Here is a 72,089-nt window from a genome sequence, read left to right as displayed (position 1 = left end):
TAAATTTCTTATTCAGTTGCTGAGGGGCGTGGGACATATATATATATATATATATATTAACTTGGGGTCTTCCATGTCATGGGATCGAAACCCCACAAAAACATTTTATTATTTTCCCTTCTTCCGAATTTCGCCGAACCCCAGTCCTAGTTCGAGCCCCACCTGGCACAACCATTTTGATTTAGTTGTTGAGGTATTGCTTAGTGAAATCTTTGTTCGATCCCTGAAGACCTCACCTATTTTTTTAATCTTTTTGACGTTCGAAATTTCCAGAAACTGTCTACAGCCTATTTCCAGGTTCTGGAAGTCTATTCCATAATTTTATGAATCATTTTACGGGTCATTCTAGCTTTTGTTTCTCAGTCATTTGTTATAGTTCTTAAGAGAAGTTAGAGGAACGATTTGGTGATTTGTTTTAGCTAGAGTTGATTGAATTTCATCCATGTGAATATCATGTCTTAGGAACATCTAATTGCACATAAAACACCAGTGATTCTATGTTATTAGCATGCTAAAATATAGACTCCAAAGTCATAGTAACAACCTTGAAAACATACGTTCATGTCTACATTCATATTTTTGTAAGACACAAAAACGTAAGCACATAATAATGAACATATACTCTAAACGATATCATCACCACACACATAGTTTCCTTAAATTCTACCAACAAACATGCCAACATAAGATCATTTGGAGCTAGTGATAGGGAACATGAAAAGGGGGAACAATCCTAGTTTTTGTAGTAGATTTATCTAAGACTGAAGGGTCTCTTTGGAAAAGGACCAAGACGAAGAGAACCCATACCTTTTTGGAGATTTTCACAACTTCAATGTGCTAACCAAATCCTCTCCTAAACCTTCAACACAATCCTATCGGGAAGATGATGTAAAGTTTTCGTTTCTTAAGTTATCTTGCTTTCTTATATATATATATATATATATATATATATATATATATATATATATATATATATATATATATATATATATATATATATTGTAAGTTCTTTGAGTCTAGAGACCTTTTAGTTGTTTTCTAATGTTTTTTATCTTCTGTTTTTGTAGCCAGGAAAAACAGAATTAATGAGAGAGATAGAGACATTTTGGCGTGAGAGAGAGAGAGAGAGAGAGAGAGTTTATGTGAGAGAGTGTCTCTTAAAACTAGGACAGATAGCAAGACTTAGTCAATTTTTTTAAAAAAACCTCAATTAATTAATAAATAATTATTAACAAAAATATAATTTTTCCTTTTCCTTAAATCAGTCATTAATTATTAATGTATTAAATTAATTCACCGATTAAAAAATCACATTAAATCATTGCTCCTACCTAGGTTTGAACCTGGGTGGAGCAAGAATTTACCTCAAGGGCTCAATTTCGGCTCTCTCCCCCCAAATTGCGCCTCCTCTTTATTAATTAATTAATTAATTACATATTTAGGACAATTATGATACTACCCTTAGCCAAGAAAAGACCATTTTACACATAGATCCTTTGAACCTAAGATTTCTTCTTTTTTATGTCCGGTAAAGACTCATTTGAGTAAATCTTCCTATTCTAGAGCGCTATATTGTTGGACCCAACCTTTCCAAGATCAACTAACTCCCCAAGTTATTTGGCTTGGTTGTAGTAAGGGTTTCGAGGCCTGGTTCTACGCGCATCAATTTATGTGAGCCCTGGTCTAATCGTAGGCATTCTTGACACATTAAAGCATTTCTTATCTAATTCATTTTTAGGGTTGTTACCATAAGGTTGTTTATGGGTAGTGTTTCTCATATTGATGATGATAAGAAATAATTGGTACGATATGAATGTTTATCGGCCCGTTTACGTGTTTAATTACTGAGTTCCACCTAGGGTGGTGTTACGGTTCATAATGGTTCTGAACCGTCTTTTGTGAGTGAAATGAAATCTAAATAGTGTGTAGATCCAGATTTAGTATAATTGAAAGAACCGATGCTAAAGAAGTCCATCGAGGGTTTATCCAAACAGAGAGTTGGTGTACTTATATATCAAGGTTGCTTATGTGTTCGAGATGTTTAACAGTTAAGAAAACTACTATTGTTAAAAGCTAATAGTTCTTGTAGGATTTGTGACTAAATTTTCAAAATGCAAATAATTAAAAGTTGATCATCCAAAATAGAGAGGTTTATCCAGAGACTTTATCATTTCTACTAACAAATGGAAGACTTGAATATGAACTTTATTATAGGGTGTCAACGTTTTAGGAGGAAATATGATTTGATTTGGGTCATAGCAGACCGAATGATGAAATCGGTCAATTTAATTTTCATCAAAGTTTCTTATGCAGCGGAATATTATGCTAAGTTATATTTGAGGGAGATGGTAAGGTGCATAGATTACCATTTTCCATCGTCTCGAATAGAGGTACTCTATTTACTGCTTAGTTTTGGAAGTCATACAAAAGGTTCTTGGAACTAAAGTGAAGCTTCACACGACTTTTTATTCACAAACCAATGAGAATGTGATTAACATCATCAATATACACTTCATCCTATGCTAAGAGACAATCGTTAGTTAGTATAAAAAACAAACTAAGAGTTAGGGTAATGTCCAAATAGGCTTGAGAATTAAAAACCAAGTACAAATTAGCTCATGTTAGTCAGAACTAAAAGAAATTATCGATTAAAAACATAGTAAGCTCAAAAAGGGTGAACATGTGCCAATCGAAAATGGGGGATTTGTAAACAAGTAATCAACTAAAAACAACAAAAATAAGAGATATACGAATATGGAGACGAGATTCTTGGGATGCAATAGGTATATGATCTAAAAATAGAACACTTGGTACATGCTATTAATAGTAAATCATTAGAAGTTTTAAAATAAGCTAGACTTTTGTGGGGTTGAATTCTCTCTTGAGAAATTTACCCCCGGATCAACTCAATTTCTCTCTAACACCTGGAACATGTTTATATACCCATCCTTCATCTTAAGTCCATTCACTCTCTCGAGCTGAATGTGTAGGAGTGGGTTTAAGATTCACTCTCTCTAGATTAATACACAAAAATCTAATAACAATCGACTATTTATTCAATAGTTTTTGTCTTAAGACCTCTCTCTCGAGAAAGCACAAGACACGAAGATGAAATTATATTCGCACCTACAATCCCATTAAGTTCAAACACAACTACTAAACTAAATGACATTTAGACAACAAAATAACTACTAATTATCAATACCTAGAAGTAAATTAAACTCATTTTCACATAATCACACCCAAGAATTGGGGTTTATCTAAGCATATTAAAGAGATAGAAATCGATACCGAAATCTGTTTCCATCAATTGAGTACGATAAAAAATGCCTTTATACTTGTTAAGGATGAAGATTATTCAAGACCCACTTCTAATTTCTTGTAGAGTTGGGAATCATCAAATCTTAAGGTCTCAAAAACCACGTCTCCCACAATCGCTTAGAACTAAACTTAGAAACGAAGTCTAAAAATTATCATTCAAAGCTAAAAATTTGATACCCATGCTACAACTCTTTACAAGTATTTATACTTCTCAAAATTGATATTGCAAAGGAACGCTCGGCGCAGATATTTGAGATTTCCAGTCAAATCAACGATCCTCCCTTTGTTACATTTCATAGACGTCTTAATTTTGCCTTCAACATGTTCACGATTTGTAAAATTGGGTGATATTGTATTGCGTCACACACCTATTTTTCAAGACGTTGGATGCTTCATTTTATCACCTTCTTGATCCTTCCCATCAAGGATCATCACTCTTGAACATTTGGAAAGGAAGAGACCATTCAGGGGCTCGGCTAATGTCTTAGGCAATACTCAAACCTTCATTTCTTCGTTCTTTCAATTGTCTTATTCCTTTTTTCTCAAGTGTGATCATCTTTGTATCCAAGTCTAAATACCTTAAATTCAAGAATTTTCAGTAATTATTGAGGAAACATATGCATTATAGGACACTAAGGCCGTAAGATTATATCCCTAAATGTGTCCAAATCTTGGAATTATCAACATCCAAAACTTCAAATTTTGCTTGTCCTCATGTAAAACTCATGTTCAGTTCAAAAAAGGGTCTCAAACAGTGGGACACAAGACTCAATCATGATTGTGCACAACAAAACTCAACTTACACATGAAAGGATCAATTGTGCACTCAAATACTCTAGTTGTGACACTTCTTTATCAAATATTTTCAAGCTCACGATAATTGCTTTAAATGCAAGTTCAAACCCCAAAAAATGATCAAATTTTTTCACGCAAAAAAAGATTCCATATTCAGACACAATGGTTCACAATTTAATTTCCAAAATAAAACTTAACTCTCACACTTAGAAAGAATAACATAACAAAGGAATTTAACCGATACATCCGTATTTTTGAATCAACCTTCATTTCTATTTAGTTAAGATCAAAAATGTATTTTATGGCTTGTAATGGGTATGAGTGCAAAGGTGTGGTTCAATAGGCTCAGTGACTTTTATCCTCATGAAACGTGGTTTTTCACAACACATCCTTTCATTATTTTTCATCATCATAAGTCATCCCATTATTCACTTTCCAAAGATTTATAGGAAAACCCCATATCTTAATTTGACAATTTTTTCTTTTCTTATTCTCTTTCTTTCTTTCTTTCTTCATGGAGGGGTTCCATTTTTATCAACACCATGGGTTAAGGGAGAACTTTTTTGCACTTCTTGACGTTCCTTCTCTTTTCACCAAAAACTTAACTTAGGCTTTTTGCCTAAATTTTCTATTCAATCAAAAGGATTATAGGTAGTATATTAAGAAAGGTCATGCTCTTCTCAAATTACTTCAAAACAAAGTTGAGGATCAACGGTTGTTCAAAAGAGGTTCCCACATTCACATGGTAAGCCACAAATGAGGTATATGTCAAATTAGTTCGCACAATTTCAAAGGTGCTTAATATCATGTAATAAGACCACATAACTTAGTTAACGTGACCAACAGGGAAAATTCTTGGTGTCATCATCATAATTCACAATAAGCTAATCACGTAAGGCATCGACACTAAAGTTTAACAAGACTTCTAACTTTCTCTAGTGTGCAATGTTCATCACAAGAAACTCAATTTGATACTTGGCTATTCATAATGAGATATAAAAGTTCAGATATTGTAAAATTAACTTCAATTGGCCTTATCGTATCCACACATTCATGTCTGTTCGATTGGGAGCACTATCCAAGTAATCAATATTCATCAAATCAAAACTCAAATTTGCCAAAGAACAACCACATTCAAGTACATACAAGAATGGGCTAAAATTTTTTGAATAGGTCAAATATTTAATAATTAAAAAATTACAAAGAACAAGCTCAATCATCCGTAAAAAGCAGTGTAAAACACAATTATAAGCACAACAACCTAAGTATATACACAAAATATAAGTCGAAAATAAAAGGCGAGCCTCACCACAAGAGAAATAAAAGTATTTTTCCTCAAATGCAAATGAAATAAAAATGTCTAAGAAGTAAGAAAGAGAGGGTGGTAAAGAAAGGATCTTGTCTCTGTAGTCGCTCCATCTGTCTCGGCATCAGTGCCCCTTGCATTATCCTGCATTTGGGTATCAGTGCTCGTAGTCACCTCAGTACTATCAACTCAAGTAGGTACAATAGAGGGTGTACCTACTATTGAAGCCTGCACATAAACATCTATCATAATCTCCTCACTCTCAGTCAGTCCTCCATCAACAACTTTAATTGTTCCTCCAACATCTCCTCATCAATATCTGCTTTAAACTCAACATTCATTGGTTGAATAATTCCCACCTTATTTTCGGTGGTAGCCGAAGGCATCTTTGGTATATTTGAGGTCTCTACCATCCCTTTGTCCATGGACATATAAGTGGATTTCAGCTAATCCATATCTTTTTAGAATACAACTATTGTGGCCTTTAAGGTTTTCAACTCCTTGGTAGCCCCTTGGCAAGGCTCACCTACCATTGTATTGCCTCAAGAGAATCAATATCATCGCTCAATGGTGAGAGAGACTCAGCCAAGGCAGTCTAAATCCTGCTCCGAATGGAGGTCTCGAGTTTGGTAGCCCAATGATTGGCTTAATATGTAAGTTATCCAATTTAAAGTAATCATTCCTAGGTGATTGGGTCCGGGCAACAACATTAGTTTATCGATATGGAAATTAGTAGTCGACAAACATAGGGTATCATAAAAAATAAAAGGTAGCAATCAATGTACCTGATTGAAAAAGAATCTGCAGTACTTTTATTATGCTTCTTCTCTTCATGTTACTTGAGATACTCAACTTGGATCTTATGGATATCTGTAGAGGATATACGCAGTATTTCCACATCCTTCTTAAAATCTCTAGGTATGGTATCTGTGTCCATAGTTGAGGAAGGATATGCAATAGTTTTCTTTTGCTTCTTCTCTTCCTGTTCCTTGAGATACTCAAATATATATCTTCTAGAAATCAATAGAGGATATAGACATTAATTCCACATCCTTCTTGAAATCTCTAGGTACCCAAGCCCATCCGTATAACTCTATGATCAATACCGGAAAGGTGAAGGAGGTAAGCACTATTTGACCCTCACGGACATCTCTTGCTCAATGATCATACCCAAATTTATCTAGTCTCGTGCAATGATCACACGAATAGAAGATGCTTTAGAGTTGGGACGAATGGACTCAAGCTGAGATGGAATTACCATGCTGCTGATAAATCCAAACCACCACCTCGCATCTACAAGTAGGACCCTCTTTATTATTAATACCCTTGTCTCTAAACTCTTTGGATTGCCATAACAGATAAGATGAGGTAAATAAAATTTAATTTTCTCCAATGAATTATTATTCCTCTAATATTGAAGGTTTGCAATGTTGTTCGTGCAATAAAGGACTGCATTTATTACAGTGTTACCACACATTACATATTTTTTACAGACTATTACATGATCAACTGGATTGAATGCAGCTGCTTGCTTATTTCTTTGTGGTATCAAGGAAGTGTAAGAGGCATAGAATTCCTGAAATTAATGTGGAATATATGGTTCACGAGGCTTTGTGAAAGTCTTAAAATCATTGAACTTGAGGTAACTCATGATTTCTTGGTACGTATCAATTACTCCATCAATAGATAGATGTTTTTCTTCAAGAATTATCCTCAACCCTCAGTCTTGCACATGTTCATTTAATTAGGAGGAGAGCCCTGAACCGGTGATGCAAGCACCACTACTTGTTTTGGAATTGGAGGAGGAGAGGTGGTGGTTTGAGAAGTTCCGAACCTAGATGGATCATTCATATTTTTTGTATAAAAATGTGTCCTTGTTTCTACGTCAAGATCATAATCATCGGAAGCTATAACATGAAACTCTTGTTGCATACCCTAACTCTTAGAAGCAGTGATGTAATTGTAGCTCAAATGTCGTCACTGTCAGACTTGTCAGACCTCTACTCTTCTGACACGTGGTTTTACTTTGCTATTTCCTTTACCATGATATGTGGGAAGTATTGTCATTTTATCCAAGGATGCCACTTAATCCTTATCAATTGTGATCCCTTTTGAGTTACCTCGGGGTGGCCTGTATCTAATTTCGACCTTAGTTCTGGCCATATCTTTAAATGTTGAGAATTATTTAGAGAATACTTAATCACGATCATTGGAAAGAAATTGCAAAAGGACTCGCCGAGCTACTTGATGAGTGCACAAATCACTTTAGCAAGATCAAAAGGGTTCACCAAAAGGATTAAGTCAAATGCTATGACAAGAAGGCGAAGTGAAAGTCCAGTTGGCGGACCGTTGACACCTGTTAGCTAGAAGTTGATAGCCAACCAAAAGTTACAGTGCAGAAATGGTTCAGGGGTACAGTCAAAGAGAGATGGAAATACGTTTTCAAGTCGCAAATTTCCTTTGGCGACACCATGTTTCGTGCTAAAATTTACAGAGGCTAATAACACATACACGAAGAAATTCAGGCAAGATGGAGGCATTAGACGAACCGTTGAGTGCTTCAGGGAGCTCGACCTCGAACACGAAATGATATAATGTACCAATTTTTCTACCCACCATTACAAATTAAACCCAGAACGCTTGAGATCAAAATCAAACTATGCAGTAATGAAAGTCACACAAGACACATACCAACCATTTCCTCAGGATACAGAAGTTTCCCCAGCTCAAACTAAAAATACAAGCACAACACACAAATTTAGAATTCATTTCAAAACATAAATATGGGAATTCCATCAATTAAAATAACACGGGAAACCTTATCGAGTTAAAACTAGGCAATACAAATATTTTTTAAATTAGAAAGGTCCAGCACACATAATCAAAATACAATCATTTACATATGATTAAAAGTCAACGAAAGAAACTCGGAGTTTGGAGGACCAACCTTTTATACCAATTAAAATAATATTGAAATGCTAGGAAGCAACTTAATCCAAATCCTAGCTCAAATCGATCAGTGAAAATACTTATAAAATTACATAATGTTAACAGTACTAAGAATATACGAGTTTGAAAGGAAGAAATTGAAGGAACATGTATATTTGCAATTTAATCTTTAGACATTAAATAAATAGTCTAGATTTTTCCCATTCAGTGATATTAATCGAGCTCGTCGATGCAGATGACGATTGGCAGAGTAGTTACTTGCTTCACTGAGAATTACTGAACCTCTAGTTTATGTAGATGTAAAAAAAGTGGACAAGATCGGGATCTCTAACCATTTCGGTGATTAGAGAATAGGTTCCTTAGTTTGCCAACTTGAAACATTTAATACTTTCCTCATTTAAACCTGCACAATCAACTCATTATTATTTTAACATAACAATTGAAAGCGATAAAACCTAGGGTTTTCTACAAACAAGAATATTAGTAAACTTCTTGGCAGTAATCAATAAACATTTATACTGAACATTATTGTTATCCATAGTATCACTATGAAACCCCATACTTTTCTGTGAGTAGAGATGAGGCAACATATGACCTATGAGGTTTTTCAGCAGCTCGATAGATCTGAAAGGAGAACCACTCATATGTTTCATCACTTTGATGTTCTCCTTCATCTCGTCCAACACTTTGTCATGATAAATTTAGTTGTTAATAATAATTGAGAGCATTCCTTCCACACATTTTCCCTCACTGTCCTTAGGTATTATTCGCTGATAAAGAGAGATATATTTTATCACAACCCGAGAGCCTAGTCCTAACACCGCATATCCGACTTTGAAGAGGTCTTATACAAGCCGTTATAATTTAATGATCATTAAAGCATATGAAAAAAGCAGAAAATTTAAAACTTTTCTTTAACAATCGAAGTCTCTTATAAATAATAGAGTATCTATGACACTATATCTCAAACCATACATAATATTATATTTTAATCTCATTTAATACAAATTAGGGGCATGATCCATAAAAATATAAAAAAGTAAAGTAAAGGTATGAGTGTACAATGTAGGATCATCCTCGAAACTATGAGGACTCCCAGGTCTTCATTCGCAACCTCCTTAGACACCTATACTCCAAGTATAACATACAACATCTTGAAACCCTACACTTTGTAGAAAATGAAGAAATAAGAGGTTAGTACAAAAATGTACTATGTATTGAACCGATGCATAAAAAATTTATAAGTGTTAAACAACTTACATTAGTGATAAACAACTTACATTAGTTCAAATCATTCTTTATGTACTTTTGAACATCTTCTTTAAAGAGTAAGATAATCATAAGTTATAAACAGCTAACATATAGTTCATCAAGCACAAAGGATAACAAAATCGTCACAAGCATAGCCTTTAGACATAGTCTTAGTGAATTATCACTCATTACATGATATAATAGTCCCAAATAGTAAAATTTCAAGATCATCACATCATAATAAAATAATCACATAAGTAACCCCAGTTGCACTTGTGTCATGTGTATATAAATCTCCATAACCATATCTATACTAAGTATTGTCTTTGGATCACAATGATCATACATATCATATGTTAGTCTGATTTATAGTTCATACACATATTAAAGAGACATTCATAAACACTATATTATAAGAAGGAAAGTTTATCATAATAATAATTCAATAAAAACATGTATTACTCATAATTCTTATAAAAATTGAAGTACACCATGGCTACTTTAGAAGTCTACTTGTTCCATGTATGAGTGGCATTCCATAATACCCCTCATACTATGTAGATCCCCTATAGGATCCATTAGTCATGGTTCATGCAACATATTAATATCATATATGTTAGTGATATTTCATATAGTTCATATCATGATTAAACCATACCCATAATCCCTTCACAAGTTCAGTTGTGCAATGTATATATGAAGTCTGATATGTGATGTATCGTGGTTTCACGATACTTTCAATTCTTTTTTCCTTAATTTTAGTGTGTGTCTAACTAGGGATTTTTTTGTTGTAATTCTAATGGTTTTATCTTTGTTTCTTAGGAAATTTGTCCAAAATAGAAATGCAAAAGATTGTGCAAAAGAGGTGACCTACGAAGCCATCGACGGTCTGTTGTTCCACGGATGGTCCGTAGGTGGTGATCTACGACTGGGTGTCTAATCATCTGGAAGAAACTCGGAGAATTATGACCAAGTGTGGGGCTACAAAAGGATTGATGGTCTATCGACTGCTTGATGGATTGTCCTGGCAAACCGTCGATCAGATAAGAGAGTAGTCCTACTACTTGAAGTTTAAGAAAAACTAAGTACGGAACAATTGAGGCATCAACGGACCATGTTGTTGGTATGTTGATTGGATTACATAATATGCAAGAATGAAGGATAAAGAAGTTTCAAAGTCTGGAATGACAATATGCACCGAGGGACCTTATGTGATTCGATGGACCATGTTGTTGGTATGTCGATTAGATCAGAGAAGGTGAGAGGTGGTTGCTTGAAGAAGGTCCTTTGTGTGGACCGACTGAGGCAGTCGACGGTCTGTCATTCCATGGACAGACTGTCAGTGGTGTTGTTAATGGAAGACGCGTTTCTGGACAAACTTTTCTTATTTATAACTCCTTTCAATTTAGGATTTTATTATTAAAAATAAGGTTAAGAACCTCGTTTATGGTGTTATACTTTTTGTTATTTTCCATACTCTTGTTATTTGAAGTTGAACTTTGGATTTTTGGAATTACTTTAAGTTTCTGGAATCGATTCTCAAGAAATTTTTGTTAATTGAAGAGTTATTTCTTGTTTTTCTTAATAATTTGTTAAAGAAAGTACATTTATTCTTATTTAACAAACATGAATTGTGTCTTTCTAAGCATGGGTAACTAAATCCACAACTAGGGTTGTAGGAACCATGGGTAATTAACAAGGTAAAACTAGCTAAATAACAATTCTCGATTTCTTGCATGTATTGATAATTCATTCATTTAGAAGTCTTTTAAATGAGTGCACACGTTAGAACTTGCCCTATTCCTACTTTTCGGACAAAGGAAGTAGTTGATAGGAAAAGAATTATAAATATAGATTTAGTATACACAATCTAATAAGCTAGTTTCAATTTGTGTGAAGTAGTAAGTTAGGCATACATTGAATTTGATGCTTAATATGAGGTAAACGTAAGGTTTAGTAAAGTAAGCACACGTAGCAAGACCAAGATACGGAGTGAAATTCTCTAGTTTTCGGACAAAGGAATTAGGGATACATACCTTACCACTTTTCATGCAAGACACTAGGAAAGAATTGTTATACCTAGGATTACCGCGTTAAGAACCTATCTTTAAAACATACACCCTAGTTTCTCTCATCACTTGATAAACACCAAATTTATAAACTTTCTAATTGTCTTACTCAGAAATAATTGAATATTTTTGTTATGCCACCCCCCTCCCCCCCCCCCCTTCCCAATTAATTGTTTTCAGGAAGGACTTGACTAAATTGACGTAACTGTAGATCAAAGTTAAGTTTAAACCATTTTCCTCGTGGGATCGACCCCACCCTAACAATTGGGTTCTTTACTTGACACGACCACTTATACTTCTTTAGGGAATCATAATTTTAGCGTATCAATACCCCGACATGTACTAAGCAAACCCATTAAGAAGTCATAACCATAGTTCACATACTTCATTAGTCATCATAAGAATTGAATCAAACATACCATCATTCATAAGTAACAATGCATGAAAAACTCTCATAAGAATCCCTCTTAAGACCGACTTATGCAATTCATAGGCAATGTCCCATACCATCACCTATACTAATATGTATCCCTCAAGAAACCTTGTTAGAGTTGATGTTCTTATCTTCATTCATATTTTTAACATTTAGGAAACTTTTCCATGATTGACATAGACTATATAAGCATCATGGAATTCGTTCTCTTCCTTCCACACTTAAAAGAGAGAGTCCTAATTACCAAGGTAGGGCATACATACATAATATCTTTCATCTGGATCCACTAGCTAAGACCTATCGAGGTACGTAGGTTGTGAACATTGGAATTGCTACTAGAACCCAAACTTGCTAGCGTTAAAGGTTTCTATCTCGTGAGACCACACATATATTGAAACCCATGTGGGAGGACAGACTTGCTAACGTAAAATTGTCTGTCTCATATTTGTGTTCACTCGTTGCTAATCATAAATTTCATTTTTTAAGTAATTATTAGTCTAAGCATTTGTTCATAAAGAATTACATAAGGATTTAACCCGCATATAACATATATCTCAAGGGTTTCTAAGATAAGAATATCCTTTCATCATAGAACCAATATCATTTGAGTATGCATCTTCCAAATCATAGTCGTATAGTGTCCTTGAGAATAACCTTGAAGTCAACATAACAACACATTCATTATCATCTCACAACATTTATGTGTATTTCATAGCCATATCTTCATATTCATGTACATTTTATGACTAATAGTATGTAAAGGTGCATATGAGAATTGGTGCGAAGTAGTAACTTAGCCATACATTAAATATAATGCTAAATATGAGGTACAGGTAAAGTTTGGTAAATTAGACACACGTATCAAGACCAAGGTACGGAGTGAACCTATGGGGAACACTTACACCCTATTTTCTCTCATCACTTTATAAACACTAAAGTTATAAACTTGCTAATTTTCTTACTTAGAAATAATTAAACATTTCTGTTACACAACGCCCCCTTTAATTAATTATTTTCAGAAAGGACTTGACAAAATATATGTAATTGTATATTAAAGTTAATTCTAAACAATTTTCCTTGTGGGATCAACCCCAACCTAAGAATTGGGTTTTTTACTTGATACGACCCCTTATACTTCTTTAGGGAAGTATAATTTGAGCGTATAAAATTTCGGTGCCGCTTCTGGGAAAGTGGATTTTAGATTAACTTTAACGACAATTACAAAATTTTAGTCAATAATTCCCTAATTTCACCTTTTTCTTTGGTTTAGAGTAATTTAGGTCTAGGTCTAGTGTATGCCAAGTACACAGAGTCGAGGAGAACGAGTGCTTCCATTTGATGAAGAATTGAAGCGTACACTCCGCAGAATGAATGAGCAACACAATCCTGATAATATTGGTGATGGGATTAACTGGCAACTTCCTCCGCTGGTTGACGCTCATAACCAAATGATCAAGGAAAACCCTTTTGAGGGCTCTCTAAGGAGACAAACTCCTGCCCCACTCCCATAAAAGTATTATAGGGGCAATGTCAAAATTGCCAATTCGGATGAACCTCTTTTCCTACCTCATCTACCACAAGGTAATTCATTCGTTGTAACTAGTATCCTGATGTCGATGCTCACCTCTAGAGGTTTATCTTCGAGGCTACAATTTGAGAATCCACATGCTCACATCGCGAAAATAAGGTTAGAGTGCATGAGTTGTCTAGGGAGGCCGGACTAGGACATGGATATCATTGGATAAAGGGTGTTCCCTCTCTCACTGACGAGAGAGGCCGCAATTTGGTTTACTGAGTTGCCTTATAATTAGATATATACTTTAGAGCAGTTGAGGTATGTGTTCCTAGAAAGGTATTACCGGTCTCCAAAAATCTTTACAACAACGATAGGGTGAACAACTTTTTGTAATTTCAAGGGGAGTCGGTAAGAAGTTCTTAGGATAGGTTCACCTAATTTTTTACAAGTATCCCAAAACACCAAATCAATAATGAATTAGTACTTCTATAGAGGTCAAGATGATAACAATAAGGCGGTACTTGATAATAATGTGGGTTGTTCTTCATTTTAGTGCACTTATCCAGAGATTGCAAAATAGTTTGAGAAAATTTCCCTAAACAAAAACGCTTGGAGCACTAGAAAGTCAGACACTGGGAGAAACACCTTTGCAATGCAAGCTATACACGACCCGGCCGCAGATTGAGATTTATGAAGAGATGGCTCAAATAAAAATTGAGCCTGGGTTAGTATTGAAAAATATCACTAGGGTGTAGAGAAACCGAATGCGGTGAATAATTTGACTAATCCACCACTACCGGTAGATGAATTTAACTGTGTGGAAAATTCTTTTGCAGTGAATAAGAAGACAGGGAGTTTCCAACAAAACTCCCAACGTTCCAATCAGAAAAATTGGCGCCAAGGTAAAGGAAATCAAGGTCGGAACTATGGGAATTACAACTGAGAGGGTCACTATGTTTGAGATGTAAACTACAACCGCGACAACAACTTTATTCGGGGTAACTATGATAACAGAAATGATCGGAGTGGGCCCTACATTCCACCATAAAATCAGGAAGTTGCTCTTATGGATAGTGGAGGTAGTATGGCGCGAGTTGAGGATATGTTGTAAAAGATTATGAGGAGGTTTGATGCTAGTGATGAGCACACCAAACTGTTGAGACGTTAGTTATCTAATATCGAGCAAAAGTTTGATGCATATGCAATCTTAATAAAGCATCTTGAGTTGCAAATGGCCCAATTGTCTTATACTGTAAACCCTTGCCAACCGAATACTCTTTCCTAGGAATACCGTTAAAAATAAAAAAAATGAGTGACATGCATGACATTCACTACTCAAGGGAAGAAGAAAACCATTGATCCACTTACGCCGTGTGGCGTAGAAGATGAGATGAGAGGAGATGATGTGGTAGAGGAATTTAGTGGTGAGTTAATAGACAAATCGAGGAAACAAGGATAGATACCCCTAAAGGTTACTCCCATTCCTAGACACCCACCTCCATTCGCGCAAAGATTCATGAAGAAGACCAAGGATGGTAAATACCGGCATTTTATTAGTATGATGAAATAGATTTCAATGAATGCCCCATTGATAGATGCTCTTGAACAAATACACGGTTGTGCCAATTCATGAAAGATATGATCATTAAGAATAGATCAGTTAGTTTTGAGGATGATGATCAGATGAAATGTAGTGCCATTGCTACAAAGTCTCTTGTGCTAAATAAAGAAGATATGGGTCCTTTAAATATTCCATGTACAATCGGGTTGGTAAAACATTATTTGATCTTGGGGCAAGCATAAATCTCATACCCATCTCTCTAGTTAACAGAAGTTGGGTTTGGATGACCCAAATCCCACTGAGATGCGGCTAGTGATTGCCGATTGAACAGTGAAGAGGCCTATTTGTATACTCCATGATGTGCTAGTGAAAGTTGAGTCATTTATTTTCCCGACCTATTTTGTGATACTTGATTGTGAGGTGGACTTTGAGGTGCCTATTATTCTTGGGAGACCGTTCCTTGCTACCGGCCGTGCCTTGGTTGCTATGGAGAAAGGGGCATATGAAGTTTTGTTTGAACAATAAAGAAGCGACTTTCAACATTTATAGGTCCATGAGGCAGAGTGGTGAGATCCAATCGGTATATGTGATATCCTACAAGGATGAGTTTTCGTTACAAATAAAAGTGTGTTTTAGTTTTGAGGCACTAGAGGCAATGATCATGAATTCTGAGAATAATTGTATTGGAGGGTATGGGCCATTTGTTGCGGAACTTGATCCAGGTAATGTTCGGTTTGAACCAAATAAATTAGATATAGATATGAAACATCGTGAGTCTCCACCCAGGAAATCATCCATTGAGGAGGCCAAAAAATAAAATCATAAGGCTCTACCACCTCATTTGAGGTATATTTTCTTGGGAAAATATGACACTTTGGCGGTAATCATTGCATCATGTTTGAATATGGAGCAAGTAGAGTGTCTTGTAGAGGTGTTGAAGAGGTGAAAACGAGCCATTTGTTTGACTATTACGGGCATTATTGGGCATCCACTCGGTATTTGTTAACACAAAATCCAACTCAAGCCCGATCATAAGCGAATTATAGAGAATCAAAGACAGTTAAATCCACCTATGTAAGTGGTAGTGAAGAAGGACACTGTTAAGTGGTTGGATGCCGGTGTCATATATCTGATTGACTATATTAGTTGGGTTTGTCCTATTCATTGTGTGGCCAAGAAGGACAGAATGATTGTGGTCCCTCATGAGAAGAATGAGCTTGTTCCAATGAGGCCGGTGATCGGATGGAGAGTATGTCCGGACTACCGGAAGTTGAATGCATGGACTGAGAAAGACCATTTTGCAATACCCTTCATGGATCAGATATTGGATAGGCTTGCAGGAAAGGGGTAGTATTGTTTTCTTGATGGGCATTAGGGTTACAACCAAATCTTTATTGCACCGGAGGCTCAAGAGAAAACCACCTTTACTTTTCCTTATGGGACTTTCTGTTCAAAAGAATGCCTTTTGGATTGTGTAATGCACCGACTACTTTTCAGAGATATGTGATGTAGATATTCTTCGGTATTTGGATGACACTATTGATGTGTTTATGGATGACTTCTCAGTGGTTGGTGACTCCTTTGAGTGTTTTTTGAGTCACTTGGCCGAGGTTCTCAAGAGGAGTAAATATTGCAACCTTGTGCTAAATTGGACGGAATGTCATTTCATGGTGAAAGAGGGTATTGTAATGGGTCATCACATCTCAAAAAAGGGTATAGAGGTTGCTCAATCCAAATTTGAAGTGATAGAGAGACTTTCTTTCCCATCTCTGTAAAAAGGTGCGAGGAGCTTTCTAGGGCATGCGGGCTTGTACTAGATTTTTATGAAGGATTTTTAAAAAAATTGCACATCCTCTATGCAATTTACTTGAGAAAGAGTTTAAATATTTTGTTGTTGAATGTGGCTTTAAAACGTTTGGTGATTTGAACGAGAAGTTGTTGTCTGCGCCCATTATTATTTTACTGGATTGATGTAAGCCATTTTAGGTGATGTGTGATGCTAGTGGGGTTTCTCTTGGTGTACTATTGAAAAAAAAGGGATAAAATACTTCATCCCATTTGTTATGCCAGTAAGGACCTTAATAAAGCTCAAAAGAATTATACTGTGACTGAACAAGAGCTTTTTGCTGTGGTTTTTATGTTCGATAAATTTCGCTTCTATTTTCGTGGCACGAGAGTCATAATGCATACTGATCATTTTTCTTTGATATATTTGATGGCAAAGAAGGATAAGAATACAAGGTTTATTAGATGGGTATTACTGTTGCAAGAATTTGACTTTGAAGTGAAATATAGAAAAGGGACCAATAATCAAGTGGTTGATCACTTGTCCCAACTTGAAGATGATGCTATGTGAGAGTTTGGTGAAAAGGCTGAAATTGATCATACTTTCCCTGATGATCAGGTTTTGGCCGCTTCTCATTACTTGAATCTACGGTTCACGAATTTTGCGAATTATTTAGCTAATAATATAATACCATCGGACTTGTCTTTCATCAAAGGAAAATGTTCATGCATGCTGTGAAAAAGATCTTTTGGGGTGATCCATATCTATATAGGAGTTGTGTTGATGGTCTTATTCGTCGTTGTGTGCCAATAGTTTAGATGTTATGTGTTTTTGGAGACATGCCACTCCTTGCCTGTGGGTGGGCATCGTAGTGGTATCAGAACTACCATAAAATCATTCAATGTGGCTACTATTGCCCAACAATCCACCAAGATGCTCATGAGTTCGCCAATATATGTGATAGGTGAACCAAAGAGATGGAGGTATTTAGAGAAAGCAAGAGCTCCCTTTAAATCCCATTCCTGTAATTGAGTTGTTTGATGTGTGGGGCATTGACTTTAAGGATCCTTTTGTGAGTTCTAATGGGATGAAGTATATTTTTGTGGCGGTTGATTATGAGCAAAAATGGGCGGAAGCCATAACACTTGTAAACAATGAATGGAAGAGTGTCACCAAGTTCTTAAAAAAGAACTTATTTTCAAGATTTAGCACTCCTATAGCTATTATTAGTGATGGGGGATCCCACTTTTGCAACAAGTTGTTCAAACGGTTTCTGGTGAAATATGGGGTTCTACACAATGTAGCCGCTCCTTACCATCCTCAGACTAGAGGGAAAGTTGATATGTCAAAAAGAGAAATAAAGCAAATTATGGAAAAAACTTTGAATGCTAGTAGAACGGATTGGTCAAAGAGGCTTGATGATGCTCATTGGGCATACAGGAAAGCATACAAGACTCCTGTAGGTATGTTCCGTACCAATTTGTATATGGGAAGGCTTGTCACTTGCCGGTTGAGTTAGAGCATAAGGCCATGTGGGCAATGAAGTAACATAAGATGGTTTGGATTGAAGCAGCAGAGCAGAGGTTGAATAGGATTAATGATCTTGATGGGTTTTGCATGATGGAATATGATAGTTCAGCCCTCTACAAAGAAAATATGAAGAAGTACCATGACCAAAACATTGAGAAGCACGACTTTGTGGTTTGGGATTTGATGCTTTTGTTCAAATCTAGGTTGCGCTTGTTTTTGAGAAAACTCAAGTCAAAATGGAGTAGTCTATTCTTGATCATTCAAGTATACTCTCATGGTTCGGTTGAGCTAGACAACAAGAAGGGTACAAGGTTCAAGGTAAATTGGCAATGAATCAAAATCTACCTAGGGCATGAGGAGAATGCGAATGAAGTAGTAGAAGCATACCATCTTGATGAAGTATAAGTAATGAAGAGTCTTGCAGTGTGACGCGACGTTAAATCAAGCGCTGATTTGGAGGAAACCCAATATGTATCCTCTAGCCAACATTAGGGTTTTCTTGTCTTTATAGGAATAGTTGCATTATTTTGGTTTTTATTAAATGTCATGTGTGGATTTTCTTTTATTTCTTTTAGAGTGTTTGCTAGAGAAAATTCTAGGGTCCTTATTGAAAAAGTGTCCAGAAAATACAAAAAGAATGGCTTATTGGGTGCTCAATGTGCAGGGACAAAACCTAACGAAATCTGCTAAAATCGGTCTAGTGCACTGATCTACGGACTAAACGAGAGGCCGTCATCCCATCGACGAACCGTCGATGGCGTCCATGGATCCCATATATGATTATAAATGTAGTCTATGTTAGGGCACATTCGCTGGAGAAATCGACGGACCTTGAATGGGGAATCAATAATTCCCTAGAACCCATGACCCGACCGGCTATATATTAACACAACTCATTTTAAGTTACCCCCACCTTTTCAAATTCTTCCAAACCGGTTCCCTCCCCTTATTCTCTTACTCCCCCACTCATTCCCACACTAAATAAACTATATTTCCCTTCCGATTTCCAATCTCCTCTAAATCCCCTAAGTCCCCAAACCCTCTCTCCCAAATTCGCATCCTATTTTCATTTTTCTAGTCGGTGTTCGAAGGCGGAGTTGGTATTTTTCATGAAAAATTCATCCTCCCATTGACTCCACTACAATATACAGGTATTGAATTCTCATCCACTCAATGAATATCATTCATTTTCATGTTAAAATGATGAAAAATGTATGTGGGTCTTGACTTGGGATGAAATTGCATGATTAACTTGTTAAAATTGTGTCCCTAGTCCCTTAGAATGATAGAAACTGAATGGGTTGGGGTTGTTATTGTCTAAATGAATTTTTATGTGTTTTTTCATTTTCCGACTTAGGGATTGATGGTATTTTTGAATTTAGGATTGAAATTGCAATAATCGAAGCACTAGGGATGATGAAATGGTGTGTTGATTGCTTTATGAACATGATGTGTCGTAAGGTTCTTAAAATTGTCCTTTGAGGGTTCCAAAAATGGCTTACCATAATTTTTCTCTGATCGACATTACGAGATCCCGTGTACGCACTATCGGTCAATCAACGGACCATCTATAGTGTCACCTAATATTTGTTTAACTCTAAGATGATTGAAGTGGACTACGGTTCATAGATTGATCAACATGTTGTTCTGGACGTCCATCATTCGTATCTGAAACCCTGTTTTCGGGTGCATTTTAAATTTTTCTAAATTTCCAACGACCGAAGTGGACTACAGTCCATAGTCTCCTTGATTGTCTGTTCGGCATGTTCGTCACTTCTAACTGCAAACTCTTTGGACTTCTAACATCTAAGAATATGCTAAGTTCTCAACGTTCAGTCCTGCAATTATGCACTTCACAGTGCTCTTTTGTTCCAATTTTTTTTCTCTTGTGTGTATAGGATCACTCCGATGAATCGAATAACTCCTTTTTGAAGGTAGCAATGGCCCCCAAGCTGGATTTAGTATACTCTAGAGGAAGATCCAAGTCTATGGCACCGTAATGTCAAATTATATTTGGCTGGTAAGAAGATGAGTGTGATCTAGAGTGCATGCCACTTGGAACCCATACACCGACACATGATGCTAGGACCACTCGAGGTACGACTAAGAAGGTCGCGTCCGACGTAGTCACTGCCTCCCATTCTGATGAGGAGCGCACTCTGACCGACACACCCTCTAGGTATGCCTCGGGTTCAGAGGGAGCGTTTGGCTTCGATAAGGCATTCGATGCTTAGTCGTCCCACTCTATAGGGTCAAATGAGGCAACTGCTTCAGGTTCATTTTTAGAGCCTTCCACCATTCCGGACGCACCTGCCCACCCTGCCTTGTCTGATGAGGCACAAAGTTTGGAGGCTGCTCCATCACCCTCATATGGGGATCCTTAACCTATTGTTGATCAACCTAAATTGTGGTTCATAGAAGGGAAGAACCATATATTCAGGGAGGCCATGCTTCTAAATGATAAATGTGTCCTGACTCGGACTCTGACAGTTTCTAGATGGGTTATTACATGGAGTCTACACATTGTCCTTGATGCACATGCTCTTTTCACCTGCCATCAGCTAGAGTGGATGTCTATAAGCGTGGGATGCTACATTGAGGAGGTGGTACAAGAGTTCTACACTTCTTACATGGGGACTCTCAGGGCTTCTTAGGAAAGGCAGTCTACTCCCGTCAAATAGGCACCACTTCACTATGTTCGAGTCCGTGGCCAGCAGGTGGATATCTCATTGCCCACTTTTTGCCTTTATTATAAGATTCATATATTGAGTCACTAGGGATCCCTCAGCCCCGTGTTTGACTACGGTGAAAGTTGATTAAGGAGTGCCATTTCCAGCGAGAGAAGGATTTCAGAGAGACCACCAGTAGATGGATCGCCCATCACATTTTCGTGAATCATGAGGGAGCAGACTTGGTAATGGAGCCCAGAGGAGTTATCCAGAAGGACAACTTCACATTTGCTTCCAAGTTCATTTGGCTCTTGGTCCTCCACCGGCTATCCCCCAAAGGTTCAGACAACATACTCACATGAGATAAAGTGGTGTTGGTTTCTGCTATGGTTATGGGGTTCGAGGTTGATTTTTCAAAGCTGCTGCTAGTGGTCATCCATGAGAGGAATTTTAAGGCCTCGACCACTTACCCCTTTCCTTATATGATCTTTGAGTTGTGAAGGGCTGCTGGAGTGACCATTTTTCACATTGATATTCTCCAAACGCCTACTGGAGCAGTTGACATCGCTCTTTAGGAATGAGGCCAATATGGCGACACCACATAAGGTGCCCCGAGTGAAGGTACAATTATTGGGTGAGAAACTCACAGATACCATAGAGAAAGCTCAACAGGATGATCATGTTGCTTCTAAGCCCACCGATATAACCCTATTTGAGTCTGCCCCGCGCACTAGTGGAGCACCGAGTTTATCCAACCATTAGCAGCACTAGTCCTGATTGCTAGGGTCTACAAAATTAAGGCCAAGATGGACACATTTTTGCATCATATTCAGTCTTGGATGTAGAAGTCCATTGCCAAAGCTGAGGATCAGATGAAGAAGAAGATTGAGCGGCAGAGTGAGTGGCATCTTCTGGCGGTACACCACCACCTCAATGCGTTTGAGTTGAGATTCCTCACCCGGCCAAACCCTACTATTGATTTGACGACTCTCCAAGATTTTATGGCGAGTCCGAGTGGTGATGTGGATTCTATTTTGGATGTGCCGGTCCCGAGTATGAGGCAACAACTGCAAATCCTACTGAGGATATGATGCTTGCTGCATTGTTCACTACCTCTATTGAACCACTTCCCCCACCACGTGAGCGTTCCATGAGACACTGGTCTAGAGATACTGAAAAGCTCGGGATATGAAGAAGAAGCGCACCGAGTTTGAAGCTGCGAGAAGAGCTTTTTTTTAAATAAGGAGGCCCGACAGTTGAGGGAGCGTGATTAGATGTTGGGGCTTCTAGCTCTAGGCTTGATCATGTTGAGAGGAACACCACTGAGGGTGCTGACATTTGGTGTGGAATCTATTGATGGTGTCCACACTAATGATAGAGCGGGTTCTGGGAAACCGAACCCGCTAGCTTGTTGATCGACAATGTTAACCACCTCAGGTTGCTTCACCTACCACGTTGTCTTATATTTCTTATGCCTCAAGAGACTGTTTATTTTACTATTGAGCTTGCATGTTTAGTGTCTTGTACAAAGTATGAATGTGAAATCTGAAGCATGATGGCTAAGTACAAGGATATCCTTTTCTAAAGAGAATGCTTGCATAATTAGACATAGTGAATGTTGAATGTGTTGGCTTTAAGCATGACATAGAGATGCATCATTGCATGTTCCTCGATCTAACACTTAAACTAGGTTTCAGATAATCTGGTAGGGTAATGAGGTGTAAATAGAGTGTGAGGAAAGTGTAATAGACCACTATTGGTACCTAGCTAGAACTTACCCGGTTAGTCCTGCAAAAAGTGCTCTGTGGTAGACAATAAGTAAAGGATCATACGCCCTTGTTCAAATTATTTAATCTTTAGCCTAAAAAAAAGAAAAATCAAATGAAATTGATCCATTTTTAATACAAATGATTTGAGATTACATTGACCTTTCTTATCTACCCCTATTCATGTTTTAAGGTATAATGTGTTAGCCCTTGTCCCTCTTTGAACATGTGCACCTCAACTTAGGACAAAAGCATAAGTTAAGGGTGGCTAATGAAAAAACCAATCTCGTCTTTGCCCTGACCCAACCTTGGGCATTGTGTACCATGTATCATTGTTAAGCCATGAGTTGAGGGTGGTTACTATGAGGAATGTTCTGAAAAGTGGGGTTGAAGTAATTAATCCGAAAAAAATGGAGAAAATCAATCCAAATCAAAGATGAAAGAAAGTGAAAATTTTGAAAATAAAATAAGAGTCATTTGCACAAAAGGAGAAAGAAAGGAGAAAAGCAAGGCAAATAATATAAGAAAATGAAGAGTACGGCATAATAATGATGAAAAGGTAGGACGCTTAGCCGTAATTTTAAGGAGGTCAACAATTCACTAAAATGCATCCATATGTACCCTACCGTACCTTGAGACTACGTTAGAAGACAAGAAAGCCCTATCATGATCCTAAGAGTTTAATATGTTGAACTTAAAGTAGTGAAAATAAGGGCAAGCCTATGGCGACAAGTATCAAGTAGATATGAAGTTGTTCTGAGAGTGTGTGTTGAATAATGATCCTCATACTCAAATTTGAAACCACCGTGTGAAAAAGGAGGATATCTTTTTAAGTGAGAACACTAGTTGCAATATTGGAGAGTTGGTGCCTTTGTGAGAGATAAAACAGTAGAGGTTTCTGCGTGATTAGTCTGTGTCATTGTATGATCCACATGAGTGAGCCTAAGAGTGATATCATGCATGAATGAAATGGAAAAAATCGGGATGGATATACATATGAGGATACTTAGGTAAAAAGGTGTTGTGGTGAGTTATAGTCCGTCGCTTGTGGACAAATAACAAATTTAAGTTAAGGGTGATGATGTACCATGGTTTGACGGTAATTTTAATGCTTTTTTTACTTAAGTTTAGTGTGTTTATAGGGCCTTTTTGTAGTAATTCTAATGGTTTTTATCTGTGTTTTGCAGGAAAGTTGTCCAAAATACAAATGCAGAAGATTGTGCAAAAAAGGTGACCTCTGAAGCCATCAACCGCCTGTCGTTCCACAGACGGTTTGTACATGGTGGTCGTCGGCTAGAGGTCCAAGCAGCTATAAGCAACTCAGGGAATTCTGACCAAGTGTGGGCCCTACGAAATGATCGATGGTCCATCGATTGCTAGACGGACCATCCTGGCAAGTCGCCGATCAGATCATAGAGTAGTCCAGTACCGAAGTTTAAGAAAAAATAAGTATGGAATAACAGAGGCATCACCGTACCATATATGTATCAACTGACCATTCTTTTGTTCCATCGATTGGATTAGAGAATATGCCAGCATAAAGGAAGAAGAAGTTTCTAGGTATGGAATGACGATATGCACCGACAGACCGTATGTGAATCGATGAACCATGTTGTTGGTCTGTCGATTAGATTAGAGAAGGTGCGAGTTGGAGGCTTGAAAAAGATGCTAAGTGTGGAACGACGGAGAATTCAATGGTCTGTCATTCCATCGACACACCGTCAATGGTGTCGTCGATTGAAGATACATTTCGTGACAGACTTTACTTATTTAGAACTCCATTTTATTTTAGGACTTTATTATTGTAAATAGGGATAAAAACCTCATTTTTGGTCTTAGACTTTTTATTTATTTTCATATTCTTTTTATTGGAAGTTGAACTTTGAATTTTTGGAATTCTTCAAGTTTCTCGAAACGATTCTCAAGATATTTTCATTCATTCAAGTGTTATTTTTGGATTTTCTTCAAACTTGTCAAAGTAAGTACATGAAATCTTGGTTAATAACAATGAATTGTGTATTTATAAGTATAGATAATAAAATCCACAACAAGGGTTGTAGGAACCATGGGTAACTAACAAGGTAAAACTAGGTAAATTACAAATCTAGAATAGTTTCTTGCATGTATTGATCATTATTTAGTTTAGAAGTCTTTTAACGAGTTCATGCGTTAGAAATTTCCCTATTCCTACTTTAAAGTCCAAGGAAGTAGTTGATAGGAAAAGAATTATCAACATAGTTTTTGTATACACTATTTAATAGGATAGTTTTAATTCCTGCGAAGTAGTAACATAGCCATACAATGAATATAATGCTTAATATGATGTAAAGGTAAGGTTTAATAAAGTATGCACGCGTAGCCAAACCAAGGTATGGAGTGAAATTATCTAGTTTCTGAACAAAGGAATTAGGGATACATAATTTACAACTTTGCATGCAAGACACTGAGAAAGAATTGTTGTGGCTAGGATTACCGAGTTATGAACCTATGGGGAAGACTTACACCCTAGTTTTGGTAATCACTCTATAAAAACCAATATTATAAACTTTCTAATTATCTTACATAGAAATAATAAGACATTTTTGTTACATAAACCCCCCCGTTAATTATTTTTTGTGGAAAGGACTTTACTAGATAGACGTAATCGTAGATTAAAGTTAAGTATAAACCATTTTCCTCGTGGAATTGATCCCAACCTAAAAATTCTGTTCTTTATTTGATAAGACCGCTTATACTTCTTTAGGAAAGTATAGTTTGGGTGTTCAATACCCCCACATATACTAAGCAAACCCATGAAGAAGTTAACCATAGTTCACATACTTCATTAATAATCATAATAATTAAAGGAAACATAAGACCATTCACAAATAAAACTGCATGAACGACTCTGACAAAAACCCCTCTTAGGACCGACTTATTAAATGCATGGGCAACATCCCAAATCATCACCTACACTATGTTGTATCGCTCAAGCAGCCTTATTAGAATTGATGTTCTTATCATTATTAATCTTTTAAAAATTTGGGAAATTTTCCATCACTGAAATAGACCATGTGAGCTTCATGGAATTCGTTGTCTTCTTCCACACCAAATAGAGAGTGTCCTACTTTCCAAGGTAGAACATACATACATAATAGCTTCTATGTGGATCCACTAGCCAAGACAAACAGGAACATGTAGGTTGTGAACATGAGAATTTCTACTAGAAACTCGTAGTTTCTAACATTAAAGGTTTTCATCTCGAGAGACCAGACACATATTGGAACCCATGTGGGAGGACAGACTTACGAACATAAAAGCGTCATATTTATTTTCACTTATTGCTAAGAGTAAATTTCCCTTATTAAGTAATAATTAGTCTAAGCATTGGTTCATAAAGAATTACATACGGACTTAACCCTCATATGTCATATATCTCAAGGGTTTCTAAGATGAGAATATTCATTCATAATAGAACCAAGATCATGTGATTATGCATTTTTCTTATGATAGTCTTATAGTGTGCATGCGAATCACTTTCAATTCACCATAAGAACACATTCATCATTATTTCACAACATTTATGTGCATTTCGTAGTCATATTTTCATGTTCATGTACACTTTATGACTAATAATATGCAAAGGTGCATATGAGAAGTAGCCTTTCAATTGAAAACATAAACACATCATGTTCATATTTATGTATGGAGTGTATGTGTGTGCATAATTGTCCTTACAGTGGAAAAACAACAATAACATTATCATTTTAGGTACTTCCCTTTAAAAGGGATAAAAACATGTACATCGTATCCCAACTTATGCACAATTCACATATATTGCAATTTAAATGATATTAGACCATGTAGATCAACATACCTAATATTCATTGCAATAGACATCAATACGTTCATCATTCAAGTGGGTTATTCATGGCATGCTTAGAATCATATATTCATATAAGGGTTTATGTGTATAGGGGACTTGTACATTAAATCAACATACAATTCAATATCCATTAAAAGTTAACATCTCCACCAAAGGTGAATCAACATTTCCATAATAACATGTTCATAACGTGGAAAGTCCTTCCTCATAGACATCAAGACCCCTTTAAATATTTAACCCTAATTTCATGGAAATCATCCATAAAATAGGTCAAGATCACATTAAAATAGTAAATTATACATAAACATACTATGTTCTAACCTCACCATCATCATCAAACTCAACTTAGGGTTTAGAATTAAGAAAGAAGGAAGATTCATGGGTCTTGAGAGAATTTGGACAAAAACCATAAAAGAGATACTTGAATTCATCCATAAATATCCATATTAAATCATAATTAATTAATTTACATCAAATAAATCATGTGTAGAAAGAGACCCTCGAAATTGACTAAAACCTAACAATTTGGGGAAGTTTGAAAATCAAAGTTGAAGGGGCTTCTTGGTGATAGATTACAAAGAATAAAAAACTCCCATTGTCTAGCCTTAGAATCCCATAGATTTCGTGATGAATAGCTCCTATCTTCAAGACCTAGTTGATCTCTTTCCATGTTCTTCAATGGACGTTTGAGAAAGATGACTTTTGGGAGGGAAAAGAAATGATGTTTGTTTTGGGGTCTTTAGGTGGGTTAGTTAGAATGATTAGTTTAGGTTATAGTTAACCTTATAAAGGTATTTAATAACCTATCAAACAAACTATAATATCCCTTAGTTAATAAATAACGCAACCCGTAATTTCTACTTATAACAAACTTGCTAAAAACCGGCAGTACTTATGGATCACCACCTACGTGACGTAGTTTGAGTTAATGTCTTTCACTGCCCTCCGTAAGTCATGAGACTTCTCACTACATCATATTAGGCCTACGACCACACTTATTCTGGACTACACTTGTAATGTGTTGCCTAAAGTAATTTTGGGTACGCTTTTAAAGCGTAGCCAAAATTTTTAACTTTTAGCTACAATAATTTTGGCAACACTTCAAAAGTGTACTCTTTAATAATATAAGATACACTTTATAAGTGTTGTTAAAATATGATATATTTGGCAACACCTATTTACATATATGACCACACTTCTAAAATGTCCTATTTTTATAATTGAAAAACAACACTTTATAAGTGTTGCCTTAAATTTTTTCACTAAAATATTATATTCCTTCCAATAATATTAACAGCCCCTCCCATTTTATTGGCCAAAAAAATTAAACATTAACAAAACATTTAGACTTCACATTCCTCTTCACGTTTCTGTTTTCAGCAGAAGAATTGGCTGAAGAACTAAAGGTTCCGATACAAGCTGAAGAACTAAAGGTTTGAAGTGAAGAGAGATGAAGATAGCTAAAGAAGTAGTTCTCTTTTCTGATACAAGCTAAAGATTCGATGAACTGAGCTGAAGAGTTGAACGATTCCTTGAAGAGTAAGAACGATTTCTTTAAGAGTAAGAACGATTCTATTTTTTGAAACATATTTGATTTTAGCTGAAGTGTTTGATTTTTAGCTGAAGTGGTACTTTTAAAACAGTCTTCTTGTTAGCTGAAGTGTTTGATTTTTTGTTTTGTGTATAGAAGAAATGAATATTGTTGGGTTGTTGACGTGATGATGAACTGAAGCTAATTAGTGTCTCCGTCACACTTTTCTCTTAAGTGTCTCACTGAAGAACACGATTTCAAAGATATTTTGTTGGATTTGGGTTTATTAGGTAAGAAATTTCATTTTGAAATTCTAAATTTTAAATTTAGGGTTTTTATGTTCTTGTGTTTTTATGCAATTTTTGGGAGTGTGACTTGTATTTTAGTTTCATCAGTTGATTTTTGGAGTGTAGCTCGTAAATATTTAGAGGCTTTTCATGTTAATTTCTTGCAGATGCTTAAGATTTTCCTTGTTTTTTTTTTGATTGCTTGTACTGTTGCTTGTCCATTTTTAAGATCTTTCTTGCTCTAATGTTTGTTTTAATCTGTGGTCAATGCTTTTTTTACTGTGCTCGCCTTAATCTTTGTTTGTCCATTTGTTAATCCCAATGATTTTGTTTTGTCTCTGTTTGTTGTAACAATTTTTTTGTTTTCGACTGTATGTATTGAAGAGTGAAAAAGCCATTTTGTTATTTCTCTAGTGAATTTTCAAGTATAGATAGTAACCTTAGCTAATTCAGTCGTTTTGGCCATAAGCACAAAAGCGACCCTCTTACTATCATGAGTTGGCTGCCTATTTACCTCAAATGTTCTTCTCTTTAATTTCGTGTTTAATCAACTTAAAGATTACATTATCTATCTTTTCTTTTGTGGTTTCAATGTATCTGTCGCTGATGCCAATATTGAGATAATTTTAGTTTAAGTTCATGTTTAGTTTTGTTAGATTTTTATCCTTTCTGTTGGTATTTCCCAAATAATGATAACTCATTTAGGTGATTAAATTTCCTCTAGTTTTCATTTATTTTGTACAAGCTTCCTTAGTTGTAGTCCTTGTTTTATATTTTGAATCATCTGTATTGTTTGCTTCTTTTGTATATCAACAAACCAAATAAAGAATGTCCCTAAAGAGTTTGATCACTTGTTTTCACCTCCTCCACAGGTATGACCATCGTAAATATCTGTATTTTATATGTACTATTTATTAAGAATTTATCTAAGAGTCTAACTCCATCTTTATGTACTGTTTAAGTTCTGTTTGAGCTATCATTATTTTTAGTTGGCTGGGAATTTATGTATGTTTCGTAGTGTACTCTTAATAAACTGCAATTTGCTTTACAGTGCCTTTTTTGATGTTTAGATAATTCTTTTAAGTTAATATTAACTTTGTTGCGTTAAGATTCATTGCTTATGCTTCATGCTTATCTGTAGGCTGTAATGATGTAGAGCTTAATGAGTAAATTGGCTTTTGGTAAGCTCAAACCAAATCTTGGTAGGGAAAACTAAATTGTGTTGTAAGTGGTGTTACCGAGTATTGGAACGAAATAGATCCCAATTGAGTGGAAGGGACGTTAAGGATTCATTTAGTTTATCCAACTAGATTGTTGTTGTTGTTGTTGTATGTTATTCTGGTTTGCAGCTATAGGAAGTGTCCCTTTTCACTACCCGATTTTGTGACATATCTTAGCCTAGTTGGTTGCTCAACTGAGAATAATTCGTCGAGAGTAGGCAGCATCTTGATGCGCAGTTTTTAGCAATAATTTTTATTGATGGTTCAATATTAAATTTCCGTTGGCTTTTCTCTCTCTCTTTCTCTCTTCTGGAATCTCTCGACTATATTTTCCTCGATTTTTTCTAGTTGTTCTTTATTTAAATCATTGTTTATTTGGTTTGTTGATGTATTTCCTTTATTGATGTATCCAATTGTGAAGGTGGTTTTCTTATTCTTGTTGGTTATTAGTTTGATCATGAAAAAAAGAACATAATAGTTATTATGAGTAGAAGTAGTAGAGTTAAGTGTCTTACCTGATTATTTCTTCCCAAAGTGTGTCGGTTCTGCCTCTAGTTCTCCTTATTTCAAACTTTCCATTACTCATCTCATAGCTCATTTGAATTCTCCATATCTGGTTGCTGATTTGTGTGTGTAGTTGTTGCTCCAGCTGGCAGTGCTTTCTTGGTAGTGATAACAGTAGTCGCCAGATCAATAGGGATATCATTTTGAGCCTGATTTTTTCTTAATCAAGAAGAAAATTATTGGATAATAGTGTAGGAAGATGTTTCAGCCTTGGGAGTAGACAATGATTCATCATTTTCTATGTTTTTGTACTTTTGGATACATTAATCAATGTATATCATCTTCCCCTTTTCTCACATTGAGACTGGAGATATAATGATGACTAACGAACTGAAAAAGTTTATATGCTTTAAAATATTTTTGATTTTTTATGTTCTAAGAATACTGTCTTCTTATTTAGAAAGAAACTTCCTTATTTTGTTTATCCTTATCAACTCAATACATATGCTTTATTATATTTCTGTTTTTTATGTTCCAAGCATATCATATATGATCTAAATTAATAGAAATATTTCACAGAATTTGCAATCTATAAGAATATATAGTAAAATACATGTTTTTTATAATATTATTTTTAAATTAGTAACATTTTTATTTCAAATAGTTCTTAGGTAGTACTGAAAAATATTTGTATTACATTGCAGCTTCCTAGTAAAGTTGCAATGTAAGAGTTATGTCTCACTGTTCATTAGCCTTACGAAATAGCATGCTACAATTCTTATTTTTCCTCTAAAAGAAATTAAATCTCTTGTAGCATGTATAAAGATACTATTTCTGTAGCTTTTTACTTTTGCATACGAACACTTCTATCAATTTTTTTCTAAACCATGAAATCTTTTCTGCTATTTCAGGTTTTGCTGAGAGGAAACTAACATTATGTAGAGTTTACCTGTTGCACAAAGAATACAGCCTCCAAGTGAGTACCACGCCTTTGTTAAATTGCGCTTAAAGTAATAGTATATATGAACAGGATTAATTTCTCTCCAAACACTAGAATCATACTTAATGAGGTTGTAGATGCCAATGCCACCCAGGGAACAGAACCATATAAACAAAGCAGGACCTACAAAATGCCCCATTTTACATGTCTCATACTTTTGTACACTGAACAGAATTAGAAGAAATGCCACTGTTATCATCCCAACTTGATCTGCAGAGACATTAGAGTATAAGAAATCTAACTGCTTAAAGGACTTCGAGTGCAGCAAGATATAAAATAAGGTAGAAAGAGGAAATCATATCCATCCTATCATCTAAGTCATAGGGTAAGCCTAACACATCATGATACAAGGTATAAGCGTTTCAACTCAGTGTTTTCAGTCAAAAATATCAGAGTTCACACAACTGTGCTTCTTTGCAATTTTGAGCAGAAGAATTATGAAAATGTAAAAATTCTCACTGAGCAAAATGATACATAATGTAATATAACCAAAAATTTGTTTGATTACTGAGCTAGGCAATATCAATGAGGTTTATACCTCATGTGCAATAGCAAACTGCACTTAAGAACAAGTACTGACCATTCCCTCTATTACTGCATGTCATCCTTTAATGTGGTACACTAATATTCCTTGTGTCATTACAATTGTAATGGATGTCCTGAAGGAATGATACTATAGAAACTATAAGCAAACTATCTACATGAATACAATATTCAATTTATAGAAAGCATGTTGAGCTGATAGAGAATTATGGGATCAAAAGACTAGCAGATCACATAAATTCCAAGTTGTGAAGAATTCTTTATAGTTTTGTGCCCAATAAGCAATATTACATTATCTTGCTTAATCCCAGAGACTCCCACTCTTAAACCACCAAAAGTAGACATTACTGCATCAACATAGTTGAAAGAAACTTTGACATCAAAAAGGGAAAAATAACTAATTCATTCAAAATAAAAGCACCTCTGAGGACCAAAAGGCAGTTCATACCCCTGTTTCTCTCAAGAAAAATAACATATTCTTGAAAAGTTCATTAAATTTTATCTATCCTATTAATTAACTGTCTTTATTAATTCTTTCTATCCTATTAATTTTACTTATTTTCTCTTAGAACCAAAATCAACATTCAAAAACATTTGTGGAGGATTCAAAGTTTGATTTGGCATAACAGAAGTGTCATGACTACGTAAGAAAGTATTATCATCTCATGACACCTGATTTTTGTAACTTAATCATGAATTTAATGATTCTTATTGAAATATCAAATATTTATATCTTCTTATAGGAATTCAAATATCCCATCCAAGGATTGGATGAATTTAGCAAGTTATAACAAACCCTATATTGGATGGTGTGGAATCATTCCTAGATTTTGCTTACTCTTATGGAAATCTTCACGGAGAGGAAATTGGGTGTCCTTGTGCAAAATTTTGTAATATTCGTTGGACTCAAAGGAATGTAGTCTATGATCATCTAATATGATATGGATTTGTTAAAGGTTATACTAGATGGACCAATCATGGAGAGTGGGATATCAAGTTTAATGTTGAAGATGATATGGATTGCTCTCATGATGATATTGATGTATTGTTGAATGATTAATTAAGAGATGTTGCACATGCAAAAGGAGCTTATAATGGTCCAAATGAAGATGCCAAGAAATACTGTAACATAGTTGAAGAGGCAAGCCAATAATTATATCCTGGTTATAATCATTCACACTTCGTTTATATTTGTTGAAGTGCCTACACGGATGGAGCAATGAATCATTCACTTCTCTTTTAGAGTTATTAAAAGAGGCGATGCCTGAGTTGAACATTCTTACCTCTTACAATAAAACCAAGTCTATGGTTAAGAATCTTGGCCTTGTTTATGAGAAAATTGATACATGTACAAATGATTGCATGTTGTTTATAAATGATCATAAGGATGATGAATTTTGTCATACTTGCGGAGCATCACGATATATTAAAAATCTTGAAGTTGATGGTGAGGTTGAGTCTTCTAAAAAATCACATCAAGTTTCAGCAAAGACTTTGAGACACGTTCCATTAATTCCTAGACTCAAAAGGTTATTTATGTGCTCAAAGACGGCAAATTATTTAAGGTGGCATGATGAGACGCATACAAAAGATGTAAAGTTAAGGCATCCCACTGATGGTCAAGCATGGATAGATTTCGATAGGTTGCATCCAGATTTCGCACAAGATTCTCGCAATGTGAGACTTGGATTAGCAAGTGATGGGTTCAACCCATTTCGAACCATTAGTATATCTCATAGCACATGGCCAGTTGTGTTGATGATGTATAATCTGCCGCCTTGGATGTGCATGAAATCTGAATATTCTATACTTTCTTTACTTGTACCTAGTCCATGATCACCTGGAAATGACATTGATGTTTACTTACAACCATTGATAGATGAGTTAAAATTATTGTGGAATTCTGGGTTTGAAACATATGATGCTTCAAGAAATCAAACTTTTCAAATGCGAGCAACTCTTATGTGGACAATCAGTGACTTTCCTGCATATGCTATGTTGTCTGGATGGAGTATAAAAGGAAAGTTTGCTTTCCCTTGTTGTAACTATAACACTAACTCTCATTATCTTAAGCATAGTAGGAAAATGTGTATTTTGGATCATCGTGTTTTTCTACCCCATGGATCATCCGTGGAGATCTAACAAAAGATCATTCAATGGAAAAACCGAATTCAGGCCTCGTCCACCTTTATTAAAGGGAACTGATGTGCTCCATAACTTACAAGATTTTGAAAATGTGTTTGGAAAGAGGATAAAGAGATCAAATGATGGCCCATGGGAAAAAAGATCAATTTTTTTAATTATCTTAGTGGCAGCACAACTTGTTATGCCATAACCTTGATGTAATGCACATAGAGAAGAACATAGTTGATAGCATTCTTGGAACTCTTTTGGATATTCCTGGCAAAAAAAGATTCACCAAAAGCTCGGTATGATTTAAAAGAGATGGGAATTAGAAAGAATCTTCATCCAAAAGATGCTGGAGATGATAAGAGAACAAAGTTTGCAAAAGCTTGCTTCTAAATGACAAATGGAGAGAAATCAGTTTTTTGTGGAGTTTTAAAGACAGCCAAGCAAACTAATGGTAGTGCGTCTAATATATCTAGGTGTGTGCAACGGGATGAAAGGAAATTGTCTGGTTATAAGACCCATGATGCTCATTTCATGTTACATTACTTGCTTCCAATACCCATTAAAATCATCCTTCTAGATCATGTGGCTATTGCTTTGATTCGTTTATGCTCCTTCTTCCAGCATTTGTGTCAAAAAGTTATCACATTGGAGGAATTAGATTGCTTAGAAATAGAGATAAAGGAAACAATAAATCCGTTGGAACAAATTTTTACTCCGTTACTTTTTGATATAATGATTCATCTACCTATACATTGGGCGAATGAAGTGAGATTAGGTGGTCCTGTTCAGAACCGATGGATGTATTCCACTGAAAGAGAAATGGGTACATTTATATCATATATCTGCAACAGACGTTATCCAGATTGTTGTATAGCAGAGGCACGTGTGGGAATAGACTGTATGAATTTATTTTCAAGATATATGAATGGGGCTGTACAAACAAGATTTAATAGAAGAACCTGAAATAATGATGAATGTCACTCAACTGATGCAGAAACAGTAAGTTTGTCTCCTATTAAGGGATGTCCTATTGGAGCAAAGAAAACTGATCCATTTGTTTTCAATAACAAATCACTAAGTCAGGCACATGCATAATTATTTGGAAATTGTGAAGAGATTCAAGAATATATTAAGTACTTTACTTTATTATTGTATTTTCATTTGTATAATTAAGTTTTAACATATTTAATTTATTTATTATTTCAACAAAAAAATACATGTTGTGTAGAGAGTATATGCAAGAGGTTAATAATAATCCGCAATGATCTAAATGGAGCAAGGCCAGGGATCATTGTCAAAACCACTCTCAATGGTTTGAAACTCGTTCTTTGAAAGAGGATGTGCCTGATTTGATAAAACAATTGTCTAGAGGACCAAATGTTGATGCTAAAAGATACTCTGGGTATCTCATCAATGGATATAGATTTCATATTAGGCAGCATAATGCAAGACGCAAAACAAAAAATACTGGTGTTACACTTGTTGCCCCAACTACGAGTTTTGCAAGCTCAAAGGATAAGAACCCAATTGCTGCAGATTTGACATATTATGGTAGAATAGTTGATATAGTTGAGTTAGACTATTATAGTCATTTTAAGGTTGTTCTCTTTTTGTGTGATTGGTATGAGGTTGAGAAAGATATGTATGGACTAACTTATGTCTATTTTAAGAAAAGATGCTCTCTGGAAGAGCCTTTTGTGCTTGCATCTCAAGTACATCAATGCTTCTATGTGCAAGATCCATATGACTAAGATAGACATTATGTTATGAAGACTGTGCCAAGAGACTTGTTTAACATGATTGATCAATTTGAATCTGATCTCCCATAAAATTAGGAATATGAGTTGTCTGAACACTTGCCGGGACAATGCATACCAGAAGATGATGGTGAAGTTCCCTTAGTAAGGACTGATATACCAGAAACTGTTATTGATGTACCTTCGGAGGAATTTGATACTCAACAACTTGAGGTCGAGTATGAAAAAGAGTTTGAAGATGAGTCTGAAGAAGAGTTTGAAGATGAATTTGAAGAAGAGTGTGAAGACGAGTCTGAAAATGAGTATGAAGATGATTCTGAAGATGAGTCTGATGAATCTGAAGAAGAGTTTGAAGATTACATTACACCATGAATATTCTTATTTTTATGATGAACATATAGTCCTAACTGACTTTTTTTTATTTAACTTTTTTTGTACAAACACCTTCAGATGTCTATGCATTATGTTGGCTTTGTTTATGTGTGTGATTGTTGTTTGCTCGATAATTTATGTTGACTTCTTTAATTTATGTAATTATTGTTTTGTTGATGAAGCTGTAATTCTAGCTTACTTTTATTTTATTTAACTGTATGTTGGCACAACTTGTATAACTAAGGTTAATAATATCTGGAGTATGCATGTTACATTTATCAAATTACTTTCTGATTAGTAAATGTGAATTGTTGTTGTCATCTAAATTATTATTTTTACCTTTTACTATTAGACATTGGACATCACAGGCAGCGCAGTCAAGGCAGTGAAGAAAACACAGTGAAATCAATCCTCTTTTTGTACTAGTCCCTTAATTTTCTGGAAGCTAAAAATTGGTTCACTACTAGTTCTAATTAGCACAGTGAAATCAGTCCTCTTCTTTTTGATGGTTTGCTTTTTCTAGTTAGCAATAACATTATTATGGTTTTGTGTGTTAACTTACTGTTGGGAAAGAAAATAAAGATATTAAAAGAAGGCGGAAATAATGAGTCAATCAGTAGCACTAAAGAAAAAGGGTTCGAATCCGAACAAAGCTCAAAGACCATTGAAGAATCTGAACTTTGATATGCAATATCGATCACGTACTGAATTGGCTAACCAATTCAAGATTAGGAGAGAACAAATTTCTAACGAACGCAATGATAAAGCTAACAAAGAGCATGTACCAAAAGAGCATAAAAGAAAGAATTCTGAGGAATTAATTGTACAACAAGAAAAGATTAAGTTATTAAATCAGCAATTCAATCGTCTTCTAGAGAAGAGCTTGGTACCTCACATATACTTTTTGGGGAAGGACAAACTAAGAAGAGATTATTTGAATCCGGAGAGTCCATTCAAGAGAAAAGAATTAAACTTCCTATGCAAAACTTTAGGTTCCAATTGTCTTCAAAGCAAGGTGTTACTGATTTAGTGTATGTAACTGGGGAAACATTTGGTAATTCAGAGATACAACTTGTTATTCAAGATCAATTAAACTTCAAACAGGTGAAGAGGAAGTTTGTCATACCGGCCACAAGTCTTGATCGGTTTCTAGCAGAACAACGTCTACAGAAAGAACATGATATTAATGATCTACCAAACTGCAAGCAGGTATAGAGGAACTCGGTCATACCAGCGACTAGTCTTGAACAGTTTCCCAAAAAACAATCGATACACATAGGCGATGAAACAAAAACATATAACCACACAGTAGATGATGATCTTGTGGATCAACAAGATATAAACAGGGATATGTGTGCTATAGACGAGGAAATTGGCATTGATTCTAGTACTGAAGGTATGTCTTAAGCTTGATAAGATTTATTACTTGTATAAAAGATATTTCTAATTTACTTACTGTTACATAAATCAAGAAATATTGGAGTCGAAAAAAGTCCAAGGAAAAACAACATGTAAAGATATTCATGCAAGAAATTTGGAAGAAACAAAGGAGGTGACATTTGATAAAGGGCAAGCAGTGGGACCAACTGGTAAGATAGTGTCCGAATTCACCAAATTTATAGGAACAATTTCAAGGAATCCTAGGTTCATCAACTTGATGTACACTAGTTGGCATGCATTGCCAGAAGATACTAAAAAGCGCATGTGGGAATATATCAATGTAAGAATAATTTTTAAATTGCATATGTATTGTTTTTTTTAGAGATTGAAGCTAACTATATTTTATTTTACATAGTCAAAATGCATAATTCCAATAGAAGTTAAAGCGTGGGTGATTACTGGATTTCGTGATGCTTGGAAGCGATACAAGGAAAAAATTGAAGAGAGATTTTTTGATAAAAATAGTACAATTAAGGTCATGCTAGCAAAACGTCCTAGTGACATGGGAGAAGATGAATTCTGTCAATTGATCGAGTATTGGAAAGGCCAAACTGTTCAAGTAAGGCTAAAATAGTACATTTCTATTGGTCTCCTTATTTTGGATTATATCAATTCTATTTTTGTTTTATTTATTAATTCAAACATCTATTTTTACATAATTATAGGCCATGTGTGAGATGAATTCTCAAAACAGGAAAAAGCAAAAATGGAGGGATCGAATGGGACCTATTAGTTTAGCAAGAGTACGCGTGGCATAGGTAATACTTAGAATCTTCGGCCATATATATTTAATCCATTTGTATTCCTCTAATAGATTGAAACATTTTTAAATATCTTTTTATATAATTTGTAGCGTGCAACCAAAGAAAACAATGTGGAACCATCAAACTCTAAAATGTTTATTGCAACTCGTACAAAAACGGGAAAGGAACTTTAGGCAGATACTCAAATTGCAGTAGTAAGTTTTGTAAAGTGTATTAATGATGAATTTAATTCAGGTTTAAAAATTTTACATTGTGTGGAGGGTGATAATTTATTTGAATATGCTTGAAGGGATATAAATTGAAGTTAAATTAATGAAACATAAACTCATTTAAGCTAGAGAGAAATTAGAAGTACTTGCATATAATATGAATGTCAATTTTATTCAATAGGCTGAACTTCAGATTCGCCAAAAATCCGGGGAAACTGCAGATGATGCTTTTAGGGAAGTGTTTGGTAAGGAGAATCCTGGTCGACTAAGGTGTTATGGTAGATCAGTGACAGCAAGTTCTTTGATGAAAGATGAGGAATATAGCAAGCTAAAACAAAAACATGTTAATGAAATCACTTCTCTGAAAGAAGAAATGAATGAAATGAGAGAAGAAATAAGACAAGAAATGAGAGAAGAATTGCAACATTTTTTAGTCAATTGCTTTAAAACAACCCTGGTTTGAATGTTCGAGGTATGCAAGGGGGTGTTGTATCTAACATTGCTTCACCTATTGATGCGGGTAGTGCACAAGCTTTAAAAAGCTAAAATCCTCTACAATCTTACGGGTCAACTCATGATCCCATTCTTCCAAAGGTATTTAGTACTTTTTCAAATTAGTCCTCTCAGTTTCTCAGAAAGTCTTCTTGTTTGTAATTGGCTTATTTATTAACTTCATGTTTGAAACATTCAAAGTAGCTTGATATATGTTCTAGTCTGACAAGGATCCTCAATGATGTGAAATTCACGTCAAAGAAGAAAAAGAGGTCTTTCCAGGCTGTAGAGGTATGTGATTAGTTGATTGCTATCAAGTTATATCCCCGTGAATTAGGTTCCTCTTCGGATACATGGAATAAGTGAATTAACTTGCATATATGAAGATCTCAATTAAAATTTGGTTACTTTTTACTTCGCTTTGATGAGTATGAAGTAACTCTGAACTTGTTACATATTCTCGATATGGTTTTGAATATTATTGAATGGTGGCGAAACACTTTAAATACGACTGAGTTTTCTTTCTTTAGTTATTGTTAGTGGCTTTGGTTTGAATTGAGCTAAGGTTTTGTTTCTCTTGACCACTATTCATCTAGCTTGCTTAGTATGGTTGAATTGTCGTTTTGCTATGTCAGACTTAGTTTCCTTGTTTGATCGTGTGGAACATATTAACTACACAAGGAAACTAATCTAATTTTCTTTAATTTTTGCTGCTGCTGTAATCTACAATCTGGACTTGTCTCTCTTTAGTTGTTATTAATGTATTTGGTTTAAATTGAGCTAAGGTTTTGCTTCTTTTGTTTCACTGTTTTTTTGCCGTTTGTATAGAACATTACAGCATGTTATAGGTCTGTACTAGCTTGCAAACTAGTCTGTCTAAACCTCTACAAACAAACTTTGGCATGGTATGGAATCTGCAATCTGCAATATGTAGATTTGTTGTTAATGTTTTCTGTAACTAACAATTTGGACTTGTCTCTCTTTAGTTGTTGTTAATGTATTTGGTTTAAATTGATCGAAGGTTTTGCTTCTTTTGTTTCACTCTTTTTTTTGCATTTGTATAGCACATTACAGCATGCTATAGGTCTGTACTAGCTTGCAAACTGGTCTTTTTAAACCTCTGCAAACAAACTTTGGCATGGTATGAAATCTGCAATCTGCAGATTTGTTATTAATGTTTTCTGTAACTTACAATCTGGACATGTCTCTCTTTAGTTGTTGTTAATGTATTTGGCTTAAATTGTGCTTAGGTCTTGCTGCTTTTGTTTCACTATTTGTTTGGCATTTGTATAAAACATTACAACATGCTATAGGTCTGTACTAGCTTGCAAACTGCTCTGTCTAAACCTTTGCAAACAAACTTTGGAATGGTATGGAATCTGCAATCTGCAGTCTGCAGATTTTTCGCTAATGTTTTCTATAACTACTGCTTCTATATATAAATATTTCTGTCAGTAAAGTCTATTTTCTATAACTGTTGGATTTCATGCCTCTCTATATTGTTGCAATCTGAACTTCTTACCTTTTCTATATAACTGCTAATATCTTATTTGTGTAGGGAAATGGAGGTGATCAAATTTGAAGTTGATGATGAAGAGTTATTGAACTATTGTAAAAGTTTAAATACATATTTGATTTATTGTGTACACATTTCGAATAATGATGTATAAGTATGGGTATGTACACAACACATACTATTTTTTGAAATACTTTATGGAAAATCTATAAATTTGAATTACTTATTAGTGCTAGAGATTATTTATTGCAATATAATATTGAAGTATTTTAATTAGAAATTGTGGCATAGGACTGTAAATTGTGTATGCACTTGAGCAAGGACAACACTTCATAGTGTTGTCATACATTAGATAGAAAAGGCAACACTTGATATGTGTGGGCAATATGGTATCAAAGGCCACGCTTCAAAGTGTAGCTGATAAGGCAACACATATAAATGTAGCAGTTAAAGCGTGGCTTTTTTTCTTTTAGGCTACGCTTGAAAGTATAGTTGATAAGGAAACACTTTTAAGAGTAGCTACAAAGTGTGGCATTTTTGAATTCGAGGCTACGCTTATAAGTGTTGTTCATATGGCAACACTTCTAAGCATAGGTAAAAAGCTTGGCCTTTTTTCCTTTTGGCTACGCTTTTAGGCGTAGCTGATAAGGCTACGCTTGTAAAGCGTCGCCTAAACTCTAAGTTTTCCCTGCTTTCGGCCAAAACTGGAAAAGTGTGGCTTTTTACCAAAGGCCACACATTTTCATAGTTTAGGCCACACTTTTCTAGGGTGGTTGGAGACATAAAATGTTGTAGAGGCTTCACTATTTCGGGCATAACTCTTTACTCTAATATCAGAATTTGGAAAACTCGGTGGCATTGGTCTCACATCCAGGGAGCACCCCAAGATATAACATGGTGTATTTTACCTCTCAAAGGTATTATACAACCCAATAGACATCATTCATCGCATCAATATAGTAAATTTAGCGGAGAATTTAAAACTTTTCATAGCACATCATATGCTAGAAAAATTACTCCGTATATACGTAAAATATAAGTCATAATAAATATTTTTGACCCTAAGTCTCTTTGCCATCTCAGAGTCAACAACATTGGAATACATTATGGACACGACCCTTAAAACATAAGACATAACTATACAATCTTAAAACACTTTACATTTTGACATGAGTAGGGAATCCTTGGAACTTAAGGACTCTTTTCCTTGTGCTTGGGAATCACATATAAAGCTTCTCAATCATGGACATCCTTTAAGCATTCATAACCTACACTTTGTATAAAAAGTATAGAAGAATGTCATTAGTACAAGAATACACTAAGTATAGCAACCATGCAAATACATGCATTTAAAAGGGACATTTTTTTGCAATCATACTTCATGCCTTCTTGAGTAAATATTTATAAAACCTTGAAACAATAGCATTTATAGCATTCATATACTTCATATAAACATATTAAAAGGCCAAACATTTCGTAGGATCACATATAGGATTTATTGCATTTTTGTGTCACATTACAGTGAGCTCTTGTTCCCTTAACAGTGAGCTAATATTCTTTTTATTCATTAACATACGAAGTAAGTGTCTAGTGATACTTGGTGCAATGCATTACCTTAAGGCCACAAGAAAACATGAATATAACCTACATAAGTCCTACCTAAGTCAACACAATCATCATATAAGTATAATATATCAATGATATATTTAAGTCAAAACAACATTGTCTTTACAGTAAGCTACTTCAAGATATACATATTTTAACTCCTTTCCACACCCATCATTATAAGACCTTGTTCATGACCCCAATCTTTGTCTACTAGAGCAATGAACAGATGAATCCCCATAACCCCATTTATTCTTAGTAAACTCTTTATGAGACCACAAACATTAACACTTAATACATAATCATAAAAAGTAAAGGTAACTTCATCCAAACTCGGAAAAACCATAACCATATAGTCATTAAACAAGCATTATGCATATATATATATATGAGGACAACTTCTTGTAGACTCATACTATGCATTTAATCACAACAAGTATACCAATACTACAAAGTCCTGCATATGGACATAAGCATAAACATACACATTAGGTCAGCTTCCTAGGATTTCCTAAGGAGCTACTTGTGCAATGTCTATATGGGTTCATTACTTCCACCTATCCTAAGTAACTTACCTTGAGTCCTCCTAGTTAGGATCCCATTCATTAGTCCATTTTATTTTATGGAAACTATAGCCTTAGCTGACACTAACACCATGGGTCCTAAACATGGAATTTGGTGTTGTAGAGCCTTACACCAATGGAAGGTGTTCCTACCTAGACAAAGTAGAACATTAATATACATGCTAACATCCTAAGTTAATTCACTTTGCTAGATCCTATGTGGCAAGAAATATTTATGAACTAAGAGATTAGGTTTATTCTCTCTACATGCCATTGGGAAATTGGGGCCTCATCTAATGTGAAAACTTGTGTGAATCTTCCTCAAAAGGTGAGTCAACATCTCATGTGAGTCCATAGGTAAGTATTTCTCTCAGGGAAGTCAACACTCTATAAGGGATAAATGGTGAATCTTTTTCCAAGGGAAGTCAACACTTCTCAATGTCAAGCTCACTCAGTGCTCAGCTAGGTTCCATTTATTGAATAAGCCTTTATTACATTTATCTATAAAACATAGGCTTAGAATATTTGATTCTCATATGCTTATAGCATACTAGAGAGCCTATCTAGTTTAGAGTATTCTTGGGCACCCCTGTAAAGGCCCATCTACTTAATAGACCATCATAAATTTAAGTGTATACATAGATGTGAACAAACCTTTCACATAACACATTAAAACCACCTATGACCATACAAAACCTAGGAACTATCTATCAAGGTACATATGTGCAATGCATGGACATGGTCTCTTAGCCTTGACCATACTAGTACGCCTATAAAGTCATCCTATTAAGGAATACATAATTTACTTAACATACATATACTTTACATGCATAGTAGTAGACACTAGTGAATATGAGAACAACCTTTCATTAGACACTATCAACATTCACTACATTGTAAGCATGCATAATGTGTGTGTACATTGGTCAACATGATCAGATAATGTCTATAAAAAAAACATTGAGGCAACCACCCTCTTAAACCATAATACTCTATCAAGCATAAACCACACAACACAGAATATCATAGGAGACAAGTCAACTTCATATTACACTTATAACTCCTAACTTGTGCTACTCATGAATTCATATAGGGGTACATAGGAAAGGGAATTTTAACCATTTTACTCATCAATGGAAGCACATATACTTTACCCTAACATGGATATACACATGTTTATACAATAGCCATAGAACCTAGATCACAACTAGAATAGGGAAGTAGGCATAATATACTCATAGTATCATCATAAGCACATGTTCATATGTTAATCAATTGGACTTTAAGTCCATGGTCAGCACATATATAATAAGAATAAAGTACAAACCACCACTATCAGTGGACCAAACCACACGTTTCAATAAAAGGCTTCATCAACATTACTATGATATAAAAAGTAGAGGAGATAAGCATTCTTTCCAGTTTCTCACCCTTAGATCATCATTGAGCAATACACCTTGATTATAAACAATTATATATAGGGCAGTATCTATATGAATTTTAATCATAAAAAAACCATGTACAAGTAGCTTCAAGATCATACTATAACATAATAGAAAGCATCTCACATGTACTAGGAAGTAGAGAGTCCTAGTTTATCAACTAACCTCCCTAGTTTAGTTCATAAACCATCATGTTACACTAATTTTAATTTTGGGAAGTAGTCAAATAGATATACATTAAATATAAATCATGCTTCATCTACCCTAAAATTAAGATCACATAATGCTCATTACAACATTCAAAATGTAGGTTAGAAGAACCTATATCAATTCATGACAAGATTCCTTTTCTTTGATCATCAATAATTAATACCCACACTACATTAATATCATCAATATAAGGCAAAAGATAATGAGAACATAATCTACATGAAATCCCACTACCATTTTTATAACCTTTAGATTACATTGAATATGTTGTTTAAGACGTCCATGGAAAGTAGAATAATCATAGGGTAACCAACATTGATAAACATGAAATAACTTATCTACAATTAATTTGTAATATCCAATTAAGAGAGTAGATACAACTACGCCTACACAATCAAGTTCTTCATTATATCATCAAAAGACCAACATTACAGTGAATCATGGAAAGCTATAGTAAACATGTTTAAATCTTCATACGTTGATCCATATGGGTAAATCATCAATTATTCACCATCAATATACATACTAGACAGTATACATAGGCATATTAACATAATTGAAACACAAATCGATATGCATAAGATCAACATCATAAAGCCATACATAGGCTAAAATTGAGTTTGTGAAAGAGCATGAATTCATCATGCAATACGATTGAAAATCACATCCAAATCAGTACATAATAATCAATATATTCATATTATGATTTTTAAATCAATTTAAGAAAGAACCCATGGCTAGAATGAAAAAGAAGAACTTGATCATATTTTTCTCTTCAAAAATTTTGCGTTTAATTCTCTAGATGGAAGGATAACTAGAGATGAAGGATCAACATACCTTTATCTGCATAAAAATATGTAAAACTTGATGATTCATACATTTAAATACAAACTCCAAGCTGTTCTTGATCTTCACCATAAATGGCGGTTTCCAGGGAGAATATTTTGGAGGGAAAAGGTTCAATTCATGGGAGAGGATTTGGATTGGGTTCTTCAGGTGTTAGATGATATATATACACCCAAAACGATATAAATAAACCTATTAGATTCATTTTATGACGTGGGACGCATTTCCCATGACCCCTTAAAGGAAACAGATGCTAGCAAAAATTTGTGGGCCACCATCGACGGAACCATATGCTGGTTGTTGGTCAATTGACGGGCTTTGGATTGGCTTCTGTCGATTGGTCTTTGGATGAATTTTGGCTTGGGACCTTCCAAATCTATGTACAAGTCTATGAGAACTCACCTACTGGCCGTTGGGTTACCAACCGGCTGTCGGTTTGTCCGTCAATTTAAACTGCCAACGCAGTGTCCAGAACAGCCTCGTGTCCCTCTTGTGGCGCCTTTTGCGCACTTAAGAAGTCGTACCCAAAATTTGAAAACGTAAATACAACCCTTAACAATTTTCATCCCTTCCAAATAATTTTCACCCAAATCAAACACTTGTAACACGTCCAAATAGGCTATGCCCCATGAATACACACGTTGAACGTCTTAAGGACTATCTTTCAAACACCTTGGACGTTCTTGGTCGTTTGACCTCCAAACTTCTAGGAACTCCATATACAATATTTCAACATAATTTTAAATCATTTTAAGACTTAATAAGATCATTAAATACTGTATATAACATTCACGTACACATGAGACACATATGTGACACATATGTGACTAGTCGTCGAACAATTATGTCTTCCCTTACGTTCGACTTCCAAATCACATCAAACTGTACACACTTCATCTAAACAATATTATAAGTAATTTTAGGACCTTATAACCTTAATACAAAAATGTTAGTGTGTATACACGCTAAGTCATTTAAGGGTTTTACAACATCCCCCTAGGAACATTCGTCCTCGAATGACACTTAGGGCTCTTTAAACACAACAAGGATTTCAATGCATCATAGAGAAATCAAGAATATTTATAAAATATCAAATAATGTTTATCACTCAATTAACATAATCAAGAAAAACCATTACCTACTCACGCTTAAATGCATCAAACCCAAAGGCTGTTATCAAGATAATAGGTGGAACATCCTTCTCCTAATTGTAACATGGTAGTTACACCTTCATTCATTAAGAGATCATCTTGAAGCTATTCTTTCAGTCACATTTAGGAATACTTCAACAATACTCAAGAAGAAATTTAGGCACTCATACTTCTATGCACATAGAATTGAGTTTATTGCGTCAACAAAGATCTTCATTAGTTAGACTTAGTGCCATGAAGGTCATACTCAACCATACCATGTTTAGTGGTGTCCATGGAGGAATGTCTTTCTACTCAAAACACTTACATGTATCATGAGTTCACACCTAATCAAGGTACAAGCTCAATTTCCTCTGAAAATGATAAATTCTCAACTTTCAAACCATGGCCTAATCATGTCTTCTTCCTAGTGAAGTCTAAATGGTAAGTCACACCAACTACATCACAACAAATATGAAGTCGTCTCATAAATTGTCAATTCCTAAAATAGTACTCACCTTCACAGTAAGCATATTTTGAGAAGAATCACACAAATCATAGGCACAAACAACAGAACTTAGCTAAACATGATTTAACTTTTCAAGAATGACCCTACAATCATGCTTTCCAAATCATAAAAGTTACATAGTTTTCAAGAGATTCAACATTAGTCAATTTAAAGACACTCAACTTTTCATTATAATGCTAAACATTTCACCTCACACGTGACTATTACCATGCTTCTTATCATATCTCATGAAGTCCAATGCACACCTAGCATATCAAGATGTAATATAACATGAGAAAACATGGATTTTATAAAAAAAATCTTTCATGTACTTGGAATATCCACAATATCTTCAAGGTAATGCCAATCAATACATACTAAAACATATAAAGTTCATGCAGTTGATACTTATGCAAGACTCCATGCATGAACAAGCTTACTAAGAATTTATTAGATTCAAGTTAAAGTATAAATATAAGGACAAGATAGAGAATATCTACAACATTACTACTCCATCACCATCCCCCAGTTAGGATAGACCCAATTTAAGAGAAACATAACCCGACCATAAGAGGATCTTAACTAAACAAACTTCTTGTTTTTCTTCATCACTTATTGTTGATAACAAATTTTAGAATGAGTTAACGGTATTTGAATCATAGGAACACCAAGTTATTCTAAACTTCATTTCCTATGAAATTTATCCCCAACATCATGTTAGTCAATTTCATTCAGCCAAAAAAGGTTATAATACAATACAATAGACTAGAAGGTCATACATCATTAGGGGAAACAATACAGGAGACTTAGCCTTAAGGACACTTTCTTTTCTTTCAACATTAAAGTAAGGTAACTTCTAGGTCAATAAAACCCATATCATCACCCTACAACATAATAAGAAGTAAGAAATAATCTTACAACCCATCATGCCATAAGATTCTTATACTTCATTCCAAATAGAAAATCTCATTTTACATTCATTATCACGTTCATATGGATCAACTTTATACACAATTCGACAACATCTAATCAAAGAACAATTTAGTTCATTTTTTGAAAAATCTTACAGTAAACTGTCTATTACTACAGTGACATGCTTCATCATACCAAAAATGAAACTTTTAGGTAATAGATGGAAGAAGCATGAAAAATGAGATACAAAACTTTATCAAGGTAAGCATACTATCATCATACCTAGGACCAAGTCAATACAAAGGAGTACAATCAATACTAGACAATTTATCAAGGACCACATGTACACACAAGGAAACATTGAACACTTTTAAGTACAAAATCTTAGGGTAGCATGCTTCTATAGGTAGTCATTAAGAATTTCAATTTCAACTCGTACTTTGGCTACTGTCAAAAAAACAAATAGCAACACATTATTCCAAAAGAATTTCATGTCAACCTTAACAACTTCTAGGATGACTCAACCATATTATGACACACATTCTTCAACATAACATGCTATTTCACATGAACTTCATATATAGCCATACTAGCATCACATCACCAAAACATTCCAAAATTCACCTTCACACATACAAATTCAAAACATAAACCAGGATAAGCATTTGAACTCACCTTTTCTGCCACAAGCATAGAGAACAATCTCTTTTAAGCAATCATATCTAAAAGACCACAGGAGAAGAAAACATAAGAGCGAGATCTTATAGAGTGAAGTTCTATGGCACAATATGAATGATGCAGAAGGGAACTAGCAACAACTACGGCCACCGCCTATAGACAGTAGGCGGTTTTACGCCCTGTATTTCATAGGCGTTGTTTGATTTAGAGACTCTACTTTGGGGATTTGAACTACCCCAAGATAAGTCCAAAGCTACGACCAGGAGATACGGTCCTCTTCCAGACCCCTTGGGTAGTCCTTGGGGGGTCGTACTCAGACATTTAGAATTTAAACATGTCCATATAGGTGTTAGGGTACTTCTAAAAGTTGTAACCCTTAATAACACTAAAACATCAACGACTAGACCCTTACAACTCACTAGTTCAAATGACTAGTTTCCGCACATCATGGTCGTTTCTTAACATATGACCTCTATAATGAAAAAACTAACTTCAGTATCCCTTTTCATCATTTAAACAATTTTTTAACTATAAACTAACATGTGAGGCTCTAATTCAACCTAATAAATTTAGTGATGTAATGTGAGTTCACAATATTTCTAATGAATTTTTACTTAAGCGATGTGTATCTAGATCCTTTTAGTATATGTTTTAGCAATTTTGTGCCTTGTTTTGCAAGAAAGATCTTTAGGCATAAATGAAGGAAACAAATGAAATAGCGTAAAAAAAAGGACCTACAGAGAAAATCAATATACCGTAAATTCATTGACGCCCCGTAGATGATGATCGTAGATGAGCAGCCTAGGCATTGGAGGAAATTAGGGAATTCTAACAAAGTACGGAACCACGATAACATCGAAAGTCCATCGATTGACCAACAGACCGTAAAAATGAACCATAGTATAATAATGTGAGGGTTCTAGTGCCTTATTCTTGAAAATTTTATGTGTGGATCCATGAAAGAGAATCAACAGATTGTAGATAGGTCAATGACTTATTTTTTTGGTCTTTCGTTTGGTTCGGATAAGATGCTATTCTGAGGTTGAAATATTCTTTTAAGTCCTGGCTGAAGGAAGCAATGTTCAAACCATTGATCGATCGATGGTCCGTTAGTTCATCTAGTACATTTTAGTTGCGTCCCTGGACAAACTTTCCTTATTTGAATTTCTTTTTTATTAGGATTTTGTTTTCTATAAATAGGGCATTGCAGTGTTTTGGGGGTTAGATACAACTACAATTGGTCTAGTTTATGTGTTGGAGTTAAGTTTTTACACCTTTGGTAAATAATTGATTTTTTGATATTGTTGATTTGAAATTCATGTGCAATATCTGGGTTTACTATTATTTTTATGTGAGTTCATGATTTCTTCATCTACAAACATTATTTGTGTTCTTGCTAGTATGGGAAACTAAATACCCAACTAGGGTTGTGGGAACCATGAGGATTAAGTAAGTTTGAAAAGAAATGAAACGATTCTTGAATAGTGTCTTTGCATGCATTGATAGTTCTTTCTATTAGAAGTCCTTCTGACAAGTGCACGCGTTAGAACTTGCCTTGTTGCTACTTGCCGAAATAATGAGATAGTTAAGAAGAAAAGAAATATCAACATAGATTTAATGTCATACTATCTAATAGGCTAGTGTTAATTAGTGCGATGTAATAATTAAGCCATACATCAATTATGATATCTAATATGACATAAATGTAAGGTTTAATAAATTATACACACGTAGTCGGACCAAGGTGGATGGTGAAATTCTCTAGATGCTTGACCAAGGATTAGAGATACATAACTTATTACAATGCATGAAATAAACTAGGAAAGTATTGCTATTGCTAGGATTTCTGCTTTATGAGCTTGTGGGGAACAATTACACCCTAGTTTCTTTCTTACCTTGATAACAACAAAATTTGATCTTTGCTTGATTTATACTCTTTTAATTTAGGAATTTGTTTGACAAAACCTCACTCGTTATACTTATTTGTTTCAGAAATACCATGACTAAAATGGTATAATCGTGGGTTAAAGTTAAGTATAAACAATATTCCACGTGGGATGGACTCTAACCTACTATATTTGTTTTTTACTTGATAACGGTTGTTTATGCTTATTTATCGATATGTAATTTCAGTGTATCAAATTTTGGCGCCGTTGTCGGGGAATTTTGACTTTTGATTAAGTTTAGCTATATTAGTGAACATTATTCACATATATTTTACTTTATTTTTCTATTTTTGTCTCTCTTAGCATCTTACTCTTATATATGCCAAGTACACGGAGCAGAGGCAAACCACTCACTCCTTATGATCTAAAATTGTGCATAACATTGCAAAGAATTAATAACCATGTACCCTCAGTGATCCCATAGGAGGAGGTGATGGAGTAAGGTTGCAACTCCCACGGGCTATAGAAGGGAATAAAGGTGATGGAGTAAGGCTGCAACTCTCACAGCTTGTAGAAGTGAACAACGTGGTTCCACATGACATTAGAGTTGGACCCCACTAAGGCCCCTGGACCCTCAAGGAGTGCGGATGAATGATAATGGAATAGTTGACATGAATATCATCGAGTCTGATAGACCTCTTGATTTACAACAGCTTCTTTGGGGGCAGACTTTTATCGTTACTAGTAAACTGATGCATATGCTTACAACGAGAGGCTTATTTGTGGTGCTGCCAGAAGATGCTCCACATACTCACATATCTAAATTGAACTTTGTCAATAAGATTTTCATATGTCAACCAGACTGGGATATGAATGTTATTGGGCTGAGGTTGTTCTTCCTATTGTTGATTGGAGATGATGTGAATACTGAGAGAGTCTGTGAGCAGCTCTAGGGAAAGATTCACTCCCTTCATGCGAAGAGTTCCAAACCACCATATTGATGATTATTCATTAAAAGAGAACTTCTATTAGGGACAGGACCACAATGGTAAGACAGTGTTTGATACTATTGTAGGAGGGTCGTATTGTGAGTACTCATGGATAAAAAAAACTAAGACAATGTAGAAGATATCTCGCAACAACAAATCTTGGTGCACTAGAATGTGGGACACTAGGTTAAATACCTTTGCTAATAAAGATACAAAAAATCCAGCCACATATGAGATTCAAGAATAGATGGCACTGCTGAGGATCGAGGTGGGGTTGGTCTTCAAACATTTAAGAAAGGGCGTAGAGAAGGTGAATGATTTGAACTATTTCACTAGAAATCCCCCGCCGGTAGAATAGTATTACTATGAAGTGGATGGATACGAAGTTAATGATCAGACGAGGTGTTTTCGACCAAACGCCTAAGGTTTAAACAAGGTCAAGGAAATGAAGGTCGGAACTGTGGTAACTTGTCAAGACCAGAGCACCAACCACTAGGCATAACTGGCATCTTCGTTCTTGAAGAGGACTTAGACTAGCCCTTCGCTTACATCATGGCGTATCATCAGTAACAAAAAATGCGGAAAATGAAAACTTTTACATAGTGAAGTATACTTAGACCTCACACGTATCATATATGGAGTTTACATAGACTTCTAATTTAGAAAGTATACATAGACTTCTCAATTATGCAATATAGCTATTCCATAAAATAGTCTAATCGTAGTCTCACATTATACAATCTAAACAGTATTATAAATTTGGGCATAACTCATACACAAGTACAATATGCAATATACACTTACAACAATAGTCTCAAGAATATGGAAAGAAACAATTGTCTATAGGAATAATAATCCTACTAAGACAAAAAGTTACACCATCGTATAACATTGAGGACTCACAAACAACTTATGGAAAAGTCTAAGTCTTCTTGCAAATGACCTCTATGAAAATCAATGGCCTGAACCTATATATTAGAAATATAAAGAATATGGATTAGTACAACCACTAATACTAAGTATGGAAAAAAATACACATAAAACCATTTGAAGAGATGCATTAAAGGGACCATTTCTTTAGAAACTTGCTAAGTCATTTTGAAAGATTTTATTCGCACACAAAAAATCATATACAAGTCAAGGATTACAACAACATAAGACATGTTTATAAATAAAGACAACATCATCATAAAGTCATCTTAACATTTCATGTTCATTAGTTCATATCACCAATGTCCAAGACCCTTACAAACAATCCCAATTCAATATTACAAGTGCAATTCTTATGTGAAGCTCTATAACCCCACACAACTAAGTAAACAAGAAAAGAAACAATAAGTAATGCCTTCATGTGTAGTCACAATGATTTCTATCAATTTAGACCACTATCGCGTTCATCAAGTGAGTTAAACATCATATAAAAGAAACATCATATAGATCCATTATATATAAACTTTATCATATATAAGTGCCTCATAAAATAATAACAACCTTCTTGTACTCCTTTTTAAGTAACACTTGTGCAATGTATAGATAGAGTCCAAGAACTCTACCTACCCTAAATAGAACCCCTTTGTTCACCCTGCTTATTTTTAACCTTCATTACTTTATTCATTTATTTTAATAGTGTCACGAATCCCTGCACCTAAAGAAGGTGCTCTACATGCCAACGTAGAATTAAACATGAACATAGCATTCTAGGTGGATCCACTAGCAAGTATTCATATGGGGGCAACATAGTTCAAAAAATATGAGAGATACTAGAAACCCTCTTTATGAACAATAGCATTATTGTCATCATTTCATGAGAACCACTATGAATTTAACTTCCCACATTATGAAGGGACATCTTTCGTAACTAGTTCATATGTGCTAAGCTAAAGTCCCCTTTTGAAATGCCTTTACATCAATGTTAATCATTAGTGTTAATTTATGGCATAGATAATAGCCCATTTTATAGTAATAATCATAGCTCATTAGGTATTGGAAGAGAACTTTCTTTCATCATAAATAATCCTTAGTGAGATAAACACATGATAGTCATATCATAATAAGGCTTAGAACAGAATCCTCTTCAACCTTGTATCATCATACCCTTAACATGATCTCACAATTCAACATATTCATAACATGACATCATAATCATCATAACATCATCCTCTTAATATAATCATATACACATACTTCAATTCAATATAATCATCATGAATAGACCAACATAATTGAAGTAGCAAACTCATAGTCACACAGGAAGTCTTACCAATAGCTTCGAATACCACCTTAAAGATATTACCCTCAATTAATCACAATTATCAAATAATCCAATAACCACCATCATAATATAGTTATTTATTCAATAACATAATCAATTAAAACAACCCTACTCATCTACATGTCCAATTCATAACTAGGGTAAGGTAAAAATAGTTCAATCATAGATTCTTTCATCGAACTAGGTCAAAGACTAAGAACTACAAAAATTAAAATATAAAACCATAATAATCTATAAATATTAATCAAATTAATTCAACATCAAATAACTTTGAAAGATCAGTCACGAAATTTGATGAAAACTCATCTTGTAAACATATTAGAAACTAATTTTAAGAGTCTTTTGGGGAAAGAGATCCCCAAGAGTAAATATCTTCCGTACGTTAAGATTTCTTGAAGTTTTATTGATAAAACATTAGTCTTGAATCTCTAGTGAAACTTGAAGATTGGTCTTCAATTGTGTATTTTGGGAAGGAGAGAAAAAGTGTAGAGAAGGTTGAGAGAATTGGGTTTGGGACTAATGGGGTGTTAAGTTAGTTTATGACTAAGAGTAGTTTATATAGTACTTCAACTAACTTAATTAACCACCTATTAACCCTTAATTAAACACTTAAACTAATTAACAAACTAACTGAGTAACTAAAAATTAGGTAGTGAACTCGACCCTCAATCGACAAACCCCTATCTACGAGGAGTCAATCAATCAGCGCCGTAATGGCAAGTCGTCATTTGTGAAAAAGAGGTTGTTTTGAGCCCTTTTTTTGAAATAATCTATGTATGGACATACGACACCATTAACGGGCCATTGACCCATCGACATCTCATCGTTTGGTCCATCGTTTGTCCACTGACAATTTGATAGTTTTGTATCAAATGTTATGGTCCTCTAAAAGGACCCTTAGGATAGTCCTTTGGGAGTCGTACCCGTACGTTTTGACCCTAAAACACTAATACATATTTAAAACCATTTTACCAAATTTGATTAAATTACGACTCTTAAAACCCTTTGATAGATTCTAAGTCACACTAGTGTCAGTTTCACTAGTCTCTAAACGTCTTGGTCGTTTCTTGATGTTTTGACTAACCTTTTCTACTTAATTCCAATACATCATTTTAGGCTTCGAAACGTTGTTTTTAAGGCTTGGTTAATTATATGAGTCTCTAGAGTAAGTCATGAACTTCTGAAGTGTTACATTATTCCCCCTTAAGATCATTTGTCCCCGAATGACACTAAAGCTTTTTATAGGGAGAGGAGAGACTCAATACTAACAGACAACCAATCAAAAACAACATGCACATACTTCATGATTCACAACTCATAGGTGTAATTCACAACTTTATTCCACACAAAATCAAGGTACCTCATATACTAACTCAATACAAATTTGTCAACACATAAGAGCTCATCATTTCACATGATATAATGAAGAAATACCTTCTCAATATCAACATGAGCTCAATAATGACATCAAAGAGTTAACATTTAACCCTTCTTTTAAATACCATAACAAAAACACTTAAATTTCAATAAAGCAACTATACAGAAATCATATAAGTGTAGGTAGAACATAAAAGCTCATGTTCTAATGAAATTTTACTTTCAAGGGAAACCTTAACCAATTTATACACATACTTAGAAAAACAATACAATTTTCACATTATTTATCATTTTTGGTTTTAAGAGGAACTATTGACCACAAAGAGGAAAAAGATGAGGATAACAGGACATCATGTCGGCCTCGGCCTCCCATGTCGCACCCTCAATAGATTGTTTCTCGAAAGAACTTTTACGAAGGCCACCTCTTTGATCCTATACTTTTTGACTTGTTGATATAGGATCTAAACCGGAACCTCTTCATAAGAAAGGTTCTCATTAAACCCTAACCCTTCCATAGGGAGAATAGGTACGGGTCACCTAAACATTTCTTCAGCATATGAACATGAAATACAGGATGAACCGAATCTACTTCACCAGGTATTTTAAACTCATTAGATACCTTTACGACCCATTATAGTCCCTCATAAGGATCCACATACCGGGACTTAGTTTCCCTTTTTTACCAATCGCATCACCCTTTTCATGTGTGAAATCTTCTAATAAACCCAATCATTTATTTAAAACTCAAGTTCTCTTCATATATTATCGACACAAGATACTTGCCAACTATAGGTTGTTTTCCAACTCTTTCTTATCATTTTCATTTTATCTATAGTCTCTTAGACTATCTCGGGACTAAGAAGTTAACACTCACCAACATCAAAACACCCAACCGCTGATCTACATCTCCTACCATAGAGTGCTTCAAAAGGTGCCATAGAAATACTTGAATGGTGCTATTATTGTAAGAGAACTCAATCAACGGCAACTGATAGTATCAATTTTCTTAAAAATCAATAACACAAGCTCTTAACATATATTCTAGGGTTTGAATAGTATGTTCTACTTGACCATCCGTTTGAGTATGAAAAGCGGTATTTATTTGAGTAACCAACCTTTTTTTAAAATACCTCTAAAATTGGAAGTGAGTTGGGCACCTCTATCCGAGATGATGCACAAAGGGATCCCATGTAGTCTCACAATATCATAGATGCATATTCTACCATATTCCTTCCCCGAATATGTGGATTTTACAGGGATAAAGTGGGTAGATTTTTTCAACCTATCCACAATAACCTATATTGAGTAATTTTTCCTCTGAGTTCGAGGAAACCCATCAAAGAGCTCCATATTAATATCCTCTCACTTCCAAGTAATCATATTCATTATTTAAGTCAAATCACCCTGCTTTTGATGCTCGACCTTAACTTGTTGTCAATTTGGACACTTAGCCACAAATTATGCTATACCTCTGTTCAAACCATCCTACCAATAGAGCTCTCTAAGATAAAGATACATTTTGGTGGCAAACGGATGAATAAAATATCAGGAATAATGAGCTTCTTTGAGAATTCATTTTCTTAGATCATCAACATCTGGTACATATAACCTACCTTCGTACCAAAAAACACAATCCCTCTAGGAGAATGACTCATTAAGATTTATAAGTACTGATTCCTTCAATTCCAAATATAGCGGATAAAGGTGTGCTTAGAATTCACCTCAACCACTAAAGATGATTCGGAGTTATGATTAAAAATAGAACTGCCATTTGGAGAATCTTCTAACTAAACACCCAACCGAGCCAATATATTAACCTCTTTCACTAGATCTATCTTATCATCAGGGACATGTTCTACACTAGCCATAGTCATTCTACTAAATGCATCCGCCACAACAAGTCTTTAAATATAAACTAAGAAAAGGACTATGCCCTCGAAACGTATGGATTGAACTTGAACTCCAGAAGCTTACATTGAACTTGCACTCCAGAAGCTTCTACCAAATCCTAACATATGGATTTTGGGAAACGTAACAACCAAATTCTTACTAATCAATTGTTGTTAAATATTGTTGGTATTAGTATTTATAGGTACATCAGTATGGTGCGGCTGCTGCCAATCAAGTATTTGTTCTTGGGATACATAGGTGCAAATATTTATTATTTTTATCTTCTAATTCTTTGTTTGATACCATGACATTTTGGCACTGTAGTTACTGGATATTGAAACTGAAATTGCATCTTGGATGTAAAAATTTTAGTTGACGAAATCTGTTGCAACCAAAATTGCATCATGGATCTTGTGTCTGTTGGTTATAAAATGGCTGTACATGTTAAAGAATAAGTTTACAGTATATACAGTAGATTATAGCATGCACTAAACGCATCTGTTGCATTTTGCTATTATAAATTAAAACTCTTATATAGCTGCAACAAAATGCTATAACAAAGTTTTGAAATTCCGAAAGAGCTGAGCTCTTTTATAACTTCATGTACTCAAAAAATACAAGTTATGAACTCAGATTGCTTGCTTCTGTTTATTAGTTTTGCATCTTTTCTTGAGTGCTTTTTCTCCCAAGGATCATTAAAGAGTTGGCCAGTTCCTTTTTAATGGAAGTAGGGATTAGAAAGAATGAACCAAACACTTGAGAAAAATAAATTCTGCATTACTAACCACTGCATTACTAATCTATGTGTTATTCATTTATGTACTAAACGACCCCTAAATGTGTAGGCTAGTAGAGGTTTGATCTCGTTGACGTATATGATGAAGAGCTTTTGAACTATCGTAAAAGTTTGAATAATTTATATTAGATTTTGTGAAATAGTGAACTATTATAATATTACTTTGTGAACTATCGTGTTAACATATTTTTAGAATATTTCTTTATAAGTATGTGTATGTATACAAGACATTCTATCTTTTGAATTTCATTACAAATAAAATTTTAATTACTTATTATTTAATTTGATGCTTGAGATTATTTAATGCAAAATAATATTGGTGTTTTTAATCAGATATTGTGGCATCTAAAAATTTTATAGGAAAAATATGATTGCCACACCTAAAAGTGTAGTCATATTACAGTAAATTGTGGTATGCATATGGGCAAGGACTACACTTCAAAGTGTCGTCATACATGTAATAGAAATGACAATACTTTAAAATTTTAGCGTATGTGGGAGCAAAGGTCATGCTTGAAAGTGTAGCTGATAAGGCAACACATTTATGCATAGCTGCAAAGTGTGGTGTTTTTGCCATTAAGGCTATGCTTTTGAGCGTGGTCTTTATACCTTTTTCGGTTAACCTTGGAAAAGCGATGATTAGAGTCCAAAAGTGTAACCTTTTATCAAAAGCTATAAATTTTCTAGTTTAGGGTATACTTTATTAGGGTGGACGTAGTCCTATAATGCTGTAGTGAGCCCAATGAATTGAGGCAGATAGTGAGGGGCTGACTTGGTGATAGCACCGCGTGGGCTCATCAAGAAAACTACACTGAACCCACACAGGACGACAACTTCCTCATGTGGAATATGGCAGTCATGGTGGAAACACTAGTAGTAAGGTTAGAGATTTACTTTGCGCATCTGATGTTGGCGGGGATTCACGAGATGGCGTTCAATACCGCCACTACTTACCCCTTTCCGTGGTTGATCTTCTATATGTGCAGGGACGCCGGACTGTCAATAAGACACTGTCATACGCACCGTCGACCGACTGGGATGCTAGATATAGGCCTTATCAAAGATGAGGCTAATGTGGTGGCACCCCGCAGAGGGCCCCGGGTCTTGGTTCTTCCATTGGGAAAAAATCTTGCAGATATGGTGGAGCAGGCACTAGGTGCTGAAGCCACCAGCAGGGTCCCAGCTCTCCTAGTTGCAATACCCAGAACTGCAACGATGATTCCCTTGGCTATAGTTCAGAAAATTGATGCTTATATGGACATCTTACTCCATAATATATAGGTTTGGATGCAGAAGACCATAGAAGAGGTCGGAGAACCGCATAAAAAAAGGATGGCAAAGCAAAAACAAAATAGCATATTCACACAGTTTACAAATTCCTAGATGCAATATGAGCAACATATTCTAGCACGTCTAGTCCCAATTACATATCTCACTGGCATTCAGAAGGAGTTGGCTCTCCTAAAAGCAAATGTAGATTCTATCTTCGATATGTGGAGACCGAGCTGTAGCATGCCCATACAAAGCTAGCAGAAGATATTGTTTTAATATTCCTAAAGTCTAAAAAATAATATAGAGACTAAAATGAGATTATAAGAGTTGTAATGCTTTTTTAATGTCAATTATAATTAATATAACTTATTTAGAAAATTTAAGAATCAAAACGTCAAGGAACGTCCATGAGGTCCGAAAACTAATTCAAGAGGTGTTAGTGTACCTTAGCCTATTTGACTATTTCTATGAGTCAAAAAATTATGACATTTAGTGGTATGGTGTCTAACACATATTAGATTTAGATTATATTTGAAACATTAGGGTACGACTCCCCAAGGACCATCAAAGGACCCTTGAGGAAGATCATTGCAATTTGGCAAAAAGCTGTCAAAAAGCAATGTCTACCCACGAGTTGTATGCGATAAGGTGTGTTGGATCAATGGCGCGTCGATGCCTCTGTCGATCAACACACAAAATTTTGGCTAATGGTCCATTTTGAACAGTCTCTAACATCAACGACGGGCGTGCAGGACCGAGGGAGACATGGGCGTCCACTGACCTAGGGCTTGTCACTCGGGGTCTCGTAGGTCAGGCCCCTTTGTTGGTGCCTTGTTTTACTTAATTCATTTAATTAATTAGTTTATTTAGAATATTAATTGGTTATTAGGAGTTATTAATTAAGTTAGTTAAGTCCCTATATAAACTACCGTAACCTGATACCTAACTTTACTCTCATAATTTTCCAAAACCAAACTATTCTTCCTTCTCACTAGCCAAGAAAATCCATAGAATACCAAGAAAAGGAGGGTTATAGGGATTTAAAGGATCAAGTTTTCTCTATCAAACTTCATGATTTAGTAACATATGGAATTCCTCTCACCTTTGGTATCTCTTTCACCAAAGTGTTCCTCCTAATTTATTTGAAAAGTATGAAATACAAATAGGTTTACTTCTAATACGAAATTGAACTTGTTAATTGCTTTTTTTATGATTACTTTTAATTATTATTAAGAGATTGTCATTTATTATGAATCACTTAGACTAATTCTTGAGGCATTGACCTAGTTTGTGGAAAGATCATCTTTCCCCCTTAACCCTAGGTTGTAATCTTGAGTTGAATTATCCAGTAATGATAAAATTGGTCTATTTAATGTGTGGATTACTATTCTATGATGTTATTACCTCATGTTATGAGTATATTGTGATATATTCTGATCTAATTATGCTAGTTCTTTAGTAATTAGCCTAGGTGTGAAGTAGATTTTGAATTTGACCAAAGTCTCTAACTCTAGGCTATGAACTAGTGATGAATTGTTGTGTAGTGATTCAATTGATTTCATTATTATGTTGCTTACTATTGTATGATTATATTACACTCATTTTGGGTTGAATTGGATGGTTTATGGTAAGACCTTGATGATGGCATTGCGAAAGAGATTGGGTAAATCTTGTAATATCTGTTCTTTATTTCAATTATGATTACTTGTAATTCACTGATGATGTTGTATTAAAGTATACCTTTTTTAAAAATTGATAGGGTGTGTATTATGTTGAATTGTAATGTCTTGAACTATGGTTTGTGAGTTGTTGTCTAAGATGTAATTGTTATAAGGATGGTGATAACTTACAAATGTTCCTTATTATGATGTGACTATGTAAATGTACTAACCTCACATGTATGAATTGTAATGAAATGACAATACTAATGCAACTGTTATTGATCTATGATGATTATTATATAAGGTATAGATCATATGACCTACATTAAGATATTATGATTAATAAAGACATTTCAAAAGGGATTGTAGCTTCGCACCGAGTGAAGTTGAGTGGGAGTGTCCCTTTCCACATAGGGAAGGTAGAATGACTAATGCACTCATGAGATTGGAGACTATAATTCATTTATTATAAAATGTGTCCAAACTACATCTCCTAGTTCTTGATCAAAGTTGCTCTCATAGGAATACTAGCTAGTGGATCCACATAGAAGCTATGGTTATGTTTAGGTACTACCTTGGCAAGTAGTCCGCTTTTTATCGGTGTAGAATTCCATGACACCGAATTCCATATTAGATCATGTCTTCTATGTAAGTTAAAGCAAGATATCCCCAAAAGGAAAAATGAAGTAATCAATGAACTCTAACTAGGATGACCTAAGGGGTTTAGCTTAGTCTAGGTATGAGTATAGGACTCTACCTATATATTGCACTAGTTAGCCTTGAAGGAAATCTTAGAAGGATGTTCTTATATATGTATATACTTATATATATATGATGATATTACATATTGATGACACTATATGATATTAGTTTCACTTATGAACATGTGTTTGGTTTCTATTGCAGAAGTATGATTCTCTGTACTCTTAATGGTATGCTATGTGATGTTAGACATTGTTTATGGTTCTGGTGAGTTTTGATTGAGTAAAGTTATGGGGATTTTCTTAGTCATTGCATTAGTGGAATTAATGAGGGTTCATGAGTAATGGTCTTGCTTTGGTTATGACAGTATGAACTCTTATATATGTTTGTTGATGTTATAACTTGATAATAGAACTGTATTAATTATATGTTCAATTATGTTGATATGCATGTTTACTTGATTAGACTTAGTATTGTTGGTCTTGTGATGTACATGGTATTGATTTAATTAATATGTATAATTGACTAGTATTGGTTCTTTAGTGTGCATAAGGCTTTTCAAAGAAAAATGCATACTTTAATGAAATGTCCCTTTTTAGAATAATTTTATGTTGTGTGTGCATATGGTCTCATACTTAGTACCAGTGATGCACTAAAAAAATTTCTCCCTTTTTCTTTAACATTTAATGTTTCGGTTATTAAAGGCTTGTGACGACATTTGAAGGAAGACTTGGATTTTTATTCCCTATGTTGGGTAGGTCCTCACTATTTCGAGGACTACGCCACTTTCTTGCATTGGATGTTGACTTGACTTAAAGACATGTTCATTTCCTTTCATTTGTGTACTAAAGATTATATAACCTATATGTGGCTTTTAATGTATTGATGTTTAGGCTATGCCCAATTGTTATACTCTTGCTTAGATGGTATATATATATCTTTGTGTGTGTGTGTGTGTTTGGATGAAGTTGCTAATGATGATCAAGCTTCAGTCAATCTTCCACCCTTGACGGATAGAGACATAAATACATCCTTTGTCCAATGCCCAAGCCATTACAACTCATGCAGAAGTCGTCACTACTCAAGCTAAAGCCATTACAGCCTAATCGAGAGGTTGTACCCTGAGGAAAGAAACATGTTGGCACCATGGCCTCCCGTTTTAGAGATTTCACAAGGATGAATCCCCCTACTTTCTGTCACTAATGTTGAGGAAGAACACAAAGATTTCATTGATGAAACCTACAAAATTATATATGCTATGTGTTTGACTACTAGTCTGAAGGCCGAGTGAGACATTTACAAACTCTATTATGGGGCCTTAACTTGGTACGTCCAATGGAGAGACAATAGTCCCTTAAGGGGTAGACCAGTGACATGTGAGATTTTCAAGAATACTTTTCTTGATAATTTTTTTCCTCGGGAGAAGAGGGAATCTAAAGTAGAAGAATTTATCAACCTTCGTCAAGGAGTTATGAGTGTACTTTCCTACTCTTTGAAATTTAATAAATTTTTAAAATATGCTCTTTATTTGGTTTTCAACCCTAGGGATGAAATGATCCGCTTTGTGATGGGGGTGTTGGATTATTTCAAGGAAGAATGTCATTCAGCTATGCTACATGCTAATGTGAACATTTTTTTTCTCACGGTTGACGGTCAACAAGTTGAAGAGACAAAGGTTAAGAGGAAGAGTAGGAATTTCAAGAGGGAAAGGTCTTATCATGGTGGTTTTTCATAGGGTAGGCTTGATATCAAATGCAAGCCTAGCTTTAAGAAGAGGTTTTCTAATCATGTCCCTAACAACATTTGCAAGGCTCGTGATGAAAGGGTGTCTTACCCTAAGTATCAAAAGGGAAGAGGTACTACATCACCAAGCAAGAAGCCAACTTGTGGAAAGTGTTGCAATAAGAATTACGGTGATTGCATTGTGGGGACGGACAATTGCTTTTGGTATGGAAAGAGTGGCAACAAGGTTAGGGATTGGCAAAATTTGAAGGGGCAAAATAAAGGTGGTGGGCAAGCTCAAGCTAGTGGTTCCAATGTGGATACTCCAAAGAGTAATCAGTTTTATGCACTTCTCTCTAGGAGTTAACAAAAGAGTTCTCCCGATGTGGTGACCGGTATGTTATAAGTCTTTTTATTGATGTATATGCTTTACTTGATCCGGGTGCTACAATATATTTTTTTTACTCCCTTGATAGTTAAGAAGTTTGATATTTTGCTCAATATTGTAAATAAACATTTCATGTAACTACCCTGGTAAGTGCGTTAGTGGTTGTAGAATAGGTATACAAAAATTGTCCTATAATGTTTCCTAATAGAATTACTCAGGTTTAATTAGTATAACTTTATATGGTTGATTTTGATGTCATTTTGGGGATGGATTGGTTAAATGATTGTTTTCTATCTTTGATTGTAGAACTAGAATTGTCAAGTTCAATTTTCAAAAAGAATCTGTTTTATAGTGGAATGGGGGAAATTCTATTCCTGGAGATTTTATTATCTCTTGTCTCAAGGCTTGTAAAATTATCTCAAAAGGGTGTCTATTTCACAATGTCAGAGTCAAAGAATTAGACTCCAAAAATCCTCCAATTGAGTTAGACCCCATACTAAGGAAATTTCCGGAGGTCTATCCTATTGATCTTCCCAGAATCCCTCCCGAAGGGGAAATTGATTTTAGTATTGACTTGCTACAGGATACCAATCTCCCTTCAATTCCTCCTTGTCGAATGACTGCGGCTGAATTGAAAGAGTTGAAGGCTCAACTCAAGGACTTACTAGACAAAGACTTCATTAGACCTAGTATTTCCTTACACAGTGCTCCATTTTTTTTTGTGAATAAGAAGGATGAGTCCCTTAGAATGTGAATCAATTATCACCAACTCAATAAAGTCAGTATTAATAACAAGTATCCTCTCCCTCAGATTGATGACTTGTTTGATCAACTCCAAGAAGCAAGCTACTTTTCTATGATTTACTTGAGATCGGGGTATCATCAACCTAGGGTGAGAGGTGTGGATATACCAAAGACAGCATTCTGAAAATGATATGGTAATGTACTTTGGTCTCACTAATGCTCCAACGGAGTTTATAGATTTGATGAATAGGGTGTTTTAAAGTTACCTACATTCATTTTTCATTGTCTTCATTGACGACATCTTGGTATATACGAAAAAGTGAGGGTGAACACATGGACCATTTGACGGTTATGTTACAAGTGCTTAAGGAGAACCAACTATTTTCCAAGTATACAAAATTTGAATTTTTGTTGAGGTCGGTGACATTTCTTGGTCATATCGTCTCTATTTAGGGTGTTGAGTTTCAATCAAGAAAAATTGAGACGGTGGAAAATTGGCATGGGCCATTGACTCCAACCGACAATAGATGTTTCTTCGGTCTAGCGGGTTATTATAGAAGGTGTGTTGATGGTTTTTTATCCATTGCTTCTCCCTTCACTACTTTTACCCAAAAGAGTATGAAATTATATAGGTCAGAGGCATGTAAAAGAAATGTCCAAATCTTGAAAGATAGGTTTATTTCCCCTCCGATGTTGATTTTACCAGAGGGTACCAACGACTTCATGGTATATTGTGATGGATCAAGAGTGGGTTTTATGTGCGTGCTTATGCAACATGGGAAAGTATTAGCCTGATCTTGAGTTAGTGGTCGTGGTATTTGCCTGAAAATATGGAGACATTACTTGTATGTTATCCATGTTGATGTGTATAACGACTATTAGAGTCTTCAATATGTGTTTACTCAAAAGAAGTTGAATCTCCAACAAAGTAGGTAGTAGAAATCATTAAAAGATTATGACATAAGTGTTCTCTACCACCCCGGCAAGGCCAATGTGGTTGCAAATGCTCTAAGTCATATTACCATTGGTAATGTATCTCAAGTAAATGAATCTAAGAAAGACCTAGGGAAAGATGTTCATAAGTTGTCTATATTGGGTGGTACATTGAAAAATTCACCTTATGGTGGTTTTATGGTCCAAATAAAACCTTGATTGACCCTTTATGGATTTTAAGAAGTCGCCTATTGGTAATCTTAATGAGTCATTCTTCTTGGGCGGATGGTGTCTTGAGGTATCAAGGAATGTTATGCATTCCCAATGTAGATGGTTTGAAGAACCGGATTCTTGAGGAAGCTCAAGGGTCTCATTACTCCATTCCTCTGTGTTCTGCAACGATGTATCATGACCTTAGAGAAGAGTTTTGGTGGGAAGGGTTGAAGAAGGACATAGAGGGATTTGTTGCAAAATGTCTAAATTTCAAATCCCTGAAGACGAACACCAAAAGCTGGATGGTTTCCTTTATGAAATCCAAGTTCCCATTTGAAATTGGGAAGACACTAATATGGATTTTGTGTTATGTTTGCCTCTTAGACAAAATCAATATAACTCCAGATGGGTTGTTGTGGATAGGTTGACCGAATCCGCTCATTTTATTCCAATCAAGTCAGCGGGTGATTATGCAAGGATCTTCATAGATGAGATTTTGTGACGCCATGGTATTACGTTATCCATTATATCAAATAGGGGTACACAATTAACATCTATGTTTTGGAGGTCCTCCCAAAAACGGTTGGGTACAAAGGTGAAGTTAAGCACCGCTTTTAATCCTCAAACGGATGGTCAAGCAGAACATACTATTAAGACCCTAGAGGATATTCTTTGAGATAGTATACTTTATTTCAAGGGAAATTGGAATAAAACATGCCTTTGGTTGATTTTTCTTACTTACGGTTTATCTATATATATGGTTCCTTACATAGCCTTGTTTGGTAGGAGATGTAGATCTCCAATTGGATGGTTTGAAGAGGGTGAGTCTTAACTTTTGGGTCCAGAATTCATTTATAAGACATTGGATAAGGTTCATATTATGTGGAACCGCTTGAAAACAACCTTTATCTGGCAAATGTCTTATGCCGACCATAATAGAAGAGAATTAAAGTTTAAAAATGGTGATAAGGTGTATCTAAAAATATTGTTGATGAAAGGGGTGGTGATGTTTGTCAAGAAAGGGAAGATAAGTCTTTCTTATTTGGGTCTATTTGAAATTTAGCAAAATATTAGTATGGTTGCATATGAGTTGGGGTTACCTAGTGAATTGGTTTCTGCTCATTCGCTGTACCATGTTTCCATGCTTAAAAAATATATCGGGGATCCCGAGTCCATACTTAATATTGAAGGTCTAGGTTTTCAAGAAAACCACTCATATGAGGAGGTTCCGATTAATAACCTTGATAGACAAGTAAAATAGTTAAGAAACAAAGAGGTGGCTTCCGTAAAGGTTTTATAGAAGAACCAGCTAGTTGAGGGTGCTACATGGGAGGCCAAGGCCGGTATGAAGTCCCGTACCCTAATCTATTTGATAGTTAAGGTTAGTTATTCGTAATTGTAGTGAACATAATGAGTTTATTTGAAATTTCCTTGATTTTTGGTGAAGTGAAAAAAGGTGCATATTAAAGTGAATCATAGTGAAATTTATGCCTAAAAAGTAAATTACTGTGAAATTTATGCCTATAAATGAATATTTTGCTTTTTTATTGTTTTGAGTTTATGTTGTGCATTTTGGTATAATGAGTCTTTATGAAATATATTGTGCACATTGATATGTGTGGAAGAAAGCTTTGACGTAATGAATAAGCATGAAATAAATGTTGAACTCTTATGAGTTTAAAATGATATTTTGAGTTGTATGGTCAAAAATTTTATGTGACTATGATGATTTTTATTGTGACTCATGTATAATATATTTTTGTTGGTTGGACTGCTAGTCTTGAGTCTATTCCTTCCTTTTAAGGATTTTTTGTGTCATTTAGGGACGAATATTCCTAAGGGTGAATAATGTAATACTATAAAAGTCTAAAGCCTAATATAGAGCCTAACATGATGAGTCTAAGAGTTGTAAAACTTTTTTAAAGTCAGTTATAATGGATATAACTCATATAGGAAGTTTAGAATCAAAACGTCAAGGAACGTCCATAACGTCCAGAAACTAGTTCAAGAGGAGCTAGTGTGCCTTAGCCTATTTCACTAAGTTTAAAGAGACAAAAAATTATGAAACTTTATGGTAAGGTGTCTAAAAAATATTAGAGTTAGTTCATAGTCGAAATGTCGGGGTAAGCCTCCCCAAGGACCAACCAAGGATACTTGAAGAAGGACCTTTCCAATTTGGCAAAAAGCTGCCAAAAGGCAGTGTCTACCAAGGAGTTGCAAGCGACGAGGCGTTATTGGATCAACGGGGTTTCGATGTTTCTGTAGACCAACATTTAGATGTATTGGATTATTATCCATTTGGACCATTCTATGACACCAACGGCGGGTGTGCAACACAGAGGGGCACATGGGCGTCGACTAACCTACGGCCTGTCAGTCGGGGTCTCGTAGATCAGGCCCCTATGTGCTGCCTTATTTTACTTAATTCATATAGTTATTTAGTTAGTTAGGAGGTTAATTAGGTATTAGGGGGTGGTTAATTAAGTTAGTTAAGTCCCTATATAAATTACCCTATGCCTAAAAACTCAATTAACTCTCATAATTTCGAAAAACCCAATTGCTCTTCCTTCTCTCTTATTTCTCTCTCCGAAAGAAACTCCAAATAAGAGCGAGAAAAGAAGGGTTCTAAGGATGAAAAGGATCAACTTTGTTCCATCAAACTTCATCAATTATTAAGGTATGAGATTCCGATCACCTTTGGGATTTCTTTCCCCAAAGGGTTCCTCTAAATTGATTTCAAAAGTATGAATTTAAAGTGGGTTTACTTCTACTACGGAGTTGATTTGTGAAATGTAGTTTTTATGATACATTTTGGTTATTATGAGTATATAACAATGTATTATTTAATCACTTAGACTACTTCTTCATGCATTGACCTAATTTGTGGAGAGATTAACTTTTTCTCTTTAACACTAGCTTGAGATCTTGAGCTGAATTATCTAGTATTGATAAAATTGGTTTGGTTAACGTGTAAATTACTATTCTATGTTGTTGTTATGTCGTGTTAGGAGTAGAGTGTGATATATTGTAATCCAATTATACTAGTTCTTGAGTAATTAGCCTAGGTTGTGAAGAAGATTATGAATTTGACCTAAGACTCTAACTCTAGTGTTTGAACTAGTTATGATTTGTTGTGTAGTGATTCAATTAACTTCAATATTATGTTGATTACTATTGCTTGATGATATTAAACCTATTTTAGGTTGAATTGGATGGTTGATGATAAGACCTTGAATATGACATTGTGAAGGAGATTGGGTAAGTCTTGTGATCTCAATTCTTTACATCAACTACGATTACTTGTGATGAAGTGATGATGTTGTATTGCAATATAGATTATGCTAAGATTTATAGGGTTGGTATGATTTTTAATTGGAATGACATCAAATATGGTTTGTGAGTTGTTGGCTAAGATGTAAATGTTATAAGGATGGTAATAACTTACCAATTTGCCTTGTTATGATGTGACTATGTAAATATGCTAACCTCACATGTATGAAATGTAATGAAAGGACAATACTCATGTAATTATTATTGAGCTATGATGATGTTATATAAGGGATAGACCATATGACCTACATTAAGCTATGATGATTTATAAAGACATTAATGACATTTCAACAGTATTGTAGCTTAGCAATGAGTGAACTAGACTGAGGAGTATCCCTTCCCACATAGGGAAGGTAGGATCACTAATGTACTCATGATATTGGGGACTATAATGCATTTAGAATAATGAGGCTTCCAACTATATCTCCTAGATCTTGAACTATGTTGCTCGCATACGAATACTAGCTAGTGGATACACATTGAATCTATGATCTTGTTTTTGTACTACCTTGGCAAGTACTCCGATTTCTATCGGTGTAGCATTCCATGACACCGAATTCCATATTAGATCATGTATTCTATGTTAGTTAAAGCAAGATATCCCAAAAAGGTAAAATGAATTAATCAATGCACTCTAACTAGGATGACATAAAGAGTTTAGCTTAGTCTAGGTATAAGTATAAGACTCTACCTATATATTGCACTAGTTAGTCTTGAAGGAAATCTTAGAAGGATTTTCTTATATAAGTATATGCTTGTATATATATATGATGATCTTACATATTGATGACACTATATGATTTTAGTTTCACTTATGAATATGTGTTTGGTCTCTATTGCATGAGCATGATGCTCTGTACTCTTAATAGTATGCTATGTGAAGTTTGACAACGTTTATGGTTCTTGTGAGGTTTACTTGATTGAGTAAGGTTATGGGGATTTTCTTAGTCATTGCATTAGTGGAATTAATGAGGGTTCATGAGTAATGGTCTTGCTTTTGTTATGACATTATGAACTTTGATATATGATTCTTGATGTTATAATTTGATGATATGATTGAATTGATTATATGTTCAATAATATTGATATACATGTTTAATTGACTAGACTTAGTATTGTTGGCCTTTTGAGGTATTTGGTAAATAGTTAATGAATATGTATTATTGTCTTGTATTGGTTCTTGAATGTGCATGAGGCTTTTCAAAGTATATTGCATGCTTTAATGAAATGTACCTTTTTAGCATGATTTTATGTTGTGTGTTTATATGGTCTCATAATTTGTACAAGTGATTTTCTAACCCCATTTTCTCTCTATTACCAAACATTTTAGGTTTCGGTCGTGACGACATTCGAAGGAAGACTTGGATTCCCATTCCCTTAGTTGGGTAGGTCCTCACTACTTTAGGATAATTCCACTTTCTAGCATTGGATGTCGATTAGTTTTATAGATATTATTTTCATTTCCTTTCATTTGAGTACTATAGATTTTATAGCCTATTTGTGGCATTTATTTAATTGATGTATGGGCTATGCCCAGTTGTTATACTTTTGTTTAGAGAGTTATGAGATGAGACATCCATTTTAAGAGTATGTTATATCATTTAAATATATATATATATATATATATATATATATATATATATATATATATATATATATATATATATATATTGTGTGTGTGTGTGTGTATTTGTAATTATTGTAGAAGACCATGAAATTTTTCTATACGAAGGGTCTATGTATACTCGATATGAATATATATTATGTGTATGTGAGAGGTCTATGTAAAACCTCATGATAAATAGAAGAAAAGTTTTATCTTTTCCGCATTTTTAACCTCTGAATGTAGTGATGTAAGCTTCGAAGATGAAGACACCAGTTAGGTCAAGGGGGGCTCCCTAGTTGTGAGACTATTCTTGATGACTTGTTCAAGGAACCTTCTAAGACGCAACCCATACCACCTGTTCTTGGTTTAAAAAAATTATTCTAGTTGCACCCCTAAGGCCAGTAATGAGGCATGTGCCATAAAAATGTAGAGGACAAAGGTGAAATAGTGTAGAAGGGCCTCAATAGTGGTTGAAGAGATGTGCAAGAAGAGGGTGCAAGCGTTAGATATTGCGGCATCCAGTTTCGTGCCTGTGAGTGGACTAGTCAGCACTAATGATGGTGCTGATAAAGTGGTGTATGACAATACTGATGGTGTCATCCTTGGAGATGTGGGCACCACTTATGGTGACAAAATTGCTGACCCTGCGGGCTCCGGGAAACCGGACCCACCCACTTGTTGAGAGGTTTCCGAAACTATGCCCGAGAGATTTGATTCATTTACAATTATGCTTTCTATGATTTATTGTACATTATGTACTATTGTTCTCTCTTTTGTTGTGGGTAGGGTAAATTGAATTTGATAGGGGGCATTTTAAGTATCCTAACTTATGACCGCTATAAGGGTTTTCTTGTGTCTGTTCTTTCTTTACAAGATACTGCTTAAATTTCTATTGAACCAACATGTATTAGTAAGTATATTTGAAGAATTTTCAAAGATTGATGTATAACAACTACAAAAAAGAGCCCCGTCAAATTGTAGTGCTTGCATATATAGGATCAGATAACAGGAATGTGTTGTCTCCAAACATGACATAAAAATGCACCAAATACATTGCATGTAACTAAAACATTAACTGAAAATTCTGATACATTGATAATGTAATGATGCGCTGATATACTGTGGTTTCACAGTATTATTAATACTTTTTCCTTAAGTTTAGTGTGTCCAAAAGCCTTTTTGTGCTAATTTTTATATAAGTTTCTTTTTATTTTGCAGGAAATTTAACCAAAACTTAATACGGACATTTTGAGCGAAGAAATGCAGAAGAGACCACCTATGGAGCTTATGACGGTCCGTCGTGCTTGTTACGGTCCGAAGGTGGTAGCGTAGTGCAGCTAAATGAAGGTAGATGGGGAAGTCTGACCAAGTGTGGGGTTATGAAGCTTGTGACAGTCCATCCTGTCTATGGCTATTCGTCCTGCAGGTTTGTCATGAAGTTCAGAGAAGTAATCCCAGTACCCATATTCCAAGAGTTGAAGTGTTTTGGAACTAAGACCCTCGACGGACCGTTGTGCCTATGACGGTCCATCATACTTGTCCTCGAGGGTAATGAAGAAGAGCATCAGAAGAAATTTCATAAGTATGGGACGACAGAATCCATGACGGTCCGTCGTGACCATGACGATCTGTCGCGAGCTCCGTCGACCCAGTCGCGTTTTGGCAGATTTCTAGCAAATAGAGTCCTTGTTTAATTATGTTTTTATTTTTGATTAATAGTTCGAAAACCCACATTTTTGAGGTTAGACTCCATATAGTTAGACTCCGGATAGTTAGACTCTGTTAGGTTAGACTTGAGATCATTGTTAGACTCCGTATTGTTAGACTCC

This window comes from Solanum lycopersicum, chromosome 7 (assembly GCF_036512215.1).
Source record: "Solanum lycopersicum chromosome 7, SLM_r2.1".
In the NCBI taxonomy this organism is placed as follows: domain Eukaryota; kingdom Viridiplantae; phylum Streptophyta; class Magnoliopsida; order Solanales; family Solanaceae; genus Solanum; species Solanum lycopersicum.
This window is presented reverse-complemented; position numbering follows the sequence as displayed.